This window comes from Macaca mulatta, chromosome 15 (genome assembly GCF_049350105.2).
Source record: "Macaca mulatta isolate MMU2019108-1 chromosome 15, T2T-MMU8v2.0, whole genome shotgun sequence".
Taxonomy (NCBI): domain Eukaryota; kingdom Metazoa; phylum Chordata; class Mammalia; order Primates; family Cercopithecidae; genus Macaca; species Macaca mulatta.
This window is the reverse complement of record NC_133420.1, coordinates 85,107,203-85,179,291: the sequence shown is the minus strand read 5'-3', so window position 1 is coordinate 85,179,291 and position 72,089 is coordinate 85,107,203. Positions and strand designations below refer to the sequence as shown.

The window sequence follows — 72,089 nt, the reverse complement described above, 5'->3', positions numbered from 1 at the left end:
TCTGGAGCAAAAAGGGGGGAAAGGATAATTGTAACAGTACAACCTCGCTGTAAAACATAGAGTGTTCTCTTTATACGGAGTTTCTAAATGTGAAGTTTGGGTGACATTTAATATTGTGGCTGGACTTTCATGTCAGCTGAAATCAAAATTCTCACGTAATTACAAAAGGTACATCCTGTGGTTCTCAAGCCACAAAATGACAGCCTAGAACAGAAAGGAAAATAAACCTGGGGGATGGGAACGTGTGAAATCCTTGCTCTTTTTTTTTTTTTTTTTTTTTTTTTAATCATAGCTAACAAGCAAAATAAACACCACCCCAGCGCCTATGGTTTTGACCCAAACACCTAATGTGTGGGTTCAGAGGATGCTACTGAAATCCCACTTACGCTTGTTGCCGATCGTGTTTATCTAATGGTATGTTTTAGACATAGAGCTCCATGACTAGGGACAAGCTTAACTCAAACTACACTGAGGTTTGGAAGAATATGCCTGCCAGGAGCCTAATGTACTTAATACAACAGGGCTGGGTCAAGAAAGTGTCATTTGGTATTACTACAACGACAGGAGGCACAGACTATTTTAAGAACAATATGGTTTGGGGTGATCTCTGTGAAGTTTATGAGTAGTCAGAGAAGAGAACATAAAACTTGCTCTACACATGTAATTAAAATACTGGGTAACTAAATTCATGTGCAAGTAATAGGAGAGCAGCATGGAGCCAGGGGATCATAATCAGCATCCTGGTTGAAGTGAAAAGCAATTTGTGGTGGCACTTTCAAATTCCTACTTTAGAGGACAGATTTGGAAAGCTCACGTATAGTCTTCCTGGCTGGGTGGGTTTACTATCATAGCCCTTTCATTTAAAAAATGTCTCTAAACATAGCAGTTGGGTTTGGTTTTGTTTCTTTTTATCCAGGAGAAATCACACCATTTTTTAAACAAATCACTGTTTCATGGGAGCAAACAGCTAACAGCTAAGCTGCACAGTAATCAGTGTTTCTATTCTCCATCCAAGGTGGGGTGGGGGATGAGCCTGAAACTCCAGCATCTCAGAGATGGCCTCCCACACTTCCATGGGGCCTATCAAATTCCAAAGCATATTCTAAATGTGGATTTGTGAAATAAAGACAATAGAGTGGGGGAGGAGACTTTCCAAAATAACAGATGTTACTAACTATCCTGCAGTTGGCTATTATGTGGTCCAAACATCTGTATGATGGACTGAATTATTCACTTTGTCCTGGAATATCAGGAACCACCCACCCCTCCTGTCCACATGGGGCAGGTGGGATGGCTTAGGTTGTTAACCATGCACCATGCTACTACAAATTGGCGGGCTGCCTACGTGACCAAGACTTGGCTCCACATAGAAACATTCAAATTTTATTCCTAATAAGCCCTATAAAACAGACCCCAAACAGCCACAGACCAGATTTATAAGGTGGCTGGGGTGGGGGAGATAGTAGGATTTGAACAGATCATGAAAGAACAAAAGATCTTTCACATGGTTTTGGATTATAAGTGATCTGTAAAAAGAACAATCATGCACAAAATACTATCTGTGGACCATGGCCTCCAGAATGTCAACATCTAAACCATACGTGCATATTTTGGGGAAAACAATCTCTCTTGTTTTTAAGTGAATTGTTAGCTTGTACCATAAACTATATCAACTTGCACAACATTAAAGTGAAAAGGGTATTAGACCCCATCTTAATGTCATCATTTTCCTTTATGGGGAAAAAATGTCCAAAGACACAGCACAGTCAAGTTTTAATACTGTGGACCAACCCTGTGTTCCGGAGATAAAGTATAAGTGTGAAGAGAGAATCATGGGCTCTGGATCAGACAGATTCGGCATGGTGTCCCAGCACTGCCACTTTCTAGCCACTACTTTCTCTCTTAGAGTCTCTGTGTCTATGCCTCCCAGGTCAGAATAAGAGCAGATCGGTGTCAGCAATGGCTGCCTCTCTCTAAATGTGGCACTAGCCCCTGCTCAGGCAGCATTCATAACAAGAAGAGTGTTTGCATTAGGTAAGGTGAGAAGATTCCGAGAAAAAAAAATAACTTTTAGTGGATTGATGGAAAAAGAAAAAATCCATCAAATATTCTGGTGCTTAAGTTTTCCCTAGATCCCTGGGACTTCTAGAGCCTACCTTTTAGGACCCATGGGGGCAAAGAGAGACTGAGGGGGTGGGATTCCAGGACACTCCTACCCACCTCTACTCCCACCTTCAACTGGAGCATCTTTGCATCTTTCTCTTTCAAGTATTGGACTCCTCAGCTATATCCCATTAAAAAATATGTACATTTATGTACACATCAATTATCCTCCCACCTTCACTCAAAATGCCTGTGGTGAGAACAGCACAGAATTGAATATAAAATAGCTGGGCAGTCTCAGGCAAGTCACTTGCAATCTCTGAACCTTGTACATCTTATCCTTAAAATGGGAGGCTTGGATCAATGACTCCTCAGGTCTCCTTCTGGTGCTAACAGCCTCCCCTCCACCTGTCCTCCCCCTAATGTACAGCCCCCAGCATAGTGAGAGGAGGCATTTTCCTTCCCCTTTCCCAGTGAAGAGAAGCCGTTCTCCTTCCTAGCAGACACATTAGACTTGGGCACGAGCCACTCCCCTTCTTCTTTTTCTTATATTTGAAGTTCCAACTTCTTCTAGGATAACAAGTCTCTCCAATCTGACTGACTTAAAAAACCTTTTCTGTCACTCACTTCTTCATACTAGGGTGAAGTTTTTCCTGCCCACCTCTTTCCCTCCCCTCGAGGGCTGTGAAGAAAGGGAGGAGAGGAGTTCTTGTTTCTCACTCTTTCTTTTTGTTTGTTTGAGACAGTCTCACTCTGTCACCCAAGCTGGAGTGCAGTGGTGTGATCTCAGTTCACTGCAACCTCCGCCTCCCGGGTTCAAGTGATTCTCCTGCCTCAGCCTTCCAAGTAGCTGGGATTACAGGCGCCCGCCACCATACCTGGCTGATTTTTGTAGTTTTAGTAGAGACAGGGTTTCACCATGTTGGCCAGGCTGGTCTCGAACTCCTGACCTCAGGTGATCCGCCCGCCTAGGCCTCCCAAACTGCTGGGATTACAGGCATGAGCCACCGCACCCAGAATTTCTCGCTCTTTTTGACTTGCCCTAGTCTGTCTAATATCGTCCTGGCAAAGAAAAAAAGAAGCGGGACTAACTCAGTGTGTGGGGGAGAGAAGTGGCTTTAAGCAATCCTGACTACATTTGCCATAAAATGCCGGCTGCCCATGTTTGTTGAACTCTGAGACTTGAATAATATTGTGCAGTTTATCTTTATGGCCTCTTTTATGCGAACAGGCCTAGGGGTAGCAAAAAAGGGCAATGTACTGTAGTCTGCTAAAAGCTTTGCCGTTTGATTGCTTCATAATTTCACCATTCATCTAATTTGGAGTGCACATTCGTGCAACAAACCTGTCTGTCACCCTTAACAAGCTCTTTGGTACAGACCGGAACAATCTCCCATAATGTAAACAACCGTCTCCTTCGGCAAAGAAAGAAAACACACAACAGGTTTTTAACACTCGCAGAAGTAATTGCCTTGGACTTTCCCACCCCTGGTATTGGATTTCTCAATTCCCAGGACTCTTCATCAAGGAATATCTTCTAAAACATTTTCCCCCATTCTTCCTTGAAAGCAATTCCATACACATTTTCTTAACACCTTCTATGCACAAGCCCCCACACTAGGAAATGCAAGCTATGGGACCCTCTGTAATATCTGGGCTTTGCTTCCTGAAGAAAGGTCCTTCTGTAGTAAAGAGAGTACATGCTTCAGAGTACGACAAATGTTGTTTTGACTTTGAGTCTTCCACTTGGTAGCTGTGTGACCTGGGCACGTTAATCATTTTCTTCCAGCCCCATTTTCTCATTTCCAAAATGAGGTCTAGATATTAGCTGCTATAATTGGTGGACACCAAAAAGGACAATAAATGTATATGTACACACATGATTAATAATATAAAGTGAATTAAATACATTTAAGTGTCATCTACTCTCTGCTCACCCAGCCTGCCATTTCCTATCTCAATTCCTTGAATCAGCCACCTTTTATGTATTCACATACAAACACACACAACCACCAAAGGAAAGCGAGAGTAAGGGAGAGGGAAAGAGATGTGAATTTCATTTCACTTCTTCAACTGCTTCCCTTAGGATAAAGACCTTTCCTTAATTAATGAAATTTTCTAATTTGCACAATGTAATAACTGACACAATTGAATTGAAGGAAGGATAGAGAGTAGACCATGCCACATTTCCATCAATCTGTATAAACATTTAAAGGTCTATAAGAATTGAAACGGTTTAAATTGAAGAAAATTCTCAAAAGGGATCTAACAAGTCATAAGAAGGAAATTTGGGGGCTGCTATATCAAAAAGGACAATGAACATTGTGTCTTAAAGTTGAAAATAAGCTTGATTTTTTTCTTTTTTAACTGCTTTGACAAGATTGACTGTTGGCTTTGATGTCACATTAAAAAAAAATTCTACAATAAAAATTCCATAAGAGTTATGGGACCATTTCTTAATTATAACCATTGAAAGTAGGTAAACAAGGCAAGCACCTTCTTTCTAAATGAGTGAGTAGAAAAGCTAATGACAGATAACATTTAAAACATAAGGACCTTAAGAACTTCTTTACCTTCTCTTTTATGAAAGTGTTCAAGAGTGATGATATAATGAATGAGATAATGAGATGTGAAGTGGATAAATTGTAGGAAGGTAAAAAATGGCTAAAGCATTGTGGAGAAAAAAACAATATATTCTAATTAGTTAAGCCTGGAAGTTGGCATTTAAGGGAAGCTAAGGAGCTTATAGGGTTATTCATTTGGGTTTTTCATTTTGTTTTGTTTTAGATAGATTGCAATTTATAAAATTGTGTGTCTGTCACTCCTACCAAACCATGAGGTCCTGGAGAGAAATGAGACACTATAATGAACCAGGGTCTTCAACTAGGCCCAGCCTACAGGATGCATTTAGTGATGATGATGACAAAGACAACAACGATAGCAATAAAAAAAAAAAAAGGATAGCTAGTGCAACTGGAATAATAACAGTTAACATGTATTCAGCTCTTACTGTGTCCCCAGACACATTTCTAAGAATTGTATATGACATACACGCATATGTATATACATACATCCTCATTTAATCTCATTTAATACTTACATGATCCTCAGTAGAGACAATGTTAGTTTTCCAATACATTTGCAGAATATCTTTTTTTTTTTTTTTTTTTTTTTTTTAGAGACAGAGTCTTTCTCTGCCCACCACACTGAAGTGCAGTGGCGTGATCACTGCTCACCACAGCCTGGAACTCCTGGACCAATAGATCCTCCCACTTCAACCTCCTAAGTAGCTGAGACTACAGGCATGCACCACCATGCCTGGCTAATTTATTATTTTTTGTTTCATTTTGTTTGAGACAGGGTCTCGCTCTGTGGCCCAGGCTGGAGTGCAGTGGTGTGATCTTGGCTCACTGCAACCTCCACCTCCCGGGCTCAAGTGATCATCCCACCTCAGCCTCCTGAGCAGCTGGAGCTACAAGTGCACCACCATGCTTGCTAATTTTTCTATTTCCAGTAGAGACACGGTTTAGCCATGTTGCCCAGGTTGTTCTCAAACTCCTGGGTTCCAGCAATCTGCCCCACTCAGCCTCCCAAAGTATTGCAAACTGCTGGGATTACAGGTGTGAGCCACCACCGCCAGCCTCTTTTTGTTCTTAATAATTCATAATTCCTTGTCAGTCCACCCTTCAAAGAGCCATGGCTGTCTAACTCAGATTACAGAAAGTCAGATGGGACAGAAGACTGTGGCTCAAAGAGGATATCCCTGCCAGAGAAAAAGAAAAAGCTAGTCTGTTCATTCCTGAAGACTGTGAAGCCAAAACTTCAATGGGGGGCTATCCATGAATAGAGGGATTGTGTGCAATTTTACTTCTCTCTTGTGTACTTACTTATATATTCCTATATTAAACAAGGAACATGCATTACTTCTAAAATAAGTAAAGAAAGACATTAAGGAGCCACTTTTTTAAGAGAATGATATGCTACAGTCCATGAAATGAATTCCAATCAACAATAAAATATTTAATGCTCGGACACATTACAATCAGTATTACAAAGGAAAAACAAGAAGCAATGTCATTATGAACATTGAGTGTCATTTGAGATTTCTGTCTACTTTGAGGCCTGAATGCTTTGAGCCCTGAAAATAATAATAAAAGTAATTTTGAGAAAGTAAAACAGGAGCTCTCTTGAAAGGTGGGATGAAAGAAGAAAAGAGGGACAACTTACCAACAAGTTCAAATTGTCATAAAAATGATATTGACCAGCTGTTCATCACCTCCATTTAGGACAAAACAAGACAAACATGTATCACATTGCAGTGAGTTTGTTGTTCAACAGTAAAACAACCTTCCCTAAGATAAATGTGATAGATACTGAAATTCATAACTCTATATCCCTGTAAATAATATACATGGGCAACTCTTGAGGGTCTGCATATACAGTTTTGCACAGAAGCTAGACAAGTTACATTTTTGCAAGTCTAACTTCACTCTAATCCAATGGATTTAAACTATTTGAATTGTGATGAGAGGCCTTCATGTAGTGCTGTATACAAAACAAAGTTTCTCCTGTTGTATTTAAGTTAACTCAACTGTAAGCACACTAACACCCAACTTGTGAAACAGTGGACCAAAATTTAGGCTTCTTCAGAATATTCTCCAAAAGAAACTTTGCAGCAGAAAGATTTTAGAATAATATTGGACCTCTACTTAGGTTCTCTCTCTTGCTAAACTATAATGAGAACTGGAATTACAATTGGACATGATGGACTCATTCAACTTGAACCCATTAAATTGATGATGCCAAAACTGTGGTATTCTGGTTCCTTGGGGAGTGAAGGGGGTGTAAATTAAAAGAACATCTATGTTCCTGTACCAATAAACTCTATAAATCTAGTTTCCTGTGTTTCATATTTATATTTAATATTTATGCAATGATTATTCATTAAACATATCACAATAGGCCAAATACTTATGTGATACTTTACAGCACTCAAACTTTTCTGATCCTTGCAACAACACTAAGCAGGCTCCAAATTTTATCTTTTTAATGATTCTGGAACTAAGGTTCAGAAAAGTTAAGTGATTGGCTCATGTTTACTCAGCTAGTAAGCATTAAAGACTAAAACTGGGGTCGTATGACTAATCCTTCAAGTCTCTTTCTGTTTTACCATTCTTCTCTACATTGTCCATTCTTTAGAATTTCACAGTATAGTTGGTGACACGCAGTTAAAATGGTAAAGAGTATTAATATGAAAATAACCCCATAAGGCAATGCAAAATTCACAGGAACCCATATAATCAAAGAGCGAGATTGTGGCATAAGTTACAAGGGCTGCTAGAATTTAGACAACCAAAAAATCATGGTGACCAGAGGAGGCAAAGATTGATTAAGGAAATGACTCCAGATGCTAAAATATGGATAAAGTTTTTTAGACTAAGAAGGGAAGGAAAAACATTTCAGTTAAAGGGAATGGCAGAAGCACTGGGAACCTCAGTGGTAGCTTCAGAGGACCATGAAGAGATTAGCTGGAGTGTAGGGTGCACAAAGAGTCAGGAGGATGTATGGCAGGATCTGGGAGAACCTTGAATCGGGTAGAATTAATATTGACTAAATATCATTTTACTCCAGGCACTTAAGTCTGACATCATCTATTTCTGAAATACCCTCAGGGTAATTACCAACCCTATTTTCCAGATGAGGAAATTGATATTTCAGTCATATTAAGTGGTTTGTCCAAAATCCTGTAGCTACTAGTGTGAATTACCAAAAAATGGCCACAATTTCCTGTCCTAGAAAGCATTCCCCTTTTCAATATGCCTTTGCCTCTTCTCCCAAACAGAAATGTAGACTATTTCTCCAACCCTTGCCTCAGGACTGGACTTGTGATAGAAATGTATCAGGAGCAGCATGGTTGCCAAAGCTAGGACCTAAAACACCTTGCAATATAGGTTTTTGTCAACTGGGAATGCAGCAGCCCTGTGAGCACAAAGCAGCTAGCCTAGACTCCTGGAGGATGAGAGGCCACGTGAAGGAGAACCTCAGTGCCGCAGCCAAGAGCCAGCAGATACTGCCTGAGATGAGTGGGACTTACATCCATCTGGGATTTTCCAGTTGACCCTCCCTCCAGCTAATTGCAGCTGCATGAGTAAGACTGGGTGAGACTGGCAGAGGAACCCAACCAACACCCAGGATCATGAGAAGTCATCATTCTTATTTTCAGGTATTTCTAAACTTGATTCTTTCTATCATATGATGCCACTAATGAAATTGAAAATTTTCCAGTTATTAATTGGGAGCTATTTTAAATATTTGAGCTAGAGAAAGAAATGAAGAGAATAGGCCGGGCGCGGTGGCTCAAGCCTGTAATCCCAGCACTTTGGGAGGCCGAGACGGGCGGATCACGAGGTCAGGAGATCGAGACCAACCTGGCTAACACGGTGAAACCCCGTCTCTACTAAAAAATACAGAAAACTAGCCGGGCGAGGTGGCGGGTGCCTGTAGTCCCAGCTACTTGGGAGGCTGAGGCAGGAGAATGGCGTAAACCCGGGAGGCGGAGCTTGCAGTGAGCTGAGATCCGGCCACCGCACTCCAGCCCGGGTGACGGAGCAAGACTCTGTCTCCTTCTAACAGTCAGGACCCTCAGCTGTAGGTCTGCTGGAGATTGCTTGAGGTCCACTCCAGACCCTGTTTGCCTGGGTATCAGCAGCAGAGGCTGCAGAAGATAGAATATTTCTGAACAGCGAGTGTACCTGTCTGATTCCTGCTTTGGAAGCTTCCTCTCAGGGGTGTACTCCACCCTGTGAGGTGTGGGGTGTCAGACTGCCCCTAGTGGGGGATGTCTCCCAGTTAGGCTACTCAGGGGTCAGGGACCCACTTGAGCAGGGAGTCTGTCCCTTCTCAGATCTCAACCTCCGTGTTGGGAGATCCACTGCTCTCTTCAAAGCTGTCAGACAGAGTTGTTTGCGTCTGCAGAGGTGTCTGCTGCGTTTGTTTAGTTTACTGTGCCCTGTCCCCAGAGGTGGAGTCTACAGAGACAGGCAGGTTTCCTTGAGCTGCTGTGAGCTCCACCCAGTTCGAGCTTCCCAGCAGCTTTGTTTACCTACTTAAGCCTCAGCAATGGCGGGCGCCCCTCCCCCAGCCTCGCTGCTGCCTTGCCGGTAGATCACAGACTGCTGCGCTAGCAATGACGGAGGCTCCGTGGGTGTGGGACCCTCCTGGCCAGGTGTGGGATATGATCTTCTGGTGTGCCTGTTTGCTTAAAGCGCTGTATTGGGGTGGGAGTTACCCGATTTTCCAGGTGTTGTGTGTCTCAGTTCCCCTGGCTAGGAAAAGGGACTCCCTTCCCCCTTGCGCTTCCCAGGTGAGGCAATGCCTCGCCCTGCTTCAGCTCTCGCTGGTCGGGCTGCAGCAGCTGACCAGCACCGACCGTCCGGCACTCCCCAGTGAGATGAACCCAGTACCTCAGTTGAAAATGCATAAATCACCGGTCTTCTGTGTCGCTCGCGCTGGGAGTTGGAGACTGGAGCTGCTCCTATTAGGCCATCTTCAAGACTCTGTCTCAAAAAAAAGAAAAAAAGAAAAAAAGAAAAAAAGAAATGAAGAGAATACTATTCTAAACAATGAAGTTGGCATTCTAAACTTGCAGAGAAGAAAGCTGAGGTACTTAGTAATTATAACAACTTGGGTTCTAGTTACTGAGTATCATAAAGGTGGTTTGAATTGAGAAGGCACCTTGCCCGCCTACTAATTTCTCTCTCTCTTTCTTAGTAATAAAAACCTCGTTGGGAGGAAGTGGCGCTGTCCATCCGCGCAGCTCTAGTTGGCTCCCCAACATGGAGCCATGGGAGGCCTTGGGAAGAAGAAGTATGAACGAGGCTCAGCCACCAACTACATCATCCAGAACAAAGCCCATAAGAAGCTCCAGCCAAGCCTGGCTGACTTCAGGTGGCTGTGCATTCTGAAGGGCATTTATCCCCATGAACCCAAACACAAGAAGAAGGTTAAAAAGCGTTCTACATCGGCCCGAACTTTTTACCTTATCAAAGACATCAGGTTTCTCCTCTATGAAGCTATCGTCAACAAGTTCCAGGAATACCAGGTGTTAGTCCGGAAGCTCCAGAAGGCCTATGGGAAGAGCAAGTGGAAACACTGTAGAGCATCTAAAGGACAATAAGCCCAACTACAAACTTGACCACATCATCAAGGAATGGTACCCCACGTTCATCGATGCCCTGCAGGACCTGGATAACGCCTTCTCCCTGTGCTTCCTCTTTTCCACCTTCCCACAGACTGGCAACGGCCACGTGCAGACCATTCACCATGGAGTTCATGCACTATATCATGGCTGCTCGTGCCCTGCCACAAGGTCTTTCTGTCCATCAAAGGCATTCACTACCAGGTCAAGGTCCTGGGACAGCACCACTTATGCCTTCTCCCATGACCACCCAACAGACATGGACTACAGGGTCATGGCCACCTTCACCGAGTTCTAGGCCACCCTGCTGGGCTTCGTCAACTTCCACCTCTACCAGTGGCTCAACCTCCACCACCCACTAAAGCTCAAGGGTCAGGCCCAAAGAGAGGCAAAGGCCATTGAGGGCACCCATGTGTTGGACTTAGCTCCATGGAGAAATTGGCAGCCCTCAGTGCCAGCCTGGTCTGCATGGTGGTGCCTGCCACAGAGGAGGAGCCCAAGGTGGATGAGTTTCCCGCCGATGGGGAGACGTCAGCGCAGGAGAAGACCACAGGAAGGAGCTGGAGGCACAGGAGAAGCACAAGAAGCTTTCTGAGGGCCTAAAGTTCTTCCTAAACCTAGAGGTGCCGCGAGAGGACCTGGCCTTTGTCATCAGGAGTTTTTTGGGGGAAGTGTCCTGGGACAAGTCTTTGTGCATTGGGGCCACCTATGACGTCACGAACTCTCGCATCACCCACCAGATTGTCGACCGGCCTGGGCAGCAGACCTCCATCACTGGCAGGTGCTACCTGAAGCCCTAGTAGGTGTTTGACTTGGTAAACGCTAGGCTTCTCCTCCCCGTGGCAGAGTACTTCCCTGGGGTGCAGCTGCCCCCACACCTTTCACCTAGTGTGACCAAGAAGGAAGAAGATTCCATCCCACCTGAAAAGCTGAGGCTGCTGGCTCTGCAGCGGGGAGGGGACCCACGAATCCTGAATGCGTCGGAAGAGAAGGAGGAAGAGGAAGACGACAACAAAGGTGATGGTGATAAAAGGGGAGAAAATGAAGAGGAGGAGGAGGAGGAAGATGCAGAGGCTGGTTCAAAAAAGGAGGAAGAGGCCCAGCTGGCAGCCCTGGAGGAGCAGAGAATTAAGGGGAAGACAGGCACCTTGAAGTTGGAGGATGAGCAGCGGCTTAGCCCAGGAAGAGGAGAGGGAAGCCAAATGCCTGGCCATTATGATGATGAAGAAGCGGGAGAAGTACCTGTACCAGAAGATCATGTTTGGCAAGAGGTGAAAAACCAAGAAGCCAACAAGCTGGTGGAGAAGCGGAAAGCCCATGATGAGGTGGTGAGGTCTGAGAAGAAGGCCAAGAAGCCAAGGCTGGAGTGAGTGCCGGTGGCCCCTCACAGGACAAAGGCCAGCTCCTAGCAGCTGGACGTGGCAGAGGCAGGCCAGAGGACCTAAGTGTGATGGACACAGTCGCTCTTCTCCTCCTCCTCTCTCTAGTCAGTGATACACTCACTGTAAAAAGAGGACCCCTCATGCTCTCTGGCTGGGCTGGTAGACAGCCCTGGCCTCCCTTGGGTGGAGCTGCCCTGCTGGTGCCTAGGCAGAGAAGAGGCCTCTGTGCCCAGACTGATTCTGTGCTCCCAGGAGCCAGTGACAGGAGGGGCAGGGACCCATCCAACCCCTTACCTGCTGCCTCCATTCACCCTGGCTTTCCACAGCTGCCTCCCACACAGTTGGACCTATGCTTCTTAGGGTGCTGTGACAGAGTGAGGGTGGAGGGAGCATTTGTTATTAAATGACTGGACTTTGGTGGCAAAAAAAAAGAAAAAAAATGCAACATTTTCTGATGACATGGGCCATCAGGAATAAAAGCTACATTTCCAGACCTCCTTTATAGATAGTAATAGCCATAAGACTAAGTTCTGGCAATTAAATTATAGCAACAGTGTTAGGAGCAGTTTTGCATCTCTTTTCCTTGTACTTTCATAGCACTTCTGGCCTGGAATACAGATATAAAGGCACATCCTCTGCCTCCATCCTGGATCAGGAAGATAAGGACCACACATTAGATATGGTAGTGTTGAAAGATGCCTGCATCCCTGATGACGCCATGGTGTCACCATGCCAATCCTTCTACCTTTGCATTATTTTCATGAAAAAGTGAACTATAATATTATCTTGATGAAGCTACCATAATTTTGGAGTTTTTGTCACATTCAACTCAGCTAATAAATTGATAATTGGTGCAGGAAAATTCTGGGAAGGAAGCATCAGAGGATTTGGTTCTCCCCAGGTACAAGAGACAAAGATGATGTCCAAAAATGAAATAGGTTTTTAGCCTCAATAATTCAAGACACTATAGTATTTTCCCTTTTCTGTATTCAGTTCCCACTCCTCCCCCTAGCCAACCAACACATCAGGGAGTCTTTGAATCATGGGAATTTATGCAGTCTTCTCATTCTGTAGTTTGAAGCCCATGAGTACCAAGTCACACTAGTTGCCCATTCCAAAATGCAGCCAGGTAGGAAGATGTTCATAGTATGAGTAGGATGGCCATAAAAAAAAGACTGACCAAGATCAACACTCCAATCCTCCTCTTACTTGGAATAAAGCTGCTCTTATCCCAGAAACACTATAAACCTGTACAACTGAAACCTGTACAATGAAAAAATATCATTTGAAAGACAGAAAGAAATGGTGCTCAAGATGCCTGGTATACATCAGTCAGCAAACAAAAGACACAAAAAACTTCTGCCTTCATGGAACTTAGATTCTGCCAGGGAGAGGCCAAGAATAGAAGAATAAATATAATCAGTAAAGTAAATGATACACGGTATATTAGACAATGATACATTCACTGTAAAAAGAGGAAAAGAGCAACTTGGGAAAAGCAGAAGTGTCCTCAGCAGGTGTTGGGAGGGAGCAATGTTCTTTTCTCAGGATATATATTTCATTAGAAGGTAGGCCAGCTGGAGTATATAAAACTTTCAGGAAAAGAGGTTTGTAAACATCCACGAAAGAGATGAACTTACAGCCGATAATTTTTCAGGAATAATAATGTGTTCAATCCCTTTGGGTCAGTGAGATAGCCTGAGCGGTTTAATCAAATATGGGTGAGATCCACATATAATGGTTCCCAGTTTAGAAAACTAAGGAGCCCAGTAATTTAATAATTAAAGTCACATAATAACTATAATCAGTTGAACATAGCTCACGTTTATTGAGCTTTAACTACACGCCAAGCACTGTGCAAACTGATTAAGAGAGATGATCTCTCAGAGGAGGTGGTACTTGAGGTAGAGGGAATCCTATTGAAATACTTCTCTTTTTCCTCTTTTTTTTTCTTTTTTTTTTTTTTTGTTTTTTTTTGTTTGTTTGTTTGTTTTTTTGTTTGTTTTAGATGGAGTCTCGCTCTGTCACCCAGGCTGGAGTGCGGTGGCATGATCGCGGCTCACTGCAAGCTCCACCTCTTGGGTTCACACCATTCTCCTGCCTCAGCCTCCCGAGTAGTTGGGACTACAGGTGCCTGCCACCATACTCGGCTAATTTTTTGTATTTTTAGTAGAGATGTGGTTTCACCGTGTTAGCCAGGATGGTCTCGATCTCCTGACCTCATGATCTGCCCGCCTTGGCCTCCCAAAGTGCTGGAATTACAGGCGTGAGCCACCGCACCCAGCCTTGAAATGCTTTTTAAAGAAAATAATCAGAAACATGTTCCTAATTGCCACGAAGAAGGTATGACTTGCTCTGTGTGTGAGTGTGTGTGTGTGTGTGTGTGTGTGTGTGTGTACATGTATAGCCTTGTAAATACTGGGGTACTCTACATGCCCTGAGCACCTGAAAAATTTAGTAAATATTTAGACATCAACTGGTAAAAATAACATTAACTAAAACTTTTTGAATATGCTATTGAAATAGGGGATGGGTTATGGTATAAATTTATTGGCTGCTATTTAAATGAAAAGAATTACAATGCATTTAATGTTCATTCTAATCAACTGATGTTAGAAGATTGAATTTTAGACTGTAAATGTGGTGTGCACATTTGTCTCTAAGTGAGACTTTGCGTCCCAGCTGTTGAAACATTTGTGGGAAGGTGAAAGTTTTGTGGACTAATAGATTCCTGCAGTGGGGCACAAGCTTAATGCAGCAAAAGATGTTTTCACTGAAAAGACAAGTCATCTCATCCTTCATAGAGACACAGTCATTCTGGGTACACTTAGGCAAAACTTATTCTCTCAAGAAGAGTCTGTGGCAGTAGGGAATATATACCACATAAGAAAAAGCAGTTTATCCTTCTGAAACGCAGAGGGTAACTTAGGAAAGTAAAATTTTGTACAGCTCTCAAGATACTACCTGATGCTGTCAGCTAGTATCTTGAGAGTTGTGTAAGAGTTGATGTTTAAAACATCAATTGTTTATGAGAAATTGTTTAATTATCATGAAATGTTATTTTTACGTATGGCAGGAGTAGGCAAGAACAAACAAATGAGATCATTAATAAAATGTAAAATGCTTATTTATTTAGATATTATGCTGAGTTAACCCCACCTTAAATCTTTATAGCATAAATGTAAACCCAAAATTTTAAGTAACTTATAAAAAATTTAAAAAGTTAGTAACTTTCAGAATTAGGATATGATCCCAGGATATCTGACCCTGAAAGCAGTATGTTTAATCAGTATCCTTGCCAACACACACACACACACACACACACACAGAGAAAGAAAGGGGGGGGAGAGAGAGCGAGGGAGGGGGGAGAGAGAGAGAGAGAGAAAGCCTTTATGGAACTGACCAGGTTACTCTGTTTCTTTTGAGCTTATAAGACTCTTGCAGTGAATAACTTTTGGACTGTTCTTTGGATGGGCAGCCTCTGCTCTTCCTTTTAATAACAGCACCCAGACTTTTCTCTTAGAAACAACCTTCTCACAAATGTTAGCCCATGAACTTCAGACTGACTTCTACCCCAGTTTTAGGAATAGGATGGTTTTAGCCTTAGACAGAATATTTCATTCCCCTGGCCACAGGGATTGATTCATTGTTGTGCATGCAAATCAGTCTAAGCCAGACCCACTGAGACATTTTCTTGAGCTGCTAGGAGAAAGACAGGTTCTCTTTCCACCAGGACATGAAATTGGAGGGGATTAATTCAGCCATCATGTCACCAAATGGAGCCTGAGAATGAAGCCAGACTTAGAAGAACAGAGAAAATTTGGAGTCACTGAATTCAGGCATGTCCAAAGTCAACTCCATCCCTACCCCATACATTTATGTGAACTCATAAAACACATTTTATGGAAGTCGATTGGACTATGTTTTCTATTGTCCCCAATAGCAAGAGTCCCAAGGGATACAATGCTCCTTTACAGGGAAGAAAGGGGCAGCCTGCTTATATAAGCAGAGCAGGGTGTGGAGCCTTAAAGACAGACTTGTGGCAGAAAATGCAATTTCAGGGGCTGACAAAAACATTGTACTAAGTAATTCCTGAACCTTAGGCTCTCCACTGTATGCTGAGACCAGGCCTCAGCCCTGTCCCCGTCATCTCCAGTTTTAGGTTCCTGGAGTTTCAGAAAACAGAGCAGAGAACTCAGATATCCTTAGTGAGAAGATAAAGGACATCACCAAGAGGCAAGAGCTTTGTTTGGTGGCCCAAGACTTTTAATCTTTTCCTACTTCTCTCACTATCTCTGTCACTCTTTCTGTCTGTCTGTCTCTCCCTCTACACACACACACACACACACACACACACACACACACAACCATGCAACCCCTAGCCCCAGAGTCCATGATAAAGGAACTTTGTGAGGAGATGCCACGCCTTTCCTGTTTCTTTTATCTCCAAATTGTACGTAGAAAAATATCCCAGCATGTGTTGGCTGTAACATAATCCAGGCTAAATGCGGAAATTGCAAAGCTGAGGCTGAAATAGACACCACATCCTTAGCTCAATATCATTGAATCTCCTTAAAACAAAATAAAAAGGAAAGGACAAAGACAAATCATACCAGGGAGAATGATTGCCTAAGTAAACTCTTGAGTTTGGTTGGTCTGTCTTTTGTCATTTTAGGCCCAGACTGCCTGCACTGTCAATGTACTTTTGTTAGAAATTATCATTGGCTACGTAAACTGAGCATATCTTTTCACAGCAGCAATAACACACACACACACACACACACATACACACACACACACACTCTCCCTGACATTAATGCTTTCTGGTTTTTCTATTGCTCTGTCCAAGACAGAGACAAAAGATTTTTGAGGACTGATGACTTAAAGGAGAAATGTTGCATTTCCTAAAATGAGGGCATCATACTGCTTTTTCTGTCCCACTATTAGCATCTGAGCCTTCAAACAAAAACCCAGGCAAACAAAAGCCAAGGGAACCAGGGCAACCGTCTCCCAAGGGTTAAAACTAGATCAAAATCAAATGGCACGCTTCACCATGTCTTCTGCATGACTGATACTGCAATCGATCTGCAGCGGTTCATTTTCTCTCTGGAATCTCTGCCTACTGAGAACAAATACAAACACATGTGGAACCAATAGGAAGCAGACTAAGGGCTTTAAGAGTTCTGCGCCAACCTGTGTCAGAGACCTCTCACTTAGCAGATGGGGCAATTAATAAAAGAGTCAAACGGTACGACTGTGTCAAGGTGCCTTAAGTGCTAACAATCCCCTTTTGTCTTCCTACTGTAGAGTACAGATGGATTCCAATTCAGAATAAGAACTGTATTGTGCCCTAGTTTACTCTTGTACAGTGTCCCTGTATTAACAGAGGCCAGGTGTCCTGTGTCTCCCATTTTAAAGACAAACGTGATACTGATTTTTCCCCCTGCCAGCATTTTAAGTGCTGACATGACCACTAATCTGGGGGAAATTAAAATTTATAAGTAAATTAGCCTTTCAAAAATATCTGAAAAGGAAAGATTTGCCATCAAAGTATTGCCAGTTTGTGTACACGCCTTGCTGCTCATTGATTCTAATCACAAATATATGATTCTTGCCCTTCAGCCGACAGCTCGGGTTTATTAAAGTCACTCAAGACTGAGCGTCCCGCAGGTGCTACTTTATTTTTTTAAGATCTAGAAAATGAAGGGTCAGGGTCAGAAGTGGTTGCAGCAGGTCACGTGGTCCTTTTTTTTGTTTGTTTGTTTTTTGTTTTTTTGTTTTTTGTTTTTGCCAATATGAGCCTTAGTGTTCTGGTGAATTTTCAGTTCAGTGAATTGCATTCTGCCTTAGCCTCTCACCTCTGTCTTCATTGGCTCCCTAAGCTGCTGCGGTCACCGACAGTAACCAGTGATCTTCCTCTCTGAACCAGACCCAGAATAGTGGAAATGTGTCTGCCACTCCCAAGCCAGCTGTGTGAAACTGAGAATGTGCTTCACTGCCCAAACTGAATGCCAACCCCGAGAGACCTGGCGTGCTGTAGTTTAAATGGAGAATCCCTCATAATTCTTTTCCCATAGACATCAAAATACCATGAGGAAAAGAGCACATTAGATGTTCCATTGTGTCCTCTTTATCTCTCCACCTTTGTGATATATGAGATAGACTCCAGGAGGCCATGGGCCGTGCAGGGGCCTTCACTTGGAATTTCCCCTTCACTCATCGTTCAGTGAAATCTGCATCTGGAACAGGCAGATAAAAAGAAAGCTCATCTACTCACTTAGATAATTCATCAGAGGCTGTAGAAAGCTCACGTAGTTGTTTGTTGTTGTTACTGCTGTTGTAATGTTAGGGGTGGTTTTCCCATGTGGGCTGAGGGTCAAGCAATGATTTGTTTTGCTAAAATAAAACTCAGAAATTTAATTAAATTCAACAAACATTTCTTGGGCTCTAACTCTAGCTGGTTCCAAACTTCAGTTTCAAGACCTATTCAGAGTAAGTTAAGCTTTTAAGCTGAAGGGAAACTTCTAGATTATTTTGTCAAATGTCCTAATTTAGAAGTAAATTCCAGAGAAGCCAAGCAATTTGAGAAAAGTCATAAATCTAGACGCAGAGCCAAGGCTAAGCCAAGCACACTCTCTTGACTGGACCCAAATGACTCCAACACTCTTTCTTCCACACACCCCCATGTATTAGGTTGATGCAAAAATAATTGCGGTTTCAGGCCTTGAATTTTAAATCATTATAACTAGGTTCAAATACAACTTTGAAGTGAAATAGGAACAATTACAATCACACATTTTTGCCAACAAGAAATAGGTTAGTTCCTGCAGCGTAAAAATCCATGCTTTGGGATTGGATGAACTCTTAGAAAGCATTTTCTGCATCCTGCTGGTTGTAGAAATGTTTTCCCCGCAAAAAGTTGTCGAGATGCTTGAAGAAGTGATAGGTGGTTGGGGAGAGGTCAGGTGAATTTGACGATTGAAGCAAAACTTCGTAGCCCAGTTTGTTCCACTTTGGAAGCATTGGTTGTATGACGTGTGGTTGGGCATTGTCATGGAGAAGAATTGGGCCTTTTCTGTTGATCAATGCCAGGTGCAGGCATTGCAGTTTTCGGTGCATCTCATCAATTTGCTGAGCATACTTCTCAGACGTAATGGTTTTGCTAGGATTCAGAAAGCTGTAGTGGATGAGACCAACAGCAGACCACCAAACAGTGACCATGACCTTTTTTTTTTTTTTTTTTAAGTGCAAGTTTAGCTGTGGCAAGTGCTTTGAAGCTTCTTCTCAATTCAACCGCTGAACTGGTCATCACTAGTTGTTTTATAAAATCCACTTTTTGTCGCATAGCACAATCCAATCAAGAAATGGTTCATTGTTTTTGCATAGAATAGGAGAAGATGACACTGCAAAACGATGAATTTTTTTAATCTTCACTCAGTTCACAAGGCACCCACTTACCAAGCTTTTTCACCTTTCCAATTTGCTTCAAATGCTGAATGACTGTAGAATGGCTGACGTTGAGTTCTTCAGCAACTTCTCATGTAGTTGTAAGATCAGCTTTGATGATTGCTCTCAAATGGTCGTTGTCAACTTCGGATGGCCAGCCACCATGCTCCTCATCTTCAAGGCTCTCGTCTCCTTTGCAAAACTTTTTTTTTTGTTAGTTTGTTTTTGTTTTTGAGACAAGAGTCTTGCTCTGTCACCCAGGCCTGAGTGCAGTGGCCTGATCTTGGCTCACTGCAACCTCCACCTCCTGGGTTCAAACAATTCTCTTGCCTCAGCCTCCCAAGAAGCTGGGATTGCAGGTGTGTAAAATCATCCCCAGCTAATTTTTGCATTTTTATTAAAGAGGGGTTTTTGCCATGTTGGCCAGGCTGGTCTCGAACTCCTGGCCCCAAGTGATCCGCCTGCCTCAGCCTCCCAAAGTGCTGGGATTACAGGTGTGAGACACCATGCCCGACTTCCTTTGCAAAACTTCTTGAACCACCACTGCATTGTACATTCGTTAGCAGCTCCTGGGCTAAATGCATTGTTGATGTTGTGAGTTGTCTTCACTGATTTACTACCCATTTTGAACTCAAATAAGAAAATTGCTCAAATTTGCTATCTAACATCATTACTATAGTCTAAAATAAACACAAAAAAATAGCAAGTAATAAGTCATTAGCAAGAAAAATATAGCAAAAAAAATGCCCATTAAAATGATATATAACATAACCACGTTTATTTAAGAATGTATTCCAATGTCAAATGGAAAATTCCAACAGTGCAAAAAACGCATTACTGCAGTCAATATTACTAGATGGCATTTTACTTTTTGTAACACACAAAGTCTCATCCTGAGGCCCTGTCCCTGAGTTTTGGGGAGTGGGAAGGAAGAGACTACTCTGATAATTCTTCCTTCAAGGAAAGGTTGAGAACAACCCATCCATAGTATTTTGGAAGGAACAGCATTCATTTTTTCCCTGAGGTCTTTTCTCTTTGTGAGGAGAAAGCAGGGATCAGAAACATTGCCCATTTTCAAACTAGAGATCACATCTCTTATGGAAGATACTGTGACAAAATAGCGTTTCCATATAAAAAGTCATATCATTGTTTGGCTGGCCTCACAATAATAGTCTCCTTATAAATGATTCACTATTTAATTCCTGCCCTACTCAATGGCTCCCCTTGATTTTCAGAAGAATATTTCAACATCCTAGCTTAGCACTGTCTTTATACATGAAATAAGTCCTGCTTTCCACCTTTGCCGCCTCTGCTTGGCTGAAAGTGTTGTCCATCAAAATCTGTTCTCCTTCTTCTATAATAACAGAGTTGAGGCTAGATGCGTAAATTAGAGACTGCATTTTCTAATATCCTCTATATCTAGAACTAAGTTATCCCGATGTGAGCCAAAATGGTGAGCTTTAGAGCAATGGACATTTTCTCCTCCATGCTCTTTTCCTTTTCCCATAAGTGGGAACATAATGGGAGAACTTCAATCAATCAAATGAGGTAACACTCAAGGAAGAAGTAGATCAATGAGGAAAAAGGAGCCTGGGTTCTTGAATAACCTCGTGGGGCAGAGTTGCCTGTGAGCCTAAACCATCTGGACTGTTGCATCAGACAGAAATGGCATTCTCTTATGAAACCTGTTTAATGCTTAGGTCTCGTTGATACAATAGCTTAGGCTTTGCCCCAAATCACACATACCCTTTTGTCATAGGTGGGGTTCCCTAACAATCAGCCTCTGAGACTTTGATACATATGCATGCAGGTGGTTTAGTAGAGAGTGCCCTCCTTAGTATCATGGATAAGGACAGTAGGATTTGGCGGAGGGAGAATTTAAACCACATGAAGTGGTAATGGAGGCCACAGATGATCCTAGAGGAAGTTTTGGATTTGAAATGGCCCTTCAGATTTGTTGAGGCAAATAGGCCAGACAGCCATACCTCCACAGTAACCAGTCATTATATACAGGTGGCCTTGGGGAGGAGAGGAAATATGAGTGAGGACACTGTCTTTGGCTAAGACAAATACCTAACTAGGGGCTCAATTGAGAGCCTAGAGCCATCAATATACCCAGTAGTTGGGGATGAGTTCCTCAGCCCAAAAGGGGATCTGGGTGACACACCACAGCACCACAGCCACTTCAGTTTACACCTTGAACTCCTCAGATCCACTTGGTTCATATAATAATACATTCTTCAAACAGCAAATTGTGGATTGTGGTTGGTCTGTTTCCTCAGAGAAACCTACAAACTTCAGCCCCCACACGGCTGCTGGTGTTAATGGTTGAAACGGATTCACATCATTCCCTCCTCTATTACCTTTTCTAAATTCCTGTCTCTCTCCGCAAACACCTCTGTTGATCTCCATCGCTTACATAGTGGGATGACTCACAACTTCCATCCTAAAAGATCCGAGCCCTGGTCTCCAGGCTGTTCTGAGGCTTTTGCTGCAGTACTTGTCTCTTGGCAGGGGAGTACCAAGAAATGCTCCATGGATTACATGGGTGCAAAACATACAGTTCTCTTCACCCCTAAAGTAACAGCAGCCCCACCTCCACCTGATGATCAGGGTCAAGTATCCATGGCAGAATGGTGACTCCTTTTTTGCCTACTGGTTTTTGGGCATAAGCAAGCCTAAGTGACCAGATGGCAATTCTTGCCTAATAATGGAACTTTTGTTATATCCTCCTGTGAAAGTGCTGGTTCTTGAAAACCAGGAATTGTAAACACACTGATCACAGAGTTTTGCAGGGAGAAAATGCAAATTTCCCAAGCGGGTCACTGAGACTTACAATAAGAGAATTCCCTTCTGCTTCTACTCTTCTGTTCCTGGACAAATGTACTCTTTCTATTGTGAACAAAACATTAAATCATCATTGATGTATAGTAGATACCACATTGTATAGGATGGGGCCACCTTCTCACTAGGTATCATCCCCATATCAGTGCCCAGTTCAACGAAGCCAATCCGTAAGTCCATCAGGTTGGCAACTTCTTCTGGGTGTGGCGGCAGGATCAATGGATTCCATAGCCATAAGCCCACTACAACGCTTCCTTTGCCAAAAAAAAAAAAAAAAGGGCCGTGGTAGTGTATGGGATTCTTTGTTGGTGCACCATATACCCTAATGATGACAAAGACCTTACCTAAGTCAAACTCATACACAAATATACAAAAATATGTGATGATTCCAATCAAGATGAATGGTTGCTTCTCCCAGGGTGGAAGGATTCTAATGTAATCAACTTGCCACCACTCAGTAACTGATCTACATAAGGGAAGGTAATATGTCAGCAGCTATGCATTGATTGGGGTTGTGGACACATTAGAGATTAGCCAACAAAAGTAGCTAGGTCAGCCTTGGTAAAAGTCCATGATATTGGATCCATGAAAAGCCTCTTCCTTGCCATCATAACTACTCCATTATGCCCGCACTGGGTGGCTGAAGAGAGAGCTGGCTAATGTCAACTGCTGAAGTCATTCTGTCTATTTAGTTATTTATTGCTTCTTCCTTGACGGATGCTTTATGGAGGCTTTCACATGTGAAATAAGGATATTTACTCATTTTAGTCACTTCCATAAGTCTTTACACATGCCTCTTCTCCAGATCATTTTGTACCACATCTTCTAATATTTCTTCTTCTTGGCCCCTGATCAACCAATGAAGCCATTCACCACTACCCATGAGTTTTTCTCTATTTTTATATTGGACCACTTTTATTTTCATATAAAATGCTTGTCTAGGTGTGCCATTAGAATCTCCACTCATTGACAGAGTCTCCTCTTACTACTGCCCCCATAAAGGATATCCCTGAATGGGACTGTAATGCAGCTATGATCCATTTTTGACTTGCACCCACGTGTTGAGCTGATTCATACATTAACCAAAATTGATCTTTTCCTCTGCTTTCAGCTTCTGTTGGAGATCTGGCATCTCTTTCAGGATTTCAGGTTCAGAAACTATCTGAGGTCTAGAGACTGGGCAAGGGGATTGGCTGCTGTGTTCAGCCTTTTGATCATCCATCCTTGATTTCTTTTGATTGTGTAAACTGAGTACGTTCTTATTGACCCTCACCCCATCTATTTTGCCCCCAGGGCCACTGTATCCTATTAACCATCTCTCAGTTCCACTTTTGTCTCCATTATGCCAGCACTGTGTTGGAAATAAGAGCTCGGAGTCACAGGGAAAACGAGCACTCAAACAAAAGATTTCTCATGTCAACTGCTAAAGTCCTTCTGCCTATTTAGTTATTTGTTGCTTCTTCCTTGATGTATGCTTTATGGAGGCTTTCACATGTGAAATAAATATATTTACTGTTCTTGTAAAATGTTACTTCCATTCTATTAACTTAGCTCCCAACCAAGCTAACACTTCAACCTTGCCCCTCATTATAAAAAATATCCTTGCCTCTGATAGCCAAGGATCACCACCTGATCTCTATTTCTTGGAATTCTATCACTCTCATTGTTATCAGTCTACTCAGTTTTCTAACAGCATCCCCTGCCATCAGTCACTGCTGAGTTTTTCTGTGATGCTGGAGCCTGTCTCACCAACATATTCCTGATCACTGAAGTAAAAGGGGTATCCACCAGGTCATCCTGATGAAGATATGTAGCCAGCAGGTTTCCCAGCCTTACAGAGTATTTCCATTTGAGCATGCCTGCCTCTCTGAACCTTATGATCCCTTCTTGCACCATCTGCCAGGGCACAACAACAGTCAAAAGTGTGGGAACCAAGAATCTCAGAAGAAGTTGAACTGTGGTCCAGTTGCATCAGAGGCTTCAGAAGACCTTCCTGACATCTCTTGAAATGGGATGAATATTCAGAATTTTCTGCCTTAAATTAAGGGGAAGAGATCTTTGTACCTTTATATTTTGGATGCATACTGTCCCAGGGGAACGAGTGTAAACTTCGACAAGGAAGTTCCCTTTGGTTGAGGGCAATTTCCAAAAGAAGGTAAGCTGAGATTTCACAGCCATCATCACTCCCAGCAGCTGGAAGGCTGCATGTTACAATCTCCAAGTGGTGGAGTGGGTCATACACTAGAGCATCCATCTCACCAGTATTCACTACACTTCACACAAAGATGATCCTCAACAGCAAATGCCAAAATCATCCCCTTCTGTCTTGGCACCTACAGCTTTTCCATCTCAGCTCTTCTCCATATAGCTAACTCCTACTTACTCTTCAAAATAGCTCAAATATTGCTTTTCTGTCTTCCCTGACCCCCCTTAGTCTACTCTGCTTTACTGTCTCTCCTGTTTTGCTCCCAGAGTAACTTTTATCATCATTTTATCACATTATATTGGAATGATTATTGAAACCCACTGTAAATAGTAAACTCCTTGAGGGAAGGGACAACGTTTTGCTCTCCTTTACACCCCTTAGGTTGACATGCTGCCTGGCATATAGCAGGCACACATCCAATGTGATTTATTAAATGTGTGAGTGGGTAAATGAATGACTGAATACATTAATGAATGTTCACATACGCTCTCATTTTATTTCCAAAAAGAATTTGAGGCAGCCAAGTTCCAAAAAACCCAACATACTGCAGCTTATGGAGTAGTAGCTCAAAATATGCAAAACCTGGCAGAAATGCATGTCTTACTCTATAGAACGGCACACTATTGGGGTATAAATATGAATCTTGGAAAAACCCTGATTTCAAGCTACAGATGCCCAGATTGGTGACAGCAGGGTATCTTCTCACAAGGACCAGAGATCCCAGCCAATAGCACTTTCAAGAATGTGCAAGCAAAGAGTTAACAGTCTCACAGCTGCCTTTCATTGGAGGTGTTAATGAGGTGACAGGGGGGAAGGATTTTAAAAAGAAATTGCCTTCAGTCATTCCAGTTAAATTCCAGTACAATGGAAAGACATGAAGCTCTCTCCACTCCTCCTCTCTCTCGACCCCTCCCCCCATCTTAATGGGGTCTGACCTTAGCTCTGTGGTTGCATGCCTCAGTCCACAAAAGACTTGGAACGGCCGCCTTGGTTTCCAAACCTCAGGTTGCCTTGGGGGAGTTACTAAAATTTGGTTACCAGAGATACTTAGGTTAGAGAAAATGATTAAAAAAATAATGTGTGGTGAGACAGTTGTAGGATGTCATCTGTGAGAACAATCAGGAACCCAGGCACTAAGTCATTCCAATGTACTTTTTACTTGTCTACTTGGAAATTCTGTTTCTCTGGCATGAATCAGGAATAGAGGACAAAGTTTTAGAAGGAACTTTTCTGAGTCTTTGAAAAAGGTTCTCAAGCATGGCCAAAAGACAAAATGGCCACTCCAGCCAAAAGTTTTCAATGTCCCACAGTAGCCCCCTCACAGTGAAGTTAGAGATAAAAGGATACTGCAATGGGTAGGTATTGATAGGGAAGGGAAGTGCTGGGAAGGGCAGGGCATGGTCCCTTTAAATGATACAGAGGGCACCAGGGAAGTGCTGGGTAGAGGAGGGCGTGATCCCTGGCTAGGGCTCCACCCCGGGGGCCTGTGCCCAGGGACCTAGGTGAAGACAGGCATTTTTATTTTCCTGCCCAAACGTTGCATTTCCCAAGACTACCCTGGCCTGCCATGCCCCCATCCTGTGCCTATAAAAACCCGGAGACCCTAGCCGGCGGACACACAGGTGGCTGGACGTCTAGAATAGCACATCAGTGGAGGAACACATGGGCGGCTGGATGTCAAGAGGCAAGCCCCGACAGACACCCACACGCGGGCAGGCCATCAATCGGTGGAATGAGGCAGAGTTGGGTGGGGCAGTCAGAAGAGAGCTTGGGCCACTGAGCAGCCCGACTCCAGGGGAAAACCTTTCCACTCCATCCCCTTCCACCTTCCCCCATCTGCTGAGAGCCATCTCCACTCAATAAAACCTTGCACTCATTCTCCAAACCCAGGTGTGATCCATTTCTTCCGGAACACCAAGCAAGAACTCCGTAATAAAGAGAGCCCTCTGTCCTTGCGACAAGGTAGAGGATCTAATTGAGCTGGTTAACACAAGCCGCCTATAGACAGCTAAACTAAAAGAGCACATGGTAGCACAGACCTACTGGGGCTTCAGGAGCTGTGAATATTCACCCCTAGACACTGCCCTGGTGTCAGAGCCCTACAGCCTGCCTATATGCTCCCCTAGAGGTTTCAGCAGCAGGGCACTGAAGAAGCCAGCCACTACCCCCGTCACACGTCCTGCAAGGGGCACAAGGGAACCTTTCCCATTTCTGTATTGCTTATGGCACCAATGATTTCAATTTCTGAGGAGACTACTCCCTTGAGGAAAATATCTATTGTTGACTAGGTCTATATGATATATAGAGAAGGACGCAGGCTAGGGAGTCAAAGAGATACATGTGTGTATAAATTTGGGCAAGCAAAAACTCTCATTTCTCACCTGTAAAATGGGGCTCATGATCCTACCTTTAGGATTACTGCAAGGCTGAAATGTGATAAGATGTGAAAAATATTTAGCACAAGACCTAAGGACGTAGTCAAAACTATTATCAATGAGGAGGATTTGCCAAGGAATTCTCTTCTCATGGTAGAAGATGTATGCTATTTATGTGTACAATACTGAAATACCTTATGTACCATGAGTACAGGAAGAGGCTCCTTCATTTTCTTAGGACCTGTTAAGAGAAAAAATGAGAAGAAATCCTAGTTGTTCAACCAGGATGCATCACTGTGTTCAGAAATTACTTAATCTCTTTTGAGCCTTGATTTCCTTCTCAATAAAATGGGGCTCTTATGACCTACTTCATAGGGTGTCTATGACATTTAAATACGTTAGCAAATTTAAGTGAATAGTACAGTCCCTGGCTCAAAAAAACCTCCAGTCGTTTACTAATGATTTGTTCCAAGACGAATAGCCTTCAATCTGACTCTTATTTTCTAGTGAACAGATTCACAATTATTAAACAATATCTATTCCAGCTCCTCATCAACATGTGAGAAGTAAAACTTTTTCATGGTCATCAAAAAACCTGTAGAGCTTAGGCATAGGCCAGAGCAAGGGCTATACAAGCAACATTTTAGCACATTTTACAGAGCAGGTCTAGATTCTAGAATGCTGAGAGGGGAGAGCAAGAGGCCTCTAGACCAGCGATTTACTTTTCCATTTACTAAAAACAAACAGCAATGAGAACAATCCATAAACGTTTAGACCAGCAAAGGAAAAATGTTACCTTTTTCTTAAATGGTGGATACATCAGGAAATCCTTTTGTCATATTTTAGTTTAAAATTAAAAATAGAAGAATTTCTCTAACTTCCACTCAATTTGCTGTGAACCTAAAACTGTTATAAAAAAATAAAGTCTATTTTTTTAACAGAAGAGAATTGGATCAGTTCAGGCATATTTTCAAAAGGAAAATAGAACTTTAATGTACCTTATTTTTTAATTTTTGCATCAGATGAAATTGTATTGAAATCCATTAAACAATAATAGAAATCTTTGAAAATAATAACATTTGAGAAGTACTCGCATAGTTAACATTTTATTTTGTCCTCATTAAAATCCTATGAAACAGCTTTGGTGAGTTTATTATTCCCCATCTTTTTACAAATGGGACTTGGAGAGATTAATAATAGGACCAAGATAATAGCAAGTTGTCACAACAGTCAAAATCCCCATTTCACGTCTCCTTACTTCTTCCTCCAGCACATCACAGTGCATTTCACACAGAAGGAATATAATATAAGGAATTGGCTAGAAAGATACTGGAAGGCCTGGAGAGGAAAAATAGGAGAAGAAACACAAGTAGGAAACGATGCGTATTCTTGTGGTTAAAATTATTGGAAGGAGAAAAGAAGAATGAGACTCAAAGAGAGACGAGATGTTCTTAGAGTCTGGTGAGAGGTCTTGGTGCCAATTCACCATCCAAATATATGGTTTCTCAGGGAAACTTAATACCCACATCTTGTGACATTGAACCTAGCCTCATTATGATTTTTGCCTTAGAATAAAAATACAGAAAAAGAAAAAATTACTTTAAAAAAACAACATAGCAACAGAGAGCATACACGATTTAAAAGGCATTCCTGAGAACTAGAATCATCCATGGCCTCCTGTTTCTGTCCGGTGCTGCAATCCCATTAGCTCCCCTGAGCAAGCTGTGGTAGGCCCAAGCTAGGAAAGAGGACTAGGATCCACTGAGGTACATTGGGAAAGTGGGGCTCTCTGGATGTATCTTGTTTCAGGAGCTCCCTGATCTAGGAATAATGCAGTGTTGAAGGCCTGAATGCTCTTAGTGAACCCATAAAACTGAAGTACACATATTCATGGGTGTTAACCATATACTCAAGCACAGACTGAAATAAAAATTGTAGTCATGATGTCAAATGACTGGGTTTTTCACAATTATAATTGATATTTATTGACTTGACTATTTGCCAAATATTTTGCTAAATGTTTTCATGTATAATCTCATTCAGTCCTCACCAAAACCATATGTGGTAGTTATTTTTATTATTCCCATTTTAAAGATGGGAAATTGAAGTTAAGAGGTTAAATGCCTTCCCCAAAGTCACACAACTAGTAGAAAGAGGAGCTGTGATATGAGCCCAGGCAGTTTAATAGCAGGGACACATTCATAACCAGTGCCATTTTCTTTCTTTTCTTTTCTTTCTTTCTCCTTCCTTCCTTCCTTCCTTCCTTTCTTCCTTTCCTTTCCTTTCTTTCGTTCTTTTCTTTCGTTCTTTCCTTCCTTCTTTCTTTACTTCTTTCTTTCTTTCTTCAGGGCCTTGCTCTGTCATCCAGTCTGGAGTGCAGTGTGCCATCAAGGCTCACTGAAGCTTCAACCTCCCAGGCTCAAGCAATCATCTTCCCGCCTCAACACACACCACCCCCACAACCCAACCAGTAGCTGGGACTACAGGCACATGCCCCCAGGACTGGCTAATTTTTGTATTTTTTGTAGAGACAGGATTTCACCATGTTTCCCAGACTGGTCCTGAATCCCTGGGCTCAAGTGATCCACCTGTCTTGGCCTCCCGAGGTATTAGGGTTACAGGCGTAAGCCACCACACCCTGCCCAGTGCCATTTTCTTCCCTCATTGGAAGGGTGACTTTTCCTTCCTAATTCCTGTTCTAAACCCCTCAGTTTTTCTTGGCATGAAATACCTACTGTTGTTTGGCCAAGGAAAGTCATAAAGAGTATGAACAACAATTTGCTTTCCAAATACGTTATACTCATAGATATCCCATCGGTTCCAGTTCTTTATACCAAGCAATGGGTCACTTTCTTTTCTGCACACAGTGCACTGCTCTTTCCCAAAAGGGACATGGCACAAAACTGGCACAATTTACTCATGCAGCAACTACTTTTTTAAATATTTTGTTTTGTTGCTGTTTTCCTCCCGGAGGAACTCAGTCCTGAAGCAACATTATAGCTCTGACCTAGAAGTTTGAATTAGAGAATTTAAAATGTCATTTTATAAACACACCTAGGGTCAATTCAGTCTTAAAAAAAATAGACACTAAAACAAGACTAAATAAAGGGTAAGATGGGATGGCAAGCTGATGTCTCATAGTGTGAATGTTTTCAACCAGCTTCACGGAGTCTTGTTTTATTTTGTTTTTTATGTTGCTATCTCCATGTATGTTCATTTGTGTGGAATATTTAAACAACAATACATTTCCTAAACTTTTGTTAATACAAAGGAATTTCTAACTCCTATCCAAGACCATTACAACAGCAATTAACATTGTATTATGTCAATGAATGTGTTAGCTACAAATCATTAATTTTTTCTAGGCATAAGTAATAGACATAAATTTGGAGAAATCCTATCAGAAAAGAAAAGAGAAATTTAATAAAGGGAACATGCCACCTTCCATTTAATATAGGACATTTGCCAAAACAAGACAAGCACACTAACCAGAATTTCAACACTTTCCAGGTGTTAGAGATGTTCACCTTTATTGCTAATATGTAAGTCCTCCTCTTTCACCTCCTAAGCTCATGACAAGGCTGAAAGCTACATGCAGTGATTGGGGAGCTACTATCCTGGCCTTGAAAGATAACCACCCTCTGCACAGCTAAGCATTTGGCACAGCCATGGATTCAGGAGCACCAAAGAGCTCTGAAAAAGTAATATTTTAATTATTGCTCTTTTAAACATATGCTTAAATTGCATTTTCCAGCTAAGGAGTAGTTTCAAGTATCATCCATATCTCACTCACAAAGGAAGGTTCTCAGGCCAACTTGGCAGCTTTGAGCAATTCGGCTGATCTGGAAATCTTTCAGCTCCCCAGTTAGAATCCTTCATGTTCAAATCCAGGTGCCAAAACTTTTACTGAGCGACAGAACTATTGCTTAACGGCCACTCTCACCTGCCACTGTCACTGAGCTATAACTACCACTATGTTTAGAGCTACTTCAGGAAAAGGATTGTCAAGCCATATGTTGCAAAGTGACTGCTACATGTCTCTTAGCTGTTTCAGTCAGCACAACTGTGAGATTTCTCACCCAGCAGCAGCTTTGAGTCCATTTGATGGATCAGTTAAACCAGGGATTTAGCTCAGGACTAACAGCACATTAGGGTAATCCATATACCTAGAGTGACAACACACTCACTCTGCTGGGATAGCCCCAGTCTATGGGTATTGTCAAAATACAATTATCAATACTGCCCACTTCCACTGTCAAAGTTGTACCAGTTTGGATAACTGTAATATATAGTCACTTGGACAATGCTGATTGAAGACCAAGAGACCAGGATGAGATATATCTTAATGCAAATACCCACACTAATAGGCTTCATAGCTCACCTTACCTCCCTCCTGGCAGTTGCCAGAAATTCCACTGTTAAATCTTCAAACCATAACGTATTGTACTTTAGTACTTATCAAAGTGTCTGACACAAAGTATTTATCCATTTTGTGAAATGGAAAATGTCAAATCACAAGGCATATTGCTCATTCATACAATCAAAAGAGTATTTATTGTATCTCCACTGTTTGCAGGCATTGTGCTAGGAACTAGGGATCTACAATGAGGCAGGTATAATTACTGTCCTGAAGGAGACAACAGGCTCATGGGACAGATTGATTTAAGATACAGTTTTAGTGAGATCAGTGGTATAAATCTCATGTACTGTAGGAGTATACAGAAGGGCCAACTCATCCAGTCTTGAGAAATCTAGGGAGACTTCTTAAAAACGTGACATTCAACTAAAGGAGAGGAAATAAGATAGAGCCAGGTTCTTTTCTACATTTTATGTGCAAAGGCGCATTAAGAGACCTGAAAGTCTCCAGCATGGCTGGAGTGAGGACAGAAGGAGTGAGTGATGAGGCTGGCAGCAGGAGGTAGAGGAGCACAGGGAAGGCCACATATGCCACATTAAGAAGATAGACTTTATCCTGGGGTCATGGAGAGCCAGAACAAGGTTTTACATAGAAAAGCGACTAGATCAGATTTGATCTTACAGTGGTATCTCTGGCTGCCATATGATGACTATAGGTAGTATATTTGCTCTTAGGCCAAGAAGAGGACATCACTTTTGTGTTTTATTTGAATGCTTTGAATCACTATGGAGAACATTCTCCTTCATCAAGTCAACCATAACTCAACAATGAGACACTCTGGGTTTAGTTTCGAGTTCCAGGGCTTAATTTTCTGGTGCCTTTGGCCAAACCACACTAGGCTGACTTGTACCTCAATTTCCTGGTCTGTAAAATATGGACTGTTGTATTCGCCTTTCACATGGGTGATGTGAGGAACCACTAATGAGAAGCAGCCAAGTTAGAAAAAAGTATTACAGAAATGCTTAGTAAGTCCAAATAGCCAAGAAAGATGAAATGTGTATGTTCAAGTGTTCAAGTGTGCAGTAGAAGTGTTTCAACTATAGATTTAATGATGTGGAGGCTCATTTTCACTAGGGCTGTCTGTACCAGTTTACATCTGAGCCTGGGGTGGCAGCCCTGCTCACCAATTAAGAGCAGATGGCAATCTGAAACCATCCCTGCTTAAGATATTTCAAGAGACCAAACATTTAGTTTTAAAAGAGTTACCAATAATAATAGCCATCATTTATTGAGAGCTGGCGATGTGCAACATACTGCTCTAAGTATTTTGCAAGCATTCGCTCATTAGTTCTTCACAACAGAAAGTTCTAATTCTTCCCCATTATATTTTTTGTCTGAATACTTGAGTTTGAAGAAATTAAGTCTGCCCATCCAGAAAGCCACAGAGCTTGAATTATAACCCAGGCTTGTAAAAGTCCAGGTTTATTCTCATAACCTCTGCACTGCTCTGCTAAAAACTATTAAAAGGCCTCTGGCACTGCCATCTTCTTGCTGGTGTGTTCCCACTCCTACCCATCCTTGTGGCTCATATCATCACTGGCATGTGAAGTTGCTGTTTCTAGAATGTGAGTCAGTCAAGATAGAAAAGTTAATTTATTTTAGTGGATATGTGTCAGTGACACTATTTTTAAAAAGTACATCATGACAACTTGCACATCACACAAAATCTCTTCATTGGGCTGAACCAATATGACCCTGAAAGGCAGTAAGTGATCTATCCCACTGTACGTGTTCCCTCAAGAGTGCCCCTCAGCAGTTGGTGGTTCACATCTGCACATTCAACAATATAAGAAAAATTTAGCTACTTTTTTTGAGAAATGGACCCAACAGTGGAGAATTGAAATATTGCTTAGATAAGTCCTTTCGGGGCATAGATTGGTAGATCCTGTCATTTCTTCTTGCCATATCATATACTAAAAAAAATTGATTGTGATGATTGTATTACCAAACAGTGCTTTTTACACCAAGAGCATGCCAACGTTTAAAACTGAGCTCCATGCAAGTTCTACAACTATACTTCAGGAACTTCACATATATGATTTAAATTCATTTTTAAATAGATTTCTTAAATTATTTTAAGGCTTATTTCAATTAATTTTATCTAATTTATATATTTAATTATAAATAAATTAATTACTAATGTATTTAATTAAAACTTATTTTTAAGACAATTCTAAAACATTGAAAACTAAATCAACTCAAAATTTAAATGACATTCATTAAATCTAAATTTAAATTAAATTAATTCAAAACTAAAAACATATTCAAATTTATACACTCCCACCACCACACACACACCCATGCTAAACTCCAGGCTTATGTATTCAGCTGCCTACTTCATATCCATCTTAACCACACTGTGTCCAAAATCAAAGTCTTGATCTTCCTCACCCCTGCCTCCTGAACTTGTCTTCTCTGCAATCTTCTACAACTCCTTAAGGGCAACTCCATCTTGCCAGTCGAGTCTTTCTTGACTGATCTCTTTCCGCACATCTCAGATCCAAATCTAGCATCAAATGACCACTTCTGATGACCTCTACCACCTTCACCCTGTGTGGGTCACCATCGTCTGTCATTCGGAATGCTGCAATAGCTTCCTAATTAATCTTCCTTCATCTGACCTTTTTCCATAATAGTCCATTCTCAACCCAGCAGTCAAAATAATTCTTTTAAAACTAAGTCAGATCTTGCTTCTCAGATCATATGTCTCAGAATCTTCCAATAGTGGGTTGTCTTCTGAGAAGGCTAAAGCCCTTTCTGTGACCTACAAGAGCTGGCCCGCCCTTATCCCCTTTGCCTTGCTGAATTCATCTTCCAGGACTAGTCCATCTAGCTAACCCCACCCCAGACACACAGGTCTCCTGGCTGTTGCTCAGACACCCAAAGCATGCTGCTGCCTCGGGGATTTTGCACTTGGGATATTCTCTGCCTCCTCTTCCCCAGACAGCGGGTTTCTCTCACCTGTTTTGAGTCTTTGCTCAGTGAGGCCTACCCAAAACACACTATTTAAAATTGCAATCTCCCACCTTATACTCAGGAGGTAAGAGATTCTAAATCTATTCCCTGCACTATTTTTTCTCTACAATACCACTACTTGATGGACTATATATTTAGTATACATTTGTTCATTGTCTGTCTCCTCAACTAGAATTTAAGCTCCATGAGATGGAGATGTAATTTCTCCAATTCTACTGCCCTACTTCCCAGCATGGGATGTGAGCATTGAGTAAATATTTGTAGATGAGGCCAGGTATGGTGGGTCACACCTGTAATCCCTGCACTTTGGGAAGCCAAGGTGGGAGGACCACTTGAGCTCAGGACTTCAAGATTGGCCTGCGAAATATGGTAAGATTACCCCATTTCTAAAAAAGACGAAGAAGAAAAAAAAAAAAGAAAAGAAAAGAAAGAAAAAGAAAAAGAAAAAAGTTAGCCAGCATGGTAGTGTACAGCTGTGGTTCCAGATACCTGGGAGGCTGAGGTGGGAGGACTGCTGGAGCCCCGGAAGTCGAAGCTGCTGCAATGAGCTGTGATTGTACCACTGCACTCCAGCCTGGGTGATGGAGTGAGACCCTGTCTCAAAAAAAAAAAAAAAAAAAAAAAAAAAAAAAAGGGAATCACAGACAACGGAAAAAAAGAATGTCAGATGTAAGGTTATGAGTTACATACAGGGTCGGGTGGCTAGAATCCCTGTACCAAACCCCGGACTGAATCTCGGAGAGGATATGTAGCTAGAGGATGGCTTTGGGGTCCTCAAAAGCAGAGAGTACTTGCTGTTTATTTCCTAATTGGGCCCAGAGAGTTGAAGGACCCGTCTGTCTCTAGTAGCCAACAGGGGCAGGAGCTGGAAGGTAAGCTACAAGCAATCTAGCAGAGGGGTCTGGGAAAGCCCTCACACATTTATCATAATGCTGAAGTGGTCAATTCAACAGACTGTTTCCCATGTGCCACAAAGGGCATGATGACATGAAGAGAAGGGAGGGAGAAAATAGAGAGAAAGAAGTTGAGTCTAGAGAGGTCATATAGGGAGCACTAGAAGGAAGTGATGTGGGTGAACAAGAAACCACTGGCCAGATAAGGACATCATATCTCAGGGGAACCAGCATGAATGGTTGACAATGGGGAACCAGATGCCCCACCTCGTGTGGACACAACATAGCACCCAGGAGAAATAGACACAACTGCATGGAGAGGCAAGAAGACCCTGAATTGCCTGAAACTTATTTCAAGCCTCCTGGGGTAACAAGGTGCTTGAAATACAAAATAAGTCCAGTTAGAGAATAACAAAGATACTTTTATACCCCCTAATCATATGGAAAGTCTCATATGGGCTATGCATAAATGTTTTAGTGTCTGTTGAAAGTCTGGGTCTTTTTTATCAACAACGAATGTGAGCAATTCATCTCTCAAATTATTTGTGATTCAATTTCAAAATAAAGTTTTCCTACTACGCATCTTTCAGGCTTCTAGCTCAGTTTATTTGAAGTGTATCTTAAGAATTGCAAGGTGAGTTTTTTTAAGTCATAATCAGCAACCACTTATCTGTGTGCACCAGGATTTTCTTGATATGTTGCACCCAAAATAAAATGTAGATATGAGCCTGATGCTGACGTGGGTATGAGACCAGCACTGTCACCTAACTCCTGTTTGAAGTATTTATGTTCATCCAAACAGGTCCATGGTTCTCATCAATTGACTTTTTAACAGTTTGTATACATTTAGTTTTTAAAAATACTTTTATATTTTAAAACATTTTAATATTATTTATATAGGCTGAAATCGTTTGAAATTTCATTTGAATAAAGTGCTGTTGCTGAAAATATTTACAAGCTACTGTGCTATACAATATAAGGGTTTTCATTTTAAATACAATATTTTGAGAACTCTTTTGTTACATAAACTGTTTATATATCTTATTATTAATATATTCTAGCTTGAGGCTACGTACAATAACTATTTTTTATCACTGCTCTGTGCAAGGAGTAGTACTAAGAATTTACATTTATTATCCCCTTGAGTAATCCTCTTGACTCTGTAAAGCAAATCATATTGTTGTCTATACAATAACATTTAAGAAAACTGAGACTTAAATAACTTGCCCCAAGTCAGACAGGTAAGAATTGATGGAGCTACTTGGCTTCAAAACCTGAATCCTTACCCACTGCATAATTTTTTCAATGGACTCTCAAGACCTTATTTATGAGAGATAAGTGAAAATTTCAACACAAGAAGCCCAAACACCAAATTAAGAATACAAGACATGTGATATTGACTTACCTGAGAGAATACTGGCACTTTACCAAGCACTGTGAATCACATTTCAAAGGCACAAGGTTCCTCCCTCTCAGTTCGCCAGGACTGTGGTGGTTTGACAGAAGCAACCGTAGAACAAAATCTTCTCACACATGGAAGGTAGAGGGATCTGAGTTTATCTATGGGATGACCAACAATGTAACCACATTGTTGATAAAGTATCTTGAGATATCAGAAATATACAGAGAGCTTCTTTTATGATGATATTAGTGAGGCCAACAGAGCACAGCTGGAAGAAAAAAACTAGGTACTACAAAATAGCCTTGCATGAGGGTAACCTGTGGTACCCCAGATTACTCCTTCTGCACAAAGTGCCTTCTGCACAAGGAACTGTCATCTCAGGGTGGTCCACAGGCCTTGGGGTTTTGCATCCATAGCACGCACTCTGTCCGTGTTCTCACCTACATCTATTGCATCCCCACGTGTAACTAGCAGGTCTTAAGTTCTTTTTTTTTTTTTTTTTTTTTTTTAGATGGAGTTTCACTCTATCACTCAGGCTGGAGTGCAATGGCGCGGTCTTGGTTCACTGCAGCCTCTGCCTCCTGGGTTCAAGGGATTCTCCGAAGTTCTTTATGACAAGGAACCTTGAACAAATCCTGGAATATAGAACCTTTATGGCAGGAAAATTGATACCATGTAATTCTGGAGGCTGATGATGGGCTTTGAATGCAGGTAAGTCAGAGCAAGCCACTCTCAGCTTGCTTCTCTATTTGTAAACGGAAGATAGCATCACCTGTTACCACGAGAATTAAATGAAACATAATATGTAACTCTCTTGCTTTTCCTCCTTCCTCAGATCTCTCTCTCCCTCTCTCTCTCTCCAGGCTCATTTACCTATCTTCCTATTTGGCATTCCACTTGGATATCTAATATGGTTAAAAGTGAACTTCTAGTCTCCTCCCAAAATTGTGCTATATCTGTAAGCTTTACCGTATCAGTTGATGGTAACTCATGACAAAAACCTCGGAGTCATTCTTCTGTAAAAATAATTTCAACTTTTATTTTGGATTCAGAGGGTGCGTATGCAGGTTTGCTACATGAGTAGATTGCATGACACTGAGGTTTGGGATACAAATTCTCCTTCACCTATGTAGTAAGCATAGTACCCAATAGGTAGTTTTTCAGCCCTTGCTCCCCTCCGTCCCTCCACCATCAAGTAGGCCCCAATGTCTATTGTTCCCCTCTTTGTTTCCATATGTACCAATGTGTAGCTCCCACCTATAAGTGACAAGATGAAGTATTTGGTTTTCTGTTTGTGTTAATTCACTTAGGATAATGGCCTCCAGTTGCATCCATGTTGCTGCAAGGGACATGATCTCATTCTTTTTTGTTGCTGTCTAGCATCCCATGGTGTATACATACCACATTTTCTTTATCCAATCCACTGTTAATGGACACCAAGGTTGATTTTATGTCTTTACTATTGTGAACAGTGCTTTGGTGAATATAAGTGTACATGCATCTTTTGGGCAGAATGATTTATTTTCCTCTGGGTATATACCCAGCAATGGAATTGCTGGGTCAAATGGGAGTTCCGTTTTAAATTCTTTGAGGAATTTGGAGTTGTTCTTAACTTCTCTTTTCCTCTGACATCTTATGCACAACCCCTCAGGGACTCTTGTCATCTTTATTATTCAACACAGCATTCAAAGTCATACTTCGTGAGGCCAGGCGTGGTGCCTCACACCTGTAATCCCAGCATTTTGGGAGGTGGAGGCAGGTGGATCACCTGAGGTCAGGAGTTCGAGACCAGCCTGGCCAACATGCCGAAACCCAGTCTCTACTAAAAATACAAAAATTAGCCAGACATGGTGGCACACACCTGTAATCCCAGCTACATGGGAGGATGAGGCAGGAGAATCGCTTGAACTCTGGAGGCGGAGGTTGCAGTGAGCTGAGATCATGCCACTATACTTCAGCCTGGGCAACAGAGTAAGACTCTGCCTCAAAAAAGAAAAGAAAAAGTCATACTTTTTGAAACATGTATCAGATCATGTCTCTATTGTGCTCAAAACCTTGCAGTACTGCAGCATTTCACTCTCACTGAATGAATGCCCTGTAAGGCTCTATCGAATCTGTATCTCCTTTTCTCCCTTTCTCTCTCTCCCTCCCCCACTCCCACTCCACCAGCCACACTGGAAGCCTCAAGCACACATTCACCTTCGAGCTTTCACTCTGCCTAAAGTCTCTGCTTGGAAGGCTCTTCTCCCAGATATCTCTTGGCTAACTTCCCAGCACCATCAAGTCTTTAATCAAGTATTACCTTGTCAATGAGGATCACCCTGACCATCTTACCTAATCCCCTAAACTTATTTGCCCTTTGTTCTTCTAATCTCCATTATATTATTCTACTTTTTTTGTATTTCCACATTTACCACCTTCTATTCTGAGTGTTTATCATATTTTTTAATGTCTCATTCCCCTGCTAGAATGTAAGCTCCTAGAGGTCAGGAGTCTATGTCTGCATTGTTCTCTGATAAATGCCAAGAACCTAAAACAGAGCACAGAGTAGGTGTTCAACAAATATTAGCTAAATGAATACAAAACATTTCAGAGCATCCAATGAATGTTAACTCTCTTCTCCCTTCTTCGTGCATAAAAGTTGCCAAAGAGAGAACTAAGATATTCTTAAATCTCTCTGAGTAGCCGTAAGAGCAGAATCTAGAAACCTTCTGATTCCTGAGCAAGCAAGACGTTGGGGCAAAACAGATAGCTTCAAAATCATTAAAGGCACTTCCCATTTTAGTGAAATGACAAAATGATAATTTGACAGGTGGTTGGGAGAAACAAGCACTCTCATATATTTTTTATGGGAGTAAAAATTAATGCAACATCTTTAAAGGAATATTTCTAATATCTATCAAAGTTGTGAATACATATATGCCCTTTCAGCCATCAATCACACATCTAGAAATTTCTCCTATAGATATATTTACATATGTAAAGATGATAAAAGGATATTCTTTTCATCACTGTTTTAATTGCCAAAGATTAGAAACAACCTAAATATCTGTTGGTAGAAGACTAGTTCAAAAAGTTAGGGGACACTTACAATGAAGTATTCTGAAGTCACCAAAGAGAACAAGGCAGATCTGTATATAGATACGGAATTACGTCCTAGAGAAAAAACAAGGCAAAAAGCACCATGCATCACAAGCTACCATTTGCATATAAAAGGAAGATACACATAGAGTATCTCTAGATACATAAATAAAAATACTAGTAACAGTTACTGCCTCAGAGGAAGGAGACTGGGCTCTGGGGAGCAGCGCTGTAATGGAGACTTCTTTTCACTGGGTACTTCCTGCGTCGTTTGAATTTTTTTTCCAAATGGAAATGCTACTTGTTCAAACGAAGAACTTTCAAAAATCACATCACCCTTGAATACAAATTATTTTAGAGAGCCACTAATTCCTGGAAGTTTCTTTAGGCTAATATTTGCTTTTGAAAATTTGTCTTCGCAACGTCTGTAAAACTAGTCCTGTCGTGGTTCATTTCTATTACCATGGACGGCATGCTATTGGAATGGAAGCGATTTACAATTTCCACCTTCACTGTTTTTAGTTTGCAAACATGATGATTGATCCTGATGTTTCTGGTACTAACGATTACTAGGATGACCAGGATCTAGAGCACCTGGACAGATCAGGAGTCCATCTGGGACAGCAACACTAACTTCTTTTTCTATCTAGTCTTGTGAAAAAAAAAAATTAATCAAAACATAAGTAAGTGAAGCATCATGTTTCAGAGGCACGGAAAATACTTCTGGAGTTGAGATGTCATGGATTCTACTCTTTATTTCTGGGCCTTTGGTGATCTCACTCAAAACACCCCTGGCCCTGCCTGGACCTCTATTTTCCTGTTTGCGAATTAAAATGTTTACACTTCCTAAGCTCACACAAACACTTTCAGATTATGAGCATAATTGCCAAATATAATATACAGTACTATTTCTCAATCTCAACAACAAGCATGCCAAAACAGTGGCAGGAAACCACAAAGCTAAAAATGAAAAAAAAAAAAAAAAAACTTAAAGGTCAAGAATTACAGCACTGACTCCTACTCACATTAGCCTTTGCTTTCTCGAAGGATGATGTCACTAAAACACTGTGGGCTTTGGAATCTGATAAATCAAAGTTCAGCCCACTAAGTGGCGAGCACTTTTAATCCAGGGACTGAGTATCATTGACATTGTGTCCCCAGTGCCTCCAGCAGTTCCTGATTCAGTATCACTCCCCCATGGATCAGTTCTCCTCTAGCCACCTTATACATGTTCACGACTTTCAAAACTACCTCTACATTGAATCATAAATTCCTATCTTCAGGACAGACCTCTCATTTAAACTTCAGACATGCATATCCAAAATAGCATCCCATTTCAATGTCTAAAAGATACCTTGCAATGCATCTAAATCTGTTATAAACTTCCACCTCAAATCTGATTGCCTTTCACAGTCTCCTATAAAAATAATGGCCCTACGCTTCAGCAAGCTTTGCAGGCAAAAATTCTAGTGTCATCTCTGTCACCTTTTCTTCTTCATCTGTATATCCAATCCATGAACAAGTTCTTTCAACTGGACCACCTAAACCACTTTCCAATCCATCCCTTTCTCTGCATTACACTCCCACCACTGTTCCTTTATTTACTAGTCCAGCTATTTTTGCTGATCACCAGGACTGCTACAATAGCCTCCTGCTTGGCTTACCCTCTTCCACCCTTGCCTCACTTCCATCTGCTCTCTGCATTAAAATCATCACGTCATTCATAGACTGCAATCTCTTGAATGGATTCACTGTTTATTTATTTAGAAACAGAGTCTCACTCTGTTGCCTAGGCTGGAGGGCAGTGGTGCAATCACGGTCCACTCCAGCCTCAACCTCCCAGGCTCATGCAATCCTCCCTCAGCCTCCCAAGTAGCTGGGACTACAGGTGCACACCACCACAACTGGCTAATTTTTTTATTATTATTATTTGCAGAGATAGGGTTTTTCCATATTGTCCAGCCTTGACTTCTTGAACTCCTGAAGTCAAGTGATCTGCCTGCCTTGGCCTCCCAAAGTGCTAAGATCATAGTTGTGAGCCATCATGCCTATTTTTAAGATAAATGGAGAAACAATCATAAAGCCTTACATTTCTAGCCTCACACCTTATCTCTCACACACATACACTTACACCCAGGCACACACACTCCAGCCACCCTGGAATCTTTCAGTCTTCCTTACTTGCCATGCTTTATCCTACCACAGGGCCTTTGCACTTGTGGGCCTCTCTCTGAATATGACCTTTTTCCTTTCCCTTAGTAAACTCTTACTCAGCCTACCTATCCAGCTCAAGTATGACTTCAATGAGGAAATGTTTCCTTCCTTCCCTGAATAGGTCAAATACCCTATTATTATATACTCTCTTAATAAATGGATCTCTGTGTCCTAGCACTTTTCACATTCACAGCTTCACATTTATTTAGGTGGTTGTTTGGTTTGCAGATGTTTTCCCACTCACCTGACTACCATGAAAACAAGTCCTGGGTAGATTTTGGCTCATGATTGTTTCTCTGCTACCTGACACATGCACTCCAGTGAACATTTATTTCATGGCTATTTCAATGAATACATTTTTGTGGGGAAAAAAGATAACCAAGCTTTGACACATATTCTGTATGATCCCAGCAAATAGCACAAAACTTCTGAGTGAAATGTCTGTATCTGTAAAATGGATATAAAAATAATTAATTTACCAGGTCTCGGAATACATTAAATAAGATTATATCTATAAAAGTCTTATCCCTGTGCCTTATTAAGACATCTTGTCAAAAGATATCAGTTCTCTCCTCCTTGACCCCTCTTCTGGTAGTTTAAGTGAAGAAAATGATCTCTTCAATAAATAAACAAGTGATTTATTAAAGACATATGATTTGCTCAGATTATGCAGTGTTTCAAGCAGCCAAGGTGATAAAAATATGAAAGAAAAGGTCCCAGCTCTTATGGAGACCAGGAGACAGTGGAGAATCTGAAGTGGAAAAATAAAATAATAACCTGAGTTCCACAACAATACAATAACAGCAAAGCAAGCTTTTTCAGAAACCTGCACAGGACAAGTTGCCAGATAACCTGGAAGTGCTATGAGTTCAGGGAAGGGGGAGGCACAGGCACTGGGAACCAGGGAGTTCCTTTTAAGAGGATAGACCGGAGGTAGTTAGAGAATGAGGTATATGTGGGTGTTGGTCAGCCCTGGTTGATAATAACAGCAGGAACAAAGAGAGCAGGACTGTTCCAAGATCAAGGAGACTAGATTACCTCAGACAAGGAGTCAGAGTAGATAAGGCTGGAAGGCATACGAAGTTTTTAATGCCAAATTATGGAAGTTTGATTTTGTTCTCTAATTGGAATTATTGAGAGTGTAAACTTTTACAAATCTAGATGTATCCCAACCATTTCAAATACTAAAGAAAATACAATATAACTCCCCCAATTTGGTCTCTATGGTTCACCAAAATCAGTACTTCAGAGGAAGAAAAGAAGAGACGAAGGAAGGGAGATGGGCACCTGGCAAGCAGCCCACGTCTCATGAAGGTTTCACGTTGTGTGTGAACATATGGTTGAATCATATCTCTGTGACTTCCCAGAGAATGCGGATAAACAGCACGTTGGCTTATAGTGTCTTGGGAGTGTCCTCTCTGCTCCAGCGTCTGCCTCTGGCATGCTAGCCACTGGGCCTCTCCAAATCATAAGTTCTTTGCAAGGCTCACACACGCAGAGAAGGCCCCTTATGGGATGTTCATGTGAAAGGCTACAGTCCGTGAATTACCCCTAAGTATTTTGATGCACGGGATAATTTTGAGTGGCCCATTTTATCACCTCCACTACCTCCATTCCCACCCTTCATTTCCCCTCCATTTTCAACAATTCTAAGAATATATAAAAACAATTTGTCTTGCTGCAAATTGAAGGCAAGAGGTTTAATAAACAGATGATGATATATAACATATATGTGTATACACATACATATGTATCTATCACAAAAGCTGACTTTATATAGCCATAGGAGATTTTAGGGGAATGCAACTAAAACAAAAACAAAACAAAAGTTCATGAATTTCATCATCGAATTTCAATGTTCTACTGTTTTTCTGACTGAGCATGAAAGAATATGAAGTGGGCAACTTGCTATACTTTCTATTCTGAGAACATGAGGTGTGCACTTTTCTATTTTTTCTATTCTGAGATTTCATCATATGAGCCAAATCTTGGAAGTGCCAAAAACAGAGCATTCTCTTATGTGATTGTTATCTCTCCTCTTCCTGGTGGAAGAGGCACTCCCTCTGCACTTTGTCTTCTATGAACAGCAGCAACAACTCTTGACTTTAAAGATTTCATGGCAATCTGATCACTTTTCAGACTGATTTAACTCCTTTTCCTAAAAGTTCACTTTAGACTGTCAACAACCACCTACCTCTTCCTGAGACTACGTTGAGTCCATCAGAATTAGGTTCATGTAACCTCTTGGTCATTTTTTAAAATCATCTAGTACAGTTCACAATTGTATATTTTGTGTGTTGTATTTGTAATCTTTGTCTTCCTCAATGGACTCTAACTCCACAGGGGCAGAAGAAGTGTGGGTTCTGCTCACCATTGCGTCCTCAGCATCTACCCTAGCACAAAACTCTTAGGTGATACTCAGTAACTACAGGAGGAAAGAAGGAAAGCAGGAAGGCAGGGAGGCAGGGAGGCAGGGAGGCAGGAAGGAAAGAATTAGAGAGTCACTTTTCCACTGTCCCTCCAATGTCTCTGCCACTTCTTCTTATATTAATTCATAAAATATGGTAAGCAATCTATTGGGGACTCTCAGAGACAGAGGGAGAAACATACCTCCTTCTATCAATGTTAGGATTGAAGCCTAACACTTACCCAAATGGGCCATCAAGTCACCAAAAGACAGGTCTAGATTTTATGGTGATTTCAGTTACTGTTGTTTATGATTTAGTAATAACTATGGATATTCAGATTCCAAGTAACATGTGATAATTATAACAGAGGTAGACACAAATTACTGTTAAGACTACAGTGTTAGGAAGGTACTGATCCTCCTTGGAAGAGTGAGAGACAGTAAGATACATGAGCTGTTTGAAGAAGTTGGCATTTGAACTGTACTTTGAAGGGTGTATGGTAGATTGTATTAGGGTGAATGAAGAGATAGTCATTGTAGCAGAGAAAACAACATGATAAAGACCCAGAGATATGGAAATACCTGATGATTAAGACAATGGCAAAAGGTTTGGGAAGACAGGAATGGAAGATATAAATTGGAAGTTGTAGGAGACTGAGCTAGGGTGATAAATTCTCTTCTATATATTCTCCACCAGGACTGAAGCAGAGAAACAAGAGGGTAGGACTTAGACAAGTTTAGGGAGGAAATGTGATAGAGGAAAATGCATGGGTTTGGAGGGTCCAAAGGACTGGAACTCAAATTCTAGTTGTGCCATGGTCTAAGCTTGTCACATTGGATAATTTTATTTAGCTTCTCTGAGCCTCAGTTTCATCATCTGAAAGAATTCATATAGTACCTGCCTCAAATACCTGCAATAGGATCACAAGTAAACACATATGCAAAATCCTGGCACATAGCTGGATTTTTTTTTTAATGTTCATTTTCTTTTACATGTGAGTTTCATTTCACTTCTTTTCACCCTTCCAGATCTCTCCTCACTTCTGCTCATTTCATCAAGCCCCGTTCCCCAAGGTGACCAGTGTTGGCTTTAGCTTTGGATGGCTCCTTTTTGGCCACTGCTTGATTCAAACTGTCATCCCAGATCTCTGCACATATCTTTCTAACCCTCAAGTGGAAGCATTATCGAGAGGTTTTGGTTGGTTATTTGTAATTGCTGAGTTGAGTTCCAAGGCTCCTCTCACCTCTTGCCCAGTCCACATCCTCCCTAACCCCCACCACCCCAGTAGATGGGAAAAAGAAGGTGTGAGGCTCCCTGGGAGCTTGGCTATTGTTTGAGGGAACTGGAAGCCACCATGCTCAGAGTGTCCATCCTCCCTCCTCTCAGCACATGCTGCTTCCTGTCAATCATCCTGGAACACCGAGTGCTGGGCCAGACAATTTTGTCCACAGGATGTTTATTTGAAGGCGCTGCCTTGCCAAGTCTCAAAGCTCAAGACTTCCGCTGACAATCCAAACACCAAAATGAGAAAAGGGGAAAAACCTTTGGGCAGTTCTTTTAATTCCTAATAAGGTCTATTTATATTCAAAAATAGCAACAGGTTATCTGAACTTACAGAGGCTGAAGAGGCTAAGAAGCTTGATCTTTAAAATCCTGAGCCCCAGGGAAGTTGAAATACAGGTTTCTAAAAGTGGACACTAAAAGCATGTCCTCAAAGCACCTTTAGCTTACTCCACAGTCAGCTTTCATAAATGATCAACTCCTGTTTTTATGGGCACACCTGACTGCGCTGTCCAGAGGGTAAATGCCTTGCTACTAAGCCACAAAGCAAAAGAATTTGCAAGATATATATGGATATAAATTCAAGGTGCTCAACTCAAGCTACAGGATAAATCTAACAGTCTGGGGTCACTGTGTAAATTTCTGCTATCCTTTCATGGTTTGCACACAATCTGAGAAATGTTGGGGACTCTCACTAATGATTAACCTAAAGCAAGAAAGTTTGGAAAATGACCTTAAAACATGTTATATTTTATTCAGGGAATAGGTAAAAGATTTTTCCTGGATGTAAATAATTAAAAGATTCCCAGTTGACTTTTGGAGACTCAGTAGTTGAGAGCCCTTGATATGTCTATTTCTACAGCCTCTGTAATTACCAAACAGGAATGTTGAGCCTCTGTGTATTTATCAACTATTATTTATAATCTCTACGTCTCTGGGCAAATGACTTAATCTCTCTGAGGTTATTTTTGCCTGTGAAAATGCATCATTATCCAAATTCTATTGGATTGTAATAATGCTTAAGCAAAATCAAGTGTGAAATGTACCTGGCATGTAAGAGGTGCTCAGTAAATGGTAATTTAGAAAATAGAAAACCAGGGAGAATTTGAGAGGCATTCCTAGGACTGACTTTAAAGTGACTTCAACTATCACTTTCACCTTCTCAACAAAGTATTAGGGACACATTAGCAGTAACCCTGATATGTGAAAGCAAGTCACAAAAACCTTTAGTAGGAACAGTTTTGAGATAAACATGATCCAAAGATGCCTTATTGAGAGCATCCTAATTTCAACAATCAGTGGTCAAATAAATGACAAGTTTGTGAGCAGAATCAGGAACAAAAAAGCAGTACACCCCAGTATATCCTGAAACATTAACACACACCTGTCAGGAAATGATACCAAGAAGCAGGACTTTCACAGTCCTTGCAGAAGACCTTGCAGAAGATCCCAAGTTACACTGATGTTTAAGTTTAACATACCCCAAGTTTTGGAACCATCTGTTCAAGTCCTAGCCAGATTTCCACGCAGTATGCAAATGCCCTAATAGAAAAATTACTTCTCAGGTTATTACAAAGAGATGTATATTCTGAAATTTTTCCAAAGACATTTCTGTTATACAGAGTATGGGTTTGGGAAAGGTTATTAAACCAAGTCACTAAACTTCAGCATTAATGGACTACATATAAAGGGAAAAATATGTTGTTTTAATAATTAGGAACATACAGATATTAATTTTATTATTTTATATGTGTTGAAATGGCAAAGATGTAAAAAAACCTACCAACTACTAGAATATGGAAGAATTTGAGGATGAAATTCACATACACTCCACATAGAGTGGTGGTAGTAACATATAGTAGAGACTTTATAAACCAATACAAAAGTATGTAGCAAGGTTATAAAAACAGATTCATAATTTCTGACCTAGTAATGCCAGTTATGGAATATCTATCCAAATGAAATAATAAGGAATATAGTCAAATATCCATATTCACAGTTATCACATTATTTATAACAATATTTCCATTAAAAATAGAATACCCTAAATATCTTATAATAAGAAAACAGGCACATGGTAATATTATTATACATTATGGAGCCATTAGAAACCAAGTTTTCAGCTGGACATAGTGGCTCACACCTGTAATCCTAACACTTTGGGAGACTGAGGAGGGTGGATCACAAGGTCAGGAGTTTGAGACCAGCCTGGCCAATATAGTGAAACCCTGTCTCTACTAAAACTATAAAAATTAGCTGGGTGCGGTGGCAGGCACCTGTAATCCCAGCTACACGGGAGGCTGAGGCAGAAGAATCACTTGAAACCGGGAGGTGGAGGCTACAGTGAGCCCAGATTATACAACTGTACTCCAGCCTGGGTGACAGAGCAAGACTCTAACCCATAAAGAAAAAAAAAAATTGGTGACACTGAATAAAATAAGGATATAAGACAACTTGGAAAACCAAATGGGTTATTGTACATTGCCTTCCATGTACTCTCCTGCACTTACCAAATTTTCTTTAGTGAACATAGACTTATTTTATATTTAGAAAAAAGCAATAAACATTTATACCAATAAAAACTCTCAGCATTCACAATCAAAACAACCTGTAGAATTATCACTAACAGTATCTTTGAAAGCCAAACCATCACACTATTCTTTGTATTGCAGTTACCCAGAATGCCACAGAGATTTTGATATGAAGAACTGGTTGCTTTCTTTTCCTTTTCAGGTCCATATTGCTTTATCTGAGCATATTGCAAAGTGTCCTAAAAGCCATATGGGAGATGTACTTCTTCCCAGCTGCAAAGGAAACATTTGCAGAACAGAAAACACTAGAAATCACAATACATTCTTAGTCATAGTAGAATGGAACGTACATGAAATATTGTAAACATGGAGTGGAGATTTCATTTTTAAATATTTTAATTGCCAGAACAGAGCTCTTTGATTCTATTTCACAGCTCTGTAGATGAGCAGTGGCGGGGCCAGGGTGGGGGGAGCAGGAAGGGGGGGACGGGGTTGGGGCGAGGGAGGGGAAATGGAGGAAAAAGAACAACGGCCACTTGGAGTGAAAACAATCATCAGTTAACAAATGGCAAAGAGAAATTAAGTCTTTCTAGCTGAACTGTGTTTCGTTTCTTACATAAGTTTTAGTGCTGTAAACTGTGGCACGTTTTGTACTGTATGTTCTCTCGGAAAAGCCAAACAGAAACCAGTCATCATGGTTTCGAGAGAGCAAGGCCTCCCCTTTCTCATGTTTCAGCTACGCAGTCTCCATTTGGGCTGGGGACCGTATCATATATCATAAATCACTCTCTGATAGATATTTGGCAGGCAGTCAGCACCCCAGGCTATGTAACAAACTAAAGTATGGAAAAATTTTAAGGTGGAATCTTGATTTTGTAACTTAAGGACTTAATAGCATCTCAAAACATTTTACTACTTCCTGGTACACACACACAAAAAGCCAAGAAAGCAGAATTCTCCATATGGTTTTCGGTTTTATAGGATATATACACAATAAGCCATACAACTGTAAACCTGGAGGCGTTCTCTTGCTGTTGTTACTTCAACTCCAGTGAAAATGAAAACAAAATTAGAGAGTTTTATCTCAACCTAGCGCCTGAAAGAGTCAAGTCACCAGGAACTTCTAGAATCTGCTTTTTAACTATACATCCCCCTATGGTTAACTGTTCCACACCTTCTTAGAAACTAGAGGCGGCAGCAGGACTAGGGGGTTGGGGACAGATTTTATTGTAAGATAATAACATGCTGTCAAAAGTACTGTCAGGGATTTCAACAGGAAGGCTTATACGTTGACAACAGTCATAGAAACGCCAGTAGAGTCTTTCTCCTGATTTCAGGCCCAAATCCGAGTTTTTGAGAGCCCCTGAGCATGCACTCCCACCTTCTCAGATGTTGCAAACTCTTTCAGACTCACATGTTCTTCAGGAGCCTCTTTCAACAAATCATGCTTTTCTTTTTTGAAACTGCAAACTGCATTTAACCCCTAAGTCACATCATCCCAGCTGACACTAGGGGCTGTTGGAACACTGCAGCTCCCAGCAAAGCCATTGCTAAGAAGCCGGTGAGCCTTTCTGTGCACAGAGGGGTTAAGTCCATGGTATTTGGACGTGCCCGAATGTTCTCAGTGTTCTCGGGCTGAGCAATTCTTAGAAGGGCTAAATAGAAACGGGGGAAATGTGGAGTGTGCGGTGTGGCATTGTGCTCTCTGCGAGAAACAATGCATGGGAAAACAAAAGAAAGAAACTGAATAAATCCTTTTTGAAGTTTAAAATAAACGCTGCTTTTTGGTTGTTGTTGTTTTGGTTGTTCACAAATTAGCCATAGTTTGGGCAGGCTAAATATAAAATTTGCAATGTAGTTTATTTAAAGTGTTTCTGTCCAATCTCAATCAATTTGAAGAAGAAAATTAAAGCCAAATTTAGACAAAATGTATAAGTGCTTATATATACATATGCTAATTCACAAATAACGTATATTCTAAGTATATTATGTGTTTCCTTCCCCACTCCACCAACCCCAATTGTCACTGACCAATTCATTCTTGAGATTCTGCTAATTTCCATCAAAGAAAGTCTCAGGCTTTGTACGAATGAAACTCATAGGCTCACAGGTCCCCTCACAGTCACTTGTGACCCCACTTGCAGTTGACCATCAAGTTCCAGACTGCTTCTAAAAGAAAAGAAATTTCTTTTTAAAGGAAGCACTGGAATATGGTCCTGCCCAAGCCCAGCCAGCCTAACAGTCCTTCAGTATCTCCATTTTTGCCTCTCTTACATCAGTGGTTCTCAGGCTTGGCTGTACATGAGAATCTCCTAGGAAGCTTTTAAAAATTCCAAAGCCCAGGCTACACCCCAGACCAATTACAACAGAGTCTCTGTGGGTAGAACAGAGGCATCCGTACGTCGTGCAGCTCTCCAGCAATTCCAGGTATAACCATGTTAGTAGTCACCCTCCTGGCTGGGATTCCTGCATCCAGTCTTGCTCTCCTGTCAGTGGATGATTCTACTAAAACTAAGAGTGAGGTTACTCAAGTAGCATATATGGTCATGTTTTCTCCCTGTTTGAATAGCCCTCAAGGGTTCCTTCCTGCCCACAGAAAAAATGTCCATATACCTTCCCATAACAGTCAAAGCTTCCTGGCCTCCATGTCCCTCTCTATCTTCCTGCCAATCCCTGCCTCCACACTCCCCAATCCTGTCCCACGGAGCCACCTGAACCCCCACATGCACCATTCTCTCACTCACATATCCAGGCCTCAGAACGGGCTGCTCCTTCCACCTAGAAAATTCTCTTTCCCCCTGCCTAGTACATTTCAAATCTAAATTCTCCTCATCTATTTTTGCACTCAAGTCAGGTGTTTCTTCTTGGGAAGTCTTGCTCACCAACACACCCAGGATGTCCGGCTGTCACCAACACTAGTATACCCCCAATATCCTAGATTTACCTGGAGTACAGGTAGAGAAGTTGCCCACGACCACTGGTACTCTTCCCAAATTTTGAGTTTACCTATAGTACAGGTAGAGAAACTGTCCATTTACCTGCTTTCACTCCCACTAGTTGGTGACCACTTATGAACACAGAAGATTCCTTGCCCACCATTGTAACTTTGGTGCGTGGTTCAGCACCCAGCATGTGGTGGGAACACAGATTGAGCAAACCCTGAGTGGTCCCAGGCAGCTCTAAGCATGGAGCCTCACTTTCTAACTTAATCAGTTATACTGTTTGTATTAGTCTGTTTTCATGCTGCTGATAAAGACATAACCGAGATTGGGCAATTTACAAAAGAAAGACGCTTATTAGACTTACAGTTCCACATGGCTGGGGAGGCCTCACAATCATGGCAGAAGGTGAAAGGCACATCTCACATGGTGGCAGACAAGACAAGAGAGCTTGTGTGGGGAAACTCCCCTTTATAAAGCCATCAGATCTCATGAGACATATTCACTACCACGAGAATAGCATGAGAAACACCTGTCCCCATGATTCAAGTACCTCCCACAGGCTCCCCACCACAACACGTGGGAATTATGGGAGTTACAATTCAAGATGAGATTTGGGTGGGGGCACAGCCAAACCATATCATATTCCTGGCAGAGAACACTTCCCTAAATGTGTGAGTCAACATTAACCTATTTTTTCTAAGGTACATAGAAGTGTCAATGTTCTATAGCTCCAATGAATTGGACACTGAGAAGTAGCTGGGAGAAGGTGGAGTTAGATTTGTTGTTAGGAAACAAAGGGTCTTGCAAGCTACATCCTCAAAAGTGAAAGACTTTTGCTGAATGTGTCAAGAATCAAATAATTCTAGTTGTTGACAAGACTTCCAAACTACTTCCTATTTGGTTAATTCTCATTGAAAAAAGAAAATGCCACCAGCTGCAATTGAGCATGGGAAGACATGTAAACCATCAAATCCCACTCTGCATTTATGATATCCTTGGGTTCAGCAACACTGCATTTATCTGTGGTCTTCTTCCACAGATAAATGTAGGTCTGCCTTCAATTCTATTTTGTTCTGTTTTGTTTTGTTTTGAGGCAGCGTCTCTGTCACCCAGGCTGGAGTGCAGTGGCACAATCCTGGCTCACTGAAACCTCTGCCTTTCAGGTTCAAGTGACTCTCCTGCCTCAGCCTCCCAAGTAGCTGGGACTACAGGCGCACTCTACTGTGCCTGGCTAATCTTTTGTGTTTTTAGTAGAGATGGTGTCTCACCATGTTACCTAGGCTAGTCTCAAACTTCTGAGCTCAGGCAATCCACCCACCTCAGCCTCTCAAACTGCTGGGATTACAGGTGTGAGCCACTGTGCCCAGCCTCTACCTTCAATTCTGAAAGGCTTACTCAGGGCAGGCACACCACCTGCTATAGCAGCCAAGGAGAGATGGTTAGACCGTAGAAAAGAATGTTCCAAAGTGGCTTACTGAAAGCATAAAGCTAAATTGGTGAGAGACAGTTTTACACATAAGAAAGAGAGGGAGAGGTAGAGAAAAAAAAAAAGCAAAAGGGGGATCAAGCACAGTGGCTCACACCCGTAATCCCAACACTTTGAGAAACCAAAGCAGGAGGACTGCTTGAGCCAGAGTTTGAGGCCAGCCTGGGCCACACAGTGAGACCCCCATATCTACAATTTTTTTTTTTTAATTAACCAGGTATGGTGGTGGGCACCTGCAGTCCTATCTACTCAGGAGGTGGAGGTGGGAGAATCACTTGAGCCTAGGAAGTAGAGGCTGCAGTGAGCTGTGGTAACACCGCTGCACTCCAGCCTAGGTGACAAAACAAGACCCTATCTCAAAAGAAAAAGAAAAAAAGAAAGAAATGAAAGAAAAATGGAAAAAAAAAACTTTAAAGAAAACTGATAAGGAAAATACAAGAAAAGGAAGGAAAGGGAATCAATAGGTATAAATTGCCCTCAACCTCTAGTAAGTGAGGATCCTTATTATCACTTTACAGATAAGGAAAATGGGACACAAAGCAGTTAACATACTTGCAGAGACAGGTGCGTCGGCTCATTCCTGTAATCCCAGCACTTTGGAAGGTTGAGGCAGAAGGATGACTTGAACCCAAGAGTTCAAGACCAGCCTGAGCAACATAGTGAGACCATGTGTCTATAAAAAAATTTTTAAAATTAGACAGGCACATTGTTGCAAACATATAGTCCCAGCTACTTGGAAGACTGAGGTGGGAAGATTACTTGAGCCTGTGAGTTTTATGTTGTAGTGAGCTATGATCCCACCATTGCACTTCAGTCTGGGCAACAGAGAGAGATACTGTCTCAAAACAAACAACAAAACAAACAACAACAACAAGAACACACACACCACTTACAGAAGGTGTGTATCCATTAAGTAACAGATGGAAAGAGGAAAGAAAGAGGAGTGGGACTCTGAAGAGTGAAAATGTATAAGGATGAGGGGAAAATTAATGTATAAAGAGAGGAAAGAGGAAGCAAGCAGGCAAAATAATCCAATACCGTAATTCAAAAGGAAAGACCAACACTGACATTTCCCAGACATTCAGCTCGGAAGGCCTTGTTGCCCTGGGACCATACCAGGCTGGCCCTTCTCTGAGTGTAGGGACTTTTCTTAAACCCAAACATAGAAGGTCATCTACTGTGTGAACAGGTTGTATTCTTACTCTGTGGCATTTCAGGAACAGCTTCAGAGAAAGAATTTTCCATCAAGTCCTGACCAATCGTTAGGTAGATTACTGTGGAGGTATAAAATGCCAGGGCATACATAAGGCCAAAGAATCTGTATTTCTTCTTGGGTCGCAGATCTCAATCTAGACTTGGGTAGTGAGGCCAATGTCTCTCAGCTCATCCAACTGTGAGAAAAGGTCTTTCTAACCACCTCACCCCCACCCAAACAAAAAACATACCACTGGGCTAGCAACGCAACCTGGTTCTCTGGAAATTGCAGACCAGCTGTAATTTGTTTTGTCAGCATCCTTGCTTGGGGTTTTTTGGTGTGTGTCTGTCTATCTTTAATGTTAATGTGAGTTTAAGAAACCTCCTACCTTTTCCTCTTTTCTGAGCACAGAAACTCCTGTTGATACATAGGGGTCAGGGCTATAGAGAGAATCTGGCCAGCTGGCTAAGAGTGATAAATCCAGACTAGAGGTGAGCAGCCCACAAATTTCTCATATTCTTCTTTCTGGTTATCAGCCATCATTTTTCAATAGGTTCACATAACCTCCCAGCCCTAACACACAGAGCTCCAAAACTCCAGCTCTTGGCTATGGGAATGTTACTAAACCAACAGAAACAAGTTGTAACCAAGTACCAAGTTATATCAAGCATTGTGGAAGCTAATAATAATATTGACTATAACTATGATAACAAATAGTATATACCATTCTGGGTTCACAGGTGACTTTCACACATATTGTTTCATTTCATCATCATTAGCAATCCTGAGAAGTAGATGGGGCAAGTATTTTTCACTGTTGCCTGGATAAACAACCTGAGGTCCAGGCAGGTTAAGAAATGACTATTGAGGGGAGGACATAAAATTGAAACTTCTAATCCTGACCTTGGTCCTCTTTTCACCATAACATAGCTTTTGGTATATTGAGCTCTCTTTTGAAATAAAATTTGCCTATCTACAACTGTCACTTGGTGGTATTATTTCTGATCTCCAGATTTAAACAGGAAAAGAAAAAGTTCCTATTTGTTTGTGTGTTGCATTTCAAACAGAACTTGAATTGCCTAATGCCTTATTTAAAAGGCATCTCTTCTTCAAGCTAAGCATTGTCATTTCTTTCAAGCAGGAAGGTCCAAAGAGGTGAAAAAACAGAGACGTGGAGGAAAGATTCCTAATACACTAATACACTCTCCTTCCCGGAGGACTCAGCAGGAACCCTCTCTGGCTTCCTGGCCAACAAATCCAGCCAGGAGGATCTTAACTAAGGGTCTTGCTTTAAGTGTACATAGATTTTAATTTTAAAAAAGAAATATATATACGTGTACATTTGCTCATGTATGGTTGCTGAAATGAAAATACCATCATGGGCCGCGCACGGTGGCTCACACCTGTAATCCCAGCACTTTAGGAGACTGAGATGGGCAGATCACTTGAGGTCAGTTTTAGAACAGTCTGGCCAATATGGTGAAACCCTATCTCTACTAAAAATACAAAAATTAGCTGGCCATGGTGGCAGGCATGGTGGGCATGGTGGCATAGTGCCTGTAATCCCAGCTACTCAGGAAGCTAAGGCAGGAGAATCACTTGAACCCAGGAGGTGGAGGATGCAGTGAGCCAAGATCGTGCCACTGCACTCCAGCCTGGGCAAGAGAGTGAGACTCCATCTCAAAAAGAAAAAAAAAAGAGAGAGAGAGAAAATAAAATTTAAAAAATACCATCATATACTAAAGGTGTTTCCCAACTTACTAAAGTGAACTGACCCTTTTAAACTATCCTATACTTGCTGATTACTTCCAAAGTTCATCTGATCCCTGCTCCTTTCCAACTTTAGAAGATGGTGAGTAAATTATTCTTATTGGTGGTAGTGGTGGATTTTAAAATTATAATTATTCTTCTTCTCATCATTGAATAAGTGGTGACCACATGTATTTGGCTAATTTTTAAGACTGCTTTTATAAATCTTGAAGGTGCCTGTCTCCTAGGGATACATCGTTTGCTACACCAGGCCAGTATTGTCTCCACAAACATATTTTCATTATAATCATTTCCATTTCAATCCTGCTTAAGAATAGCGTTTTCCCGGCCACTGCACTCCAGCCTGGGTGACAGAGCGAGACTCCGTCTCAAAAAAAAAAAAAAAAAAAAAAAAAAGAATAGCATTTCCTCATGGTAAGGAACTACCTGGGTTTCCCCCTCAAATTAGAGAAAAGTAAACAGGCAAGTTGCAAGTATGTAGGAAAATGCATTATAGTCAGCCATAACTTCTTCATTATGCCACCATTTAGTGAACTCTTTGAGGTTAGGTGCTGTGCTTATCCACAGGAAAGAGGTATAGTGAAGCCACGAAGCCCTGGGTTCCAATCTGTCTCTGTCACTTACTAGATTTGATCTTTGTTAAATCACATGATTTCCCAGAACTCAGTTTCCTCATCTGGGACATCAGCTTTGCAGAGGTATTTAAAGATTGAGTAAAATATGAATATTTAAAAGCTGACACAGAGGAAACAATAAATATTAGCTTCTTGTCCCATTATTCATCTTAGCATCCTCACAAAATGAGCACCCAATTATTTATTTGTTCAGTTGCTCTGAGTACAGGCATATCTTGGAAATTTTTCAGGTTTGGTTTCAGACCACTGCAATGAAGCAAATAACACAATAAAGCAAGTCACACAAATGTTTCGGTTTCCCACTGCATAGAAAAGTTACGTTTACACTGTACTGTACATTAAATATACAATGACATTATGTCCAAAAAAGTAATATACATAGCTTAACTTAAAAATACTTCATTGATAAATAATGCTAATGATCATATGAGCCTTCAGCAAGTTATAATCTTACTAACGGTGGAGGGTCTTACCTCTATGTTGATGGCTGCTGACTGATCAGTGTGGTGGTTGCTGAAGGTTGGAATGGCTGTGTCGATTTCTTTTTTTTTTTTTTTTTTTTTTTTTTTTTTTGAGACGGAGTCTCACTCTGTCCCCCTTGCGGAGTGCAGTGGCCGGATCTCAGCTCACTGCAAGCTCCGCCTCCCGGGTTCAGGCCATTCTCCTGCCTCAGCCTCCCGAGTAGCTGGGACTACAGGCGCCCGCCACCTCGCCCGGCTAGTTTTTTTGTATTTTTTAGTAGAGACGGGGTTTCACTGTGTTAGCCAGGATGGTCTCGATCTTCTGACCTCGTGATCCACCCGTCTCGGCCTCCCAAAGTGCTGGGATTACAGGCTTGAGCCACCGCGCCCGGCCTCGATTTCTTAAACTAAGACATCAGTGAAGTTTGCTACATCAATTGACTCTTTTTTTTTGTGAAAGATTCTCTGTAGCATGCCATCTTTGACAGTATTTTACCCACAATAGAACTTCTTTCAAAATTGGAGTCAGTCTTCTCAAACCCTGCCACTACTTTATCAACTAAATTTATTTCTATCCTAAATTCTTTGCTATCATTTCAACAATTTTCACAGCACCTTCACAAGGAGTAGATTTCATCTCAAGAAACCACTTTTTTGCTTATCCATAAGCAAATTCTCATCTGTTCATATTTTATCATGAGATTATAGAAATTCAGTAACGTCTTCAGGCTTCACTTCTAATTCTAGCTATCTTGCTCTTTCCACCACATCTGCAGTTACTTCCTCTACTGAAGTCGTGAACCCCTCAAAGTCATCCATGAAGATTGACATAAACTTCTTCCAAACTCCTGTTAGTGTTGATATTTGACCTCTTCCCATGAATCACCATTGTTCTTAATAGCATCCAGAATGGTGAAGTCTCTCCAGGGGTTATCCATTTAGTTTGCCCAGATCCATCAGAGGAACCACTATCCATGGGAGCTGTAGCCTTAAAAATCATATTTCTTAAATTATAAGGCTTGAAAGTTGAAATTACTCCTTGATCCATGGGCTGCAGAACGAATGTTGTGTTAGCAGGCGTGAAACCATTAATCTTGTACATCTCCATCAGAGTTCTTGGCTGACACCGGTGCATTGTCAATGAACAGTAATAATTTTAAAAGGAATATTTTCTTTAGGCAGTAGATCTCAACAGTGGGCTTAAACTATGCAGTAAACCATGCTGTAAACAGACACGCTGTCATCTAAGCTTTGTTGTTCCACTTACAGAGCACAGGCAGAGTAGATTTAGCATAATAATTAAGGGCCTTATGATTTTTGGAATAGTAAATGAGCACTGGCTTCAACTTAATGTCACCAGTTGCACTGAGCCCCTAAAAAGAAAGTTAGCCTGTCCCTTGTAGGTAAGCATTGACTTCTCCTCTCTAGTTATGAAAGTCTTAGATGGCATCTTCCTGCAAGAGTAGACTGCTTCATATACATTGAAAATCGGTTATTTAGTGTAGCCACCTTTATTGGTGATCTTATCTGAATCTTCTAGATAACTTGCTGCAGTTTCCACATCAACACTTGCTCTTTCACTCTGTACTTTCATATTATGGAGATGGTGTCTTTCCTTAAGCCTCATGCACCAATTTCTGTTAATTTCAAACTTTTCTTCTGCAGCTTCCTTACCTCTCTTGACCTTAACAGAATTGAGGAGAGTTAGGGCCTTGCTCCGGATTAGGCTTTGGTTTAAGGGAATGTTGTGGCTGATTTGATATTCTATCCAGACCACTACAACTCTCCCCATATAGGCAATAAGGCTCTTTTGCTTTCTTATCATCCATGTGTTCACTAGAGTAGCATTTTTAATTTCCCTCAAGAATTTTTCCTTTGCATTCACCATTTGGCTAATTTTTTGGCACAAAAGCCCTAGCTTTCTGCCTGCCTCAGCTTTCAACATGCTGTCCTGACTAAGCTTAAACATTTTTAGCGATTGATTTCAAGTGAGAGAGATGTGAATCTTCCTTTCACTTGAACACTTAGAGGTCATTGTTGGGTTAATTGGCCTAATTTCAATATTTTATGTTGTAGGGAATATGAAAATACAGGGAGAGGAAGAAAGATGGGAGAGCTCTCTGTCAGTGGAGCAGTCAGAACAGACATATTTATCAACTAAACTCACCATCTTATATGGGTGTGATTTGTGGTACCCCAAAAGAATTACAATAGTAACATCACAGATCGCCATAACAGATACAATAATGATAATAAATTTGAAATACCGCAAGGCTTATCCAGATATGACACACAGACATGAAGTGAGCTCAAGCTGTTGGCAAAATGGTACCAGTAGACTTGCTTGACACAGGGTTGCCACAAACTTCAATTTGTAAAAAATGCAATATCTGTAAAATATAATAAAGTGAAGTACAATAAAACAAGGAACCTGTATATCAAATCTCTGCTTTGAATTTTTTTATTTCTTAGTTTTTAAGGAGAAAAAAATGATTAAAAATTAAGGCCACATGATTCTAGATAGTATAAGAGAAGGTAGGGTGGAGAATTACGGGTGGGAGCAGCCGGGAAATAGGTTTGTCCGCCTTCAAACTCATATTGCAGTTCTAGATATAGGGAGTGGTTTGTTATAATATTGGAGTATTTTTATTGTTTTTTGTTTTGTCTTATAAATGGAAGTTATAAAGCACAAAGTAAAATGAATGACATCAACCAACCTTGTGATTCAGAGTTTTTGGTTTGTTTTTCAGTAGAAAACTAACTTCTATTTAGACCTCACTGGCTGCACCGTCTGTTCCTGACATTAATCTCCTTCTTCCTCTGCTGTTCCATCTTTCATGAGTGGTCCCATGAACACTTTCTCCTCCTCCGGGGTCTGGAAGCCGCCATGGCCAACTTGGAGGTGGTGTTAGTGTTCTCCAGAGGCCACTGCTCTGTACCAGCAAAGACTTATAGAGGGTGAGCACTCACTTCCTGGTTCCCACCACCCAGCCTTTCAGCATGACAAAGTCATTGGTCACTTCACCATAGATAAAGCCATCCAGAGGACTGATGCTCTTGTCAGACAGATCATAATCAGTGGATGCATTGTTCTTCATCAGTTTGCCATCCTTGATAAGGTAGCTCTGGATGATCGTGTAGGTATTCTTGTTGATCTCAGGGCAGTGGTAGTAGCCTTTCTGCCCAGTACATACCACAGAGAAGTCGACATGGACAGGATGTCATGCCCCAGCAGAGGCAACCTTGTGCAGCCCTTAGTGGGTCTTCCAGGACAGCTTGTCTGTGTGCCAATGACTGGTGACCACTTTGTAGCCTTTGCCCTTGGTCACCCCAGTGACATTTATCATTGCATACTGCCCAAACACTTGGTTCACAGGTACTTGTTGCTCTAGACTTTTCTGGGACAACTCTCATTTCTCAGTCACAGTGCTTCTATTCATCTGCATCTCCATCAGGTGCCTTCTGGAGTACAGGAAGCAGGCACATCTGGGTGTGAGCAATGATGCAGATGACTTGGGAGTACTTTTTCACGCTGTTGAAGTTCTTCTCCAGATGCTTTTCAGTGTCCTCATCCTGCTATTTCTTACAGCACTTGGTAAAGGCCTGTAAGAATTATGCCAGTTCTTCTCAGATTTATGCCAGTTCTTATAGAAGCACCTCTTGCACTATTCCTGGATGTGCTCAGCAAAGGTGGTCTTGAAGGTCCGGAGGCCTCAAAGAGTTTCCACATAGCCCACAGTGCCTACAACCACCATGGGTGGCATCTTCACAATGGCCCAGCTTCTACTTCCCTCTTGTTCACCTTGGATCCTGGCCTACGGACTTCCCACACAACGTAGGTCATGCCAGCCTTGTAAACCAGGAATGCCACGAGGTGGACTGACTAGGGAAGGGTCATCCTTGGAGAAGCTCTTCACCTTCCCATGATGCCTGCTGCCATGCCTCCCAGGCAGGAAGCCCAGTGACCCATGCCTGGGAGCAGAGAACTTCCTGTGAGGCATGTTGTCATCAAATCCCGCCAGTAGAGCAGGAGTTCTTAATAGATTGAGTGGATCCTCCTTTCCCAGAGATGCATTATAAAATTAGCACCAAATATTTAAAACAAAATGCTTCAATTATCTTTGTTACAGTGTGTTTAAAGTAATGAAAAATAAGAAACAATGTAAACATCCAATAATAGGAGTATGACTATATAAATTGTAATCGTTCACACAGTGGAATAGCATGCCACCATTATGAGGCAGACCTTTATTTACGGATATGTTCATAACAGTGAGTGAAAAATTCGGGATACAAATACACACACAGAGGAAGTAGACAGTTTTCAATATGTTTATAAGTCAACTTGCACAAATTTTCTGGCAGGTTATATAGTAAATTATTTTTTCTGGGTGGTAGCTTTAGGATGATTAAACTTATTTCCCTTTTACTTCTTAGTAAAATACATTTTACTTTGTCAAGAATGTTCATTACTTCTGTGATTTAAAAAGGGGAGGATGAGGCACACAAATATTTTTTAAGTAATTCAATATTTATCTACAGTATCTTCCTCCTGATGGCCACTGCTTTGAAATAAGACAGACTGAATTAAATAATCTGAAGGACTCTAATTTGGCCAGAAGCATTTCATTCTTTATCCTAAATATATCTTTGCAGTTTTATTAGATAAAATAAATATTTATTAGATATTGCAAGAAGAAAAATAAATCAGTTCCTACTAAACATGAAGTCTAATCAAAATTTTGAGTTTTTAACTATAGTTATTTGCAGTGAATCTGCTTTTAAAATAAAAAATTTTGCAAAAAGGTCATAGTTTCTAATAGTCGATATAAGAAGGGAAGGGAAGAATCATGGGAGAATGAAACTAAGCAGGAGTAGATGGGTGTTGAATAAATAGAGGAACATCTAATCCTTTTCATAGTTCTAGTACTAAGAAATTGATAACAGGCCAGGCACTGTGACTCATGCCTGTACTCCCAGCACTTTGGGAGACTGAGGCAGGAGGATCACTTGAGACCAGGAGTCCAAGACCAGTCTGGGCAACATACTGAGATCCTATCTCTCCAAAATATGTTCAAAATTATCCAAGCACAGTGGTGCATGCCTGTAGTCGTAGCTACTCAAGAGGCTGAGGTAGGAGGATCACTTCAGCCCAAGAGGTCGAGACTGCAGTGAGCTATGATTGTGCCACTGCACTCCAGCCTGAGCAGCAGGGCAAGACTCTATCTAAAAAAGAAAAATGAAAAGAAAATTGTAACAAGAGGCACAGTTAAGCATCAGTAGCAATGCTTTCTCTCTGTTGGAATCCCTGACATCTCCTCCATGGTGAGCTGAAGGACTAGAACCCAGTTTGAGCAAGTAGTAGATGGAGATTGTCTTTGGCTTTAAATTCAGAGAAAAGGAAATGAGTATTTGCCACCAGCTAATAATGGTCTAGGAAACAAGTTAAGTCCCCAAATGTTCACCTAAGGGGATCTGATGACCTCCAGCGAAAAGGGCATAACAGGACTGAACCTTTTACAGAGGGTCTGGTTGGTTCCAAGCCTGTGTACATGGAAGGAGCTGGAAAAATAGCTAATCATGGCAGAGTAGGATTCCAAAGAGTCCAAAAGCACCCCACTGAGAAAGCAAGATAACAGTGCACACTCCTTGGTTAGAATCTTGATTCTATCACTTAAAGGGGTGACCTACAACAGTATGGCACCACACTGGCCCCCATTCTGGTGCCAGTCTACAAATGCATTATTACTGGACCACAACAAATACAGAAAGTAAAAGTAAGTATTTGGAAACAATTTGACTTTGCTGCAACATCCAAGACCATGATCAGGCAATAAATCTCCTTGAACAGTGTACAAACTAGCTGGGTTGTTGAAATTGCATGATGAATCACATGTGGTATGACATGTGACAACACCTGGCATTTTGTTAGTTCGTTAACTGAATGCCAAAAGCATATAAAAACTTGTAAAACAGAGCATGTATTTACTTTTATAATTTGTTCTTTTGTAACCACTTTCATTTTTAATCAAGCTTATTTTTAAGTTTATGGTTCATCATTATTAGCTAAATTAGGGAAGTAATATTTATATTTTTAACCTTAATATACTAAAGTGATCTTCAGTGACAATTTTGGGAGGAGTCAAGAAAAGATTCATTCTTTTTCTGAAAACAGTAGTAGTAAACTAAATAATAACAAAGCTGATACTGAGAAAATGAAGACTAAAAGGCTTAGTGCTTGTTTTACTCCAAAGTATGAGTCCTATATTGAGTTATTTGTGTGACATAATTGATGGAGAAGTGGTAAGATCATAGTACGGTATTTACAGGAGATGTACTGGCTAGTAAAGCAATGAAACCAGCAAACCCTAAGCAGCATTTATATACAAAACATAAAAACATTCAAAACCAAGCAATTATGTTTAAATATAGCCACCTAAAATGTAATAATCACTATCAAAATTAAAATCTATCTCTAAAACTGGAGTTAGCCCAAGCAACATAATGGGTAATATATATCTAACTTTCAAAGGACAGATCATTGCTGTATTGTGTAATCATTTCCAAAGCATAGAAAAAGATGGAAAACTTCCCAGCTCAATCCAAAAATCTAGCATAATAATCTTTATTTTAAAATATAAAGACATTTATGCAAACAGTAGAGAAAGATTTGGAAGAATATACTCCAGCTGGAGGCCAATCTCATTTGGTACATGAATAAAAAAACTTTGATGTAAGAAAATCTAATCCAGCATTGTATGAAAACAACAACCAAATAGGATTTTCATATAAGTGTAAGGATAGTTCAACATCAGGAACTCCATTACTATAATTCTAGAAAATTAATAGATTAAAGAAGAAAAATTTTTAATGATCTAAAAGATGGCAAAATCATTTAAGAAAAAGATAAATTTTCAGTTTCAAGAAGACACATAATTAAAACTGTACTATAATGCAAGCTTATGCAATTAGATTAATTAAATAGAATAGAGAGTTTCAGAGAGAGAATCATGTGCCAATGGAAATTTAATACACAAAATGCTATGTTCCACAACCATAGAAAGGACTAAATTAATTTTTATAACCATGTTGAAATAATTTGATATCAATTTGGGAAAAAAACTTAAACTTTTAATTGCTATCATATCCCCAAATAAATTCCAAATTAGTAAATAATTCCTTAATATATGAAACAATAAAAATATTGGAAAAGCACACTGGAAAACATAGAAATCACAGAAAAGGAAAAAAAATGAAAAATTAAACTTTTTATGACAAGTGATATCAATAAATTAAAACACATGTAATAGGTTGAAAAAAATATTTGCAACATATATAAAGGACAAAAAATAAGGACTCAAAAACTGTAAAGAGACTTTAACAAATCAGTAAGCAGCAGACAAATCATCCAACAGAAAACAGGTGAAGGATATGAACAGGCAATCCACAGAAGAAATGCAAGGATATATAGAAAGCATGTGTAAAATTTTGATCTACTTCACTATTAACCAGTGAGTTATTTTCTCTCATCAAATGAGCCAAAATTAAATTTTGAGAATGTGCATTGTGAGAGTGTGAGAGAAAAGGCATTTCATGTTTCATTGATGATAGTGCAATTTGGAAAACCTAAACTCTGCCTCTGGGAGATAATTTGGCAATATTTATCTAATTACATGTAATAAATATTTGCTTGATCAATTACATTCTTAGAAGTCTCTCCTTCAAAAATACTTTCACATAATTACACAAACCTTAAACAACCTAACTGTACATCTATTAGTTGAAACATCTTTAATAACCTTAATAGTATATCTATTTTATGGAATAATATGCAACAATTAAGAATAATCAAATACGTTGTATTTACTACTCTTAAATGATTTGTAAAGTGTGTTCTTAAGTTAACCAGTAAAATAAGGCAAGTTGCAGAACACAAGTACAGTATAATTACTTTTGAGGGAAAAAACACACCTAAATACTTATGTAAATACATGAAAAAAGACGTAGAAAGATGCACTCCAAATTTTTCTCCAAGGAGGGGGAAGTTGGATGAGAAAGGATAAAGGAAACTTTCACTTTTTATATATTCTGCCTAGTTTGTTTGTTTGAAGAATACATATTTGGATTATTGGTATAACTTTAAGTTCTTGAACATGCAGGGGAGTATAAAGTAAAACAAGCATATATGAACATTAAAAGAAAAAAAGCATTACAGCCCACTTTTTTTTTTTTTTTAATGGAATTTTGCTCTGTCATCAGGCTGGAGTGCAGTGGCATGATCTCAGGTCACTGCAACCTCCGCCTCCCGAGTTCAAGCAATTCTCCTGCCTCAGCCTTCCAAGTAGCTAGGACTACAGGTTGCGCCACCACCCCCAGTTAATTTTTGTATTTTTAGTAGAGATGGGGTTTCACCATGTTGGTCTCGATCTCTTGACCTTGTGATCCACCTACTCAGCCTCCCAAAGTGCTGGGATTACAGGTGTGAGCCACCATGCCCGGCCACAGCCGCCTTTTGACGTGTCACATATCTCATTGGCAGAGTTAGGATATCGGAACACAGTAACTGGTGAACAATAAACAATTATTCTATTCTTGCCTCTAGTTCCTTGTTATTGGCACCAATCACATTTGTAGACTTCTTTAGAGTTTACTTTATAAAATACTTTAATAATAATAACACTTTGTGTCTGTAAAATACAAAGCAATTTCTTATTTATTTTTGTCCTTGATCAGGAAAATTGAGCAAATAATATTATACACACAGTTTTCTAGGGAAGGAGGTAGGACTCAGTGGATTGTCTAAAATTGCAGAGCAAGTATACTCTTCATCCATGCCTCTTGTTCCTACTTCCATTGCTTTCATAAAACATCACAGTGAAGTTCCTTGAATCGAAATACTGTAGTTAATAGACTTCTGTATTCTGTAAGGTGAGTTGAACTTATATCTGACAGCACGAATATGGTTATTGATGAACAACAACATTCCTATTGGACATTTCTACATGTAACATTGTCCCAAAGTCTCAAATTAGCCACAAAATGCCTGTTCATATCCTCTATTACTATTCTATTGATTTATTTGCCTGCTTCTTATTGATTTGTAATATCTCTGTATATTTTATAGAACTTTACCCTTTGTCTTTTAGATACGTTGTAGTTTTCTAATCTGTTACATGTATTTTAATTTGAACTCATTTGTAATAAAAAATTTAATTTTTTATTGTTCTTGTTCTTTTATATGACATATAAAATGATTTCCAATATACTTTTCTAATTCTCTGGCAAAGCTAAGAACTCACATGACTTGCTCAATATCGCATGGCTGATTAAGAGCAGAATCGAGCTTAGAACCTAGTTCTCCTGAACCCAAGGCCAGGAATCCCTCCACCACAGTATGACTTACCTTCCTACCACAATTCTGCCGCACAATTCATCTTTATTTTTTTGTACTTGAGGTGTTGCAGGTACAGAATATGTGACCAGAGAGGGATGACATTTGAGGTTTAAGTTTCTTGGCACTTCCTCTCAAAAGCATTCAAAAATATAAGAGATTATGATAAACTTTAGCCCCATGGCATAGATGCAGAGCCCGTGCTTAAAGGGATTCTAGGCCTGAAAAAGGCTTGGAGAAAATTGATTCTGGTGGATTTATCTTTTACATGAAGGAATGGAAGCCTAAGGAGGTAAAGAGATTTTTTTTTTCCATGTTCACTGCCAAAGTGTCGTAGATAGATGCAAAATGCTGTTCTCCTCCCATTTTCCTGGTCTGTCTCATAGATTAGATTTCACCAAGCAAAGGAATTCCAGGAAAAGCTAAGAGATGAGAGGATACTCTCTTAAAAATTTGGAAGAAGGGAAAATCCAAATTTGAAAAACTGCAATAGAAGGATAAAGAAATCAGAACTATTGAGATGAAATTGGATCACAATCTCTATTTTATAATTGGAGATTAGTTCATTTACCTGAGTTTGAATCTGTCATCTAATACTTTTCTTTCTTCTACCTATTTTATGTTTATTTTTCATTACTTTCTGGCTTTCTTTTTAATTAATTAACATTTTATTATTTAATTTTCCCCTTTATTAATAAGCTTTATTTGTTCTTTTACCCTTTTTAAAGCGGTTAAAAGATTACACTATATGTAATTTACTATAAATTAGGAATCTAGTATAAATTAGTATTTTATCCCATTCCAAACAATGGGTCTTTCAACAATTTTTTTTTAGGAAAAAACGGGGTTTCACTGTGTCAGTGCAGTGGCATGATCACAGCTCACTACAGCCTCAACCTTCTGGGCTCAAACAATACTCCCTCCTCAGCCTCCCAAGTACATGGGACCACAGGTGTGCACCATCATGCCTGGATGATCTTTGTATTTTTTGTAGAAATGGGATTTTGCCATGTTGCCCAGACTGGTCTTGAACTCCTGAGCTGAAGTGATCCACCTACTTTGGCCCCCAAAATTCTAGGATTACAGGCATGAACCACCACGCCCGGCCTAAACGATGCTTTATGCTTGGCGTCTCAGTATTTCTCCCCATGCCCCTTATATATAAGTGCATATATCAAGGAGAAAAAGTTGCCTAGAATACCAGGTTTATCTCAATTTTTTCCTTTTTTTAAAAAACAGGATCTTAAACCCACATACACTGGCTGTCTTAGTAGACCTTTGTGGTTTAAAACAGTTTTTTATTCCCAATTACAAATATCTTCCTTCATTATTATCACTGCAAACTTTCCAGGTTTGATCAACTGAAATGTTCAATTATTACTGGAAGTAGAACTTTTGTTGAAGAAGTTAATGTTAGAGAAAAACACTATTGATGTTTGTACAGGCCCCAAATACAAATTTCTTCATAGTTTTATTTTTTAAATACATTTTCATGAAGCTACATATGATACGATTACACTGAACACAGATGCAAGTGAGTCTATGTATAAGGAGTGAAATCTGAAAAAGCTCTGTGGATTGTACCAATGCAATCAACTGGTTTTGGCATTGTACTACACATGCAAGGTGTCAACACTGGAGAAGGCAGAGTGAATGGTCCTTTATCCAAGTTACAAAGCCAGTGAAGTAGATAATTTATATAATTCTTTGCTAGATTCTTTTTTGCTTTAATAACAATAGAAAATATTTGTTTTTTTAATAAAATTAGAGTATTACAGAAATTGAAACTTAGGAAGTTAGACTTACTCAGGTAACATAATCGCGAGGAAATTGCTGTTAACAATATGATGCAGCTTTATATTTTTGAGGATAGTTGTGGTTTATTGAATAATTTTAAAAGTAACATTTCCTGATTCTTTTTTTGTGTCTTTTTAATAATGTGTGTGTGTTTTTTTTAAGTTTCCTTACAACAGCCTCAGGATGTATTTTAAATTTTGAATTCCCAAAGCACATAACTCTGTTTTATTCATTTTCATCCTAACATTTTTAAATCCCCATGTACTCAAATTCTTCCATATTTGTTAGTTATCTTTTAACAATCTATTATTATTATTATTATTATTGAGACAGAGTCTCACTGTGTTGCCCAGACTGGAGTACAGTGGCGTGATCTCAGCTCACTGCAACCTTCACCTCCTGGTTTCATGCAATTCTCGTGCCTCAACCTCCTAAGTAGGTAGGATTACAGATGTGTGCCACCACGTCTGGCTAATGTTTTTATTTTTAGTAGAGATGGGGTTTCATCATGGCTGGTCTCAAACTCCTAACGTCAAGTGATCCACCCCCCTCGGCCTCCCCAACTGCTGGAATTACAGGTGGAAGCCACGGCACCTACTCACAATAATTTATTCTTAAGATGGTTTTCAACTATTATGTTCAGAGGTTTAATGCTGTCACTTCTGTTTTTCAGTTAGCACAATTAAATGTATATCATGTTATGCTCTTAATGTTCCTAGTTCTTGTATGTATTAATGTCTGCTCTTACATTGTAGCCAACAAATAGCCCATGGAAAACACATGGGAAAGTTTGTGTCTCTCTGTGCATTTCTTGGCAACTTGCAGTATATAGTTATTTCAACATTGAAAAAGTATATCTTCCAAAAATTATCAAAAGAAACAGCATCTTTCAGAACTGCCACAGTTTTAGTCAAAATGTACCCTTCGAAACATAATAGGATAACATTTTGAACAATGCATCTAGATTACATTTGCTTTACATTTAGAGTATTCTCTACATAGACAAAAGGAAGAAACAATTTTTCTTCGCCTTATAAATTAGTGAAATTATGCCAGGGCCATAAGTAGACTATGGGCCCTTTAAGAAACATTTTTTTTAAAGACAAAGATATTGGGTGAAGTTCACTGATTTCACAGATTGGTTGTTTGCAAGCATGCAAATTCAACTGGAGTAATTTCCGTTAGCCCATTAGAGCAAAGTTACAGAGAAGCCCAGTGTAATCTTCTGAATTTATGCTATCATCTGAGAAGGGATATTCTGTGACTATGAAAAGGTATAGTAGTTTGAGGTTATAGGGATGGGGGCAAATGGTATGATTACACTTTCTTTTGTGAATCAATTCCAGATGTGCCATTAGATTCTTTGAATACTGAAAGAACAAAATATCAGTACTAGAGAACCCATACTGGTAATCTAGTTGAACTTTCTCCTTTTACAGAGGAAGAAACTGAGACCTAGAAAGACAGATTGCCTGCACAAGTCACATAGTTTTCTTACAAAAACTAAAATATCACTTGAACTAATGTATCATTCATATTTCAAAATAGATTAATTTGTCTTATCTTTTTAAATTATTAATAAGATATAACAATTCAACTTTTGTTTATTTTGGAACATTGGGGATGTTTCTTCGATCCGACTCATCTAGAATGACAACTTTACAAACAGCCATTTCTTTTTCTTTCCTCCCAGTACTAGAGTCCAGCCAGAATTTCCCCATACAGCTTAGAGGGCACGTTTCACATTTCATGAAAAACCATGCTGCAGTCTACATCATGGTGGGATGGACAAGGATGTAGGCTGGGGGTTGTGGAGAAGGAGGAAAAGAAGGCAAAACCTCAATATACAGGATTATAATTTATTTCGATTCAGATATAAATTGCCAACTGATCCTCACTCAGGCTGTGAAATATAGATTACATCTGAAAAATTCTATTATTTCATTGTTACATCTAAAGAAGTATTAAAGTATTAATATGAAAAGCAAATATAGGAAAAACTCAATCTAAAGGCATATTTTGCAGTTCTACTTTGCTAAAAAGCAAACTACTTCTAACTCCCAGTTTTTAATGGTAATAGTAAAAATCTAGATCTTTCTTTAGGTCAATCAAGGTAATGCACATAAAAGAGCTATTGAACAATAAGTAGACTGTTGTGGGTTTGTTGTATTGTTTTTGTTGTTGTTGTTAAGAGCAGCTTCTCATCTTATAACTACAAAGTAGCTGCTTTAATGCCATAGTACTTATTAACATTCTCTCATTATTGTTAATAAAATCTTCATTTCTGAACACAGCAGGGCAGAGAGAGAGAACAGCATAAGGCAATGGCCACATCCATGCCATAGAACACGTTATGCATATACAACCATTTAAGCATTCAGAATGCCCAAGGAGAAATTGAATATCTGGAATTAGGTTTTAAAAAGATGTGGAAGGGGGCTGAGAGTTCATAAATTAGTATTCATCTAGAATAATCCTGTTACACTCAAAAGAAATCAACCTTTGGAGCTCACATGACATCAAGCACAAGAGGGTTTAAAAATAATACTCAAGTCAATATACATCTATGGAATACAGAATGGTGTTATACAAGAAGTGCCATGGTGATGAAGGAAAATCCGTGTTTCAAGCAGAATCTCTGAAAAGCAATTACTTCCTTTTCACCAAAGGTCTTCATCTGCCCCATACCCAGGTACCTAAAGTGAAAGCAAATACAACTGAAAGAAAACAGTGGCTCTCAAGTTAGAGAATTTTAGCTAACAGATGAAATGGTCAAATATTTGTAGAACACAGTTGAGAAAAGCTGTATCAGTCAGGTTAGAACAGGAAAGGTTATTCTGTGATAACAAACAGCCACAAAAACCTCAGTGTTTTAAAACACACATGTATTTCTCATTTAGGCAAAGTTTGCCGCAGATCAGGGAACCTCTCCAAGTCAGGTGTCCTCTGTGTTGGTTCAGCCTACCGTTCAGCTTCAATCTTTCAGTCCCTCCATATCAACACACACTCCCATGGTCATCGTAGCAAAAGAAGAGCAAGTTGAAGGGTTCAACAATGCCAATGCAATGCTCTGGCATTTAAGTGACACATGATTTTTCTACTGATGCCTCACTGGCTAGAATTAGTCACACTGTCCCATGCGAGTGTGAGGGAGTAGGCAGTGAAGTATAAACCCACAACATACTGGTGAGTCTCATTAAGCCTTTGCCAGAAAAGCTCATCTTCTGTAGAAAATAATTGAAACACTCTATACATAAACTGCAAACTTTGCCTGTAATCCCAGCACTTTGGGAGGCCAAGGTGGGCGAATCACAAGGTTGGGAGTTTGAGACCAGCCTGGCCAACATGGTCAAACCCCATCTCTTCCAAAAATACAGAAAAAAAAAAAAAATAGCCAAGAGTGGTGACTCGTGCCTGTAATCCCAGCTACTTGTGAGGCTGAGACAGGAGAATTCGGGAGGCAGAGGTTGCAGTAAGCCAAGATCACGCCTCTGTACTTCAGCCTGGGCAACAGAGCAAAACTCCGTCTCGAGGCAGTGTGGGAAGTGTAAACTTTGAGCAGCTACAGAAATAAAACTACAACTTATTTTAAAAGGGCCACTTATTTTAAAAAGGGCCACAACGTGAGAACACATTACAACACACAATATGGAGAGAGAACATCAAGGCACATACAGATGTTAAAGATGGTCATCTAAATTACAGAAGACACTGGTAAATCATGTATTCCTACAAGGGTAAGAAAAAAGAGGAGAAAAAGAAAAACTGGTAAGAAAGAAAGAGTAAGAATTCTGTTGTAGCTCTTATTTATTTTGTGATACTTGTACATCTTCAATAAATTCTGCTGAAGGAACATTGCAGAATATTGTTTCTGTCATTCTCTAAATATCCTTTTTTTGGTTTCATAAAGTCCAAATAAAAATATCTAGATGTTGATCTAAATATCTTGATATTTAGATAATACCTATATTGCCAGATAGCTGGACTGGCGTTATAACCAAGATGTTGGTTTCCAGAAACAGCAAAACAAAGTGCCTAGACGCCCTTATAGAATGATGCCCATTTTACACCATCAAACCTAGTCCTTGAAATTTCAAAACGAATTAAACTTTAGCGGGAAATGCACCAGCACTTTTAAGCATTAGGCAAGAAAAGTTTTGTCTGCTAAGTTTTCTTTCCTCCGGGGCTTACCCTGAAATAGGTGTCAACGTTATTTGCATTTGAACACTCTGGAAACTTTTTCTTCTTGTTCCCTCCTGAGGCAACACTCCAAGAGCTTAAGGCAGGTTGAGGCTTTGATGTTCCTGTGCTCTTGTGAGTGAACAAAGAAAACCAATGAACTCCTGTTTCCTAGGAAGAAATGGTGATAAAAGTGCTCAAAAGTCAGCATCCACCTAGATGTGTTCATTTATTGCCATTTTAGGAACTAGCAAGACTACTGTTATTTACTGTTGCTACTTTTCCTGCTACTCAAAGAAACTTTTACCCAAGTTAACTTATTAGGAGCTTAAAAGTGTAGTTTTGTAAGGCAGGATTGTTAGAATCTTTTTCTTTTTTTCTTTTTTTGAGACAGAGTCTCGCTCTGTCACCCAGGCTGGAGTGCAGTGGCGCGGTCTCCGCTCACTGCAAACTCCACCTCCCGGGTTCACGCCATTC

General features: G+C 40.4%; 3 pseudogenes; 1 reads left to right on the top strand and 2 right to left on the bottom strand.

Moving 5' to 3' along the window:
• The first annotated feature begins 9,946 nt into the window (after positions 1–9,946).
• On the top strand, positions 9,947–11,670 carry LOC715387 (pescadillo homolog pseudogene; annotated as a pseudogene).
• A 6,763-nt stretch (positions 11,671–18,433) lies between these two features.
• LOC144334784 (histone-lysine N-methyltransferase SETMAR pseudogene) lies at positions 18,434–33,546 on the bottom strand (annotated as a pseudogene).
• Positions 33,547–59,048: 25,502 nt separating this feature from the next.
• On the bottom strand, positions 59,049–60,272 carry LOC100427966 (large ribosomal subunit protein uL3-like; annotated as a pseudogene).
• Positions 60,273–72,089: the final 11,817 nt, after the last annotated feature.